At 52.6% G+C, this 69,717-nt stretch overlaps 10 gene segments (V, D, J or C); all 10 read left to right on the plus strand.

Annotated features, from left to right (window-relative positions):
- Positions 1-7,242: 7,242 nt before the first annotated feature.
- LOC310918808 (T cell receptor alpha variable 1-2-like) lies at positions 7,243-9,876 on the plus strand. The segment is given in 3 exons: positions 7,243-7,291; positions 8,150-8,445; positions 9,808-9,876.
- Positions 9,877-27,267: 17,391 nt separating this feature from the next.
- LOC310918809 (immunoglobulin heavy variable 3-48-like) lies at positions 27,268-28,554 on the plus strand. The segment is given in 3 exons: positions 27,268-27,325; positions 27,626-27,917; positions 28,443-28,554.
- An 813-nt stretch (positions 28,555-29,367) lies between these two features.
- Positions 29,368-30,782, plus strand: LOC310918810 (immunoglobulin heavy variable 3-48-like). The segment is given in 3 exons: positions 29,368-29,425; positions 29,853-30,144; positions 30,671-30,782.
- An 813-nt stretch (positions 30,783-31,595) lies between these two features.
- Positions 31,596-33,004, plus strand: LOC310918811 (immunoglobulin heavy variable 3-48-like). The segment is given in 3 exons: positions 31,596-31,653; positions 32,081-32,372; positions 32,893-33,004.
- Positions 33,005-33,817: 813 nt separating this feature from the next.
- Positions 33,818-35,233, plus strand: LOC310918812 (immunoglobulin heavy variable 3-48-like). The segment is given in 3 exons: positions 33,818-33,875; positions 34,305-34,596; positions 35,122-35,233.
- Positions 35,234-36,624: 1,391 nt separating this feature from the next.
- LOC310918813 (immunoglobulin heavy variable 3-48-like) lies at positions 36,625-38,040 on the plus strand. The segment is given in 3 exons: positions 36,625-36,682; positions 37,112-37,403; positions 37,929-38,040.
- An 818-nt stretch (positions 38,041-38,858) lies between these two features.
- LOC310918814 (immunoglobulin heavy variable 3-48-like) lies at positions 38,859-40,274 on the plus strand. The segment is given in 3 exons: positions 38,859-38,916; positions 39,344-39,635; positions 40,163-40,274.
- Positions 40,275-41,087: 813 nt separating this feature from the next.
- LOC310918815 (immunoglobulin heavy variable 3-48-like) lies at positions 41,088-42,503 on the plus strand. The segment is given in 3 exons: positions 41,088-41,145; positions 41,575-41,866; positions 42,392-42,503.
- Positions 42,504-43,316: 813 nt separating this feature from the next.
- Positions 43,317-44,733, plus strand: LOC310918816 (immunoglobulin heavy variable 3-48-like). The segment is given in 3 exons: positions 43,317-43,374; positions 43,804-44,095; positions 44,622-44,733.
- An 813-nt stretch (positions 44,734-45,546) lies between these two features.
- On the plus strand, positions 45,547-46,242 carry LOC310918817 (Ig heavy chain V region C3-like). The segment is given in 2 exons: positions 45,547-45,604; positions 45,905-46,242.
- Positions 46,243-69,717: the final 23,475 nt, after the last annotated feature.

The following is a 69,717-nucleotide window of genomic DNA, read 5'->3' on the forward strand; positions in this document are numbered from 1 at the left end:
AGCTGTGTCTGTCCGTGTGTGTCCCTCATCGGGAGGGAATTTCCTGACTATGGCAGGGACACTGAGCACTGCTCTGGCCCTGAGCAGCACAGAGCAGCAGCTTCTTCCCGGGCTCAGCAGGAGCCTGAGTGCAGCTGAGTGGGGACAGCACCTGCCCGCTCCAGGTGTGTGCAGGGTGGATCTGTCTCCCATGGGATGTCGGTGTTGTGTGTGGGATGGGACACGGCTGTCTCTTGTCCCTGGCCATGCCAGAATTGTTGTGTGGCTCGTTGTGCCGGTGCTGTGAGAGGCGGGGGCTGAGGGCGGGCGGGGCGGAGCTGGCGGCGGCGGAGAGGAGGCGGCCCGGGCGCAGCAGAGAGCCGGGGCTGAGGGGACAGCGATGCTCGGCCGGCGGAGCGGCGGGATGCGGCGGGCTCGGGGCGCGGGGCTGGCGGCGCTGGCCGCGGTGCTGCTCGGTGCGTTGCGCTGCCGGCGGCGGGTGCGCCTGGTCAGCGGGTTATGTGACACTTGCCCGGCTCAAGATTCATCTCCTTACCCTCCTGTTTCTTTTCTGTTTCTATTTAACCTCTCTCCTTTCCTCTGTCTCCATAGTTTCTGCCTCAGTGAAGTCACTGCTTCCCAGTTTGCCTTTTTACACCACGTCTTTATCTATCCATCCATCCATCCATCCATGTATCCATCCATCCCTCATCAGCCAGACTGTTTTTTTCATTTCCTTCTGATTTTCCCTCAAAACCTCCCTCAAATATTCTTGTCCCCGGCGAAACACTCTCGGGGAAATAATCGCTTCATCCCCTGTCCTTAAAACACATCCAAGTTCAGTCTGATCGGTCTTCCTCTTCCATCTCACCCTGCACGGCATTTTCTGTTAAAGAAAATTGATTTTTCTTTTCTCCATGGCAGTTGCTGTGGCCAGAGCCCAGGTACAGCAGGAGCCGTCACTGGAGACCACCGAGAGCACCGTCATCTGCATCAACTGCTCACATCCCAAAATCCAGACCAACGATTACATCTACTGGTACCGTCAGCTCCCGGGCCGAGGACCCGAATTCCTCGTGGGCACTCTGAGAGGATCCAAGGAGCTGCCGAAGGGTGCGGGTCGCCTGCAGGTGTCGGCAGATCGTCTTTCGAGCTTGCTGTGTCTGGAGCGGCCGTGGCGCGGGGACGCGGCCGTGTATTACTGCGCGCTGGGCCCACGGGCAGAGGAGCCGGGGCTGCGGCCGGGCACGAACCGCCGCGGGCGGGGCCGGGCGGGGCCGGGGGCACAGCGCCGGCCGCGGCCAGCAGGGGGCGCTGCCGCTCCGCCCGCCGGGGCCGCCGAGCCCCGCTCGTCCCGGGCTGGGGGGGCGCCTCCGACACCGGCACCGACACCAGAACCGAGAGCAACCATGGAACCAGTACCAGGACCCACACCAACACCTGAATCACCACTGACACCGACATCGGATCCGACACCAGAACCGACACCGACATCGACACCAGAAGTGACACCGACACCAACACCGACATGGACACTGACCCAGCACCGGCACCAGCACCAGCAGCTCCACCTTGGAGTCACCGACAGTGCTCAGCCCCTCTTCTCAGGCCGGGCTCCGTGCAGCCGAGCTCCTGACGGCAGCAAACAGCCCCGCCCGGTCACAGCTACATGAGCACACTGACAAGGTCTGAGTGAGGCAGCTCCTTCAGAAAGGGCTCGGTGCATCTCGGTCAATGTGGCATTCTCTAACATTTCCACAGAGACCTGCAAGTATTGTCTAAAAATCACATAATTGAGGGCACCTATTGCCACCAAGCCCACAGAAGGCCGGTTCTCCTCTTGGATCTGTCCTTTTCTTCCCAAAGCTGCTGAGTTCTTTTTGCCTTTTGTGAAGGCCAAGTGACAGCTCAATGTCCTTCATCTGGACACGCAGCAGTGGGAGTTCTTGGAGAAACAAATGACCTGGTCTTGCTATGATCAGTGTTGCTGTGGCCAACTCTTGAGCATAGAATGGGCCCCCATGATTTAGGGAAGACATAAAGAGAGCAAAATATGTGCAGAGGAGGGGAAGTGAGATGGGGAAAGAGCTTTAAAGAAAGACCCGTGAGGAGTGTGGGCTTTATATTAATCCAAATTGAAGAAAAGTATCCTGCAAGATGACTCCAATCAAAGTTACTATTAGAAAATGCTCTTTCCCCTTCCCTTTCCCTTCCCACAATCCCCACCAGGGATGGGACGGCTCCATCTGCCTTAACCTGCCCTCTGGGCACACAGAGAACAACACCACAGCTGACAGCCACACTTCTTGCTCACCTGCTGACGGCTGTTCCAACCTCTGCCAATTGAAATACACCCGGGCTGCAGCTCCCACTCAACCATCTTATTCCAGATAAAGTGCACAGATCACATCTCACTCAGCTCTCCTGTGGGCTACTGCCTTGTACACCAGGGACTTCCCTTTAGCAGGGACAACACTCAAGGTCACTCTGCAAGGCTGAGGAATCTTTATTGCATGTTATACTTGGTGTGTCATCTGGGAAGAAGAGCACTGAAACTTTGCAATCTTAGCCAAGGAATAGAAAGGATGGGTGGTGCCCATGGAATTGTTTAGACTTAAAGCATTGACCAAGTCTGGGACAAAGTCAGGGTCCAGCTGCACATAAACTGCCCATAGGAGAAGGAGTTTGGAATGCAAGGGGGTCTGTTCTGAACCTCTTGACCCAGTGGCAGTCTCCCTGACAGCTTTAGCTGACCCTGTAAATAATCCAGTGTCATTTGACCCTGTAAACAATCCAGTGTCACTTCCTCTCAATTCCAGGTAAACCACCATCTTATGAAGTGGCTCACTCACCACTTTACATCAATCAAATGGGTTGCTGCTTTTCTCTCACAAGTGTGGGATTTCATCCAAAACAACACTCAAGACAGAACCAACAGCTGGCTTAGGTAGCACACAAACACAGACATCCACACATCCACACCTGCAGTCCTCTCGAGTTCATTGAGAAACCTCAAGGCAGCCAAAGAGAGGCTGCTTGCACTGTCCAGAGCCACTGCACAGGTGTTGGACTTGGCAGAGTCAAGGTCTGCAACTGGTGTTTGCAAGGCTCCAGTGTGGCTGGGAAAAGACTGATGAGAGTTTGCTGGGATGGGGAGATGCCCATCCTGAGCCCACTCGCCCACACCAGAGCCCTTCCCTGCTCTGTGTCTGTCCCTGAGTGTTGTGGCCATGGGAGGAACAGGTTCAAAGTGGTGCAGTGGTGAGGAGGATTGTAATTCATCAAGTGACCTTGCAGCTGGAAAGAGCCCTTGATAAAGCAGTGGCAAGAGCTGATGGTGATCCTTTAGCACACACCGAGTTTCACTGTGCCTGAATCTCTGCTTGTGCCATTCTGCCCAGAGGTGGCTTCAGGGATTGGATGTGAGGGAAAGAAAACACATTTTTCATTCTGGCTGTGTGTTGATGATTGTTCTGTCTGTCTGCCTGTGCTGACTCACACACACCTCTCCAGGTCTGAAATTTCTTATCTGAGACTTAGAGACCCTTTCCTTTCCCAGTAGGGAGAGACTCTTTCTTAGCAACAGATCATTGCAAGTGTTCATGACAGTTCAATACTAATTAAATCCTTGCAGTTAATTCCTTCAGACATAAACTAGAGTCTCAGTCTGAGACCAAGTTTCCACTGAGCCACACCACAGCTTCATCAGGTGTTGAGAAAGCCATGAGCTCTACTCAGAATGCTGGGAATCAATTGGAGGTCTCCCTTACACTTTGGCTTCTTTGGTCTCACTATAAATTGATCTATTTTGATTCTACTTTGATATTTCCAAGGATTTTCTTTAATGTAGTAGGTCATAAAAATAGGCAAGAGAAACTGATAAGACCCCAAGGATCTGGGCTGCCTTTCTTACCTGTCCTTCATTTCCACAGGCCCTTTGTAGAGGGAACAATGTCCCCTCAAGCTCATCTGAGTGTAAACCAGCACAGCTAATGCTGGGGGTTGTGCTTTCATTTCCTGCACTGATGCCTTTTCATTTCCAGGTTTGGGCAGTGCCCATTGCAAAAAGAAGGGTTCTTCAGAGCACTGGGATGAAAGGTGCCAGGATATATTGGGCAGGCAAGCAGCAGTGAAGGCAGAAGGCTCAGCTGCAGCGCTGGATGGATCTACAACAGGAGAGTGATGTGGGGTCACATCACAGAGCCCCTGGGGTCAGCCAGGGTGCCTCTGACTTTATCATTCTCAGGAAGAAGCTCCAGCCGTCCTCAATAGGTCCCTCACGGTCTGTTGTGCTGGATGACGTCCCCTGGCCTTGTCTGTCCCTCTGCCCTCAGGTCATTCCAATGTTCAGTTCTGCTGGTCTGCCCATGGCTGTGCCTGTCCTGCTATTATTGCCCTCAGGAAGGGATGCTGGTCTCGTTTGACTCGTGCATTTTGTGAACAACAAGAACTTTGCTCTCTGCTTTATTGGGCCCTTGTCCTTTCACACGAGGCTCCTGCCTTGCTGCTTGTGGCACCGTGTGTCCTTAGCAAAGTCACCAGCTGATGTTGCTCCTTGGTGTGTTCCTGCCTTGTGCTCTTGGAGCAGCCCCGCTTGCACGGACTCATGAGAAGCACAAATTTCTGTATGACCCCACACTGGTGTGCACCAAGCTGTGTCTGTCCGTGTGTGTCCCTCATCGGGAGGGAATTTCCTGACTATGGCAGGGACACTGAGCACTGCTCTGGCCCTGAGCAGCACAGAGCAGCAGCTTCTTCCCGGGCTCAGCAGGAGCCTGAGTGCAGCTGAGTGGGGACAGCACCTGCCCGCTCCAGGTGTGTGCAGGGTGGATCTGTCTCCCATGGGATGTCAGTGTTGTGTGGGATGGGACACGGCTGTCTCTTGTCCCTGGCCATGCCAGAATTGTTGTGCGGGTCGTTGTGCCGGTGCTGTGAGAGGCGGGGGCTGAGGGCGGGCGGGGCGGAGCTGGCGGCGGCGGAGAGGAGGCGGCCCGGGCGCAGCAGAGAGCCGGGGCTGAGGGGACAGCGATGCTCGGCCGGCGGAGCGGCGGGATGCGGCGGGCTCGGGGCGCGGGGCTGGCGGCGCTGGCCGCGGTGCTGCTCGGTGCGCGGGGGTGGCGGCCAAGGGGCCGCGCCTGGGACTGGCCTCATCCCGCACGTCCCTGGAGGCTCCGTCCTGCCCGGCTTCTGCACTGACCTCTTGCCGAGAACTGTTCTCCCGTTCATCCCTCCCTCTTCTCCATCCCATATTCCCGTAGAATTCTGCCCGTTCTATTCTTTGTCCAACCCTTCACAAGCTTTCCTTCCTTATAACTTGCCAAGTCGGTCTTACCCCCTTCTTAGTTTTGTTTTTCTCATTTTATACTTTCTCTCACATCCCCTCATTCTGCAGTGACTCCACCATTCCTTCTGTCATTCACGCATTCGTTTCTACACAAACGATTAAAGGACATTTCCATTCGTGCACATCTTGACATCCTCTGGGAACTGCATTCCTCATCCTCTCTCTGTGCTGCTGACTGCTCCTGCGGGCTTCGTTCTGGGAACTGGCACACGGGACTGGGTAGGAAGTGGGTGCTGAGGTTGGTTCTCTTTGTCTCCCTGGCAGTGGCTTCAGGCAGAGCCCAGGTACAGCAGGAGCCGAGACTGGAAACCACCGAGGGCACCAGTGTCTGCATCAACTGCTCTCACCCCGGGAAACAGCTCGGATATTTGATCCATTTCTACCGTCAGCTCCCGGGCCGAGAACCCCAATTCCTGGCACTCATTACTAGAGGGTCCAAGGCGGTGCCGGCCATTGCAGGACAGCTGTCGGTGTCGGAGGACGGGCGGAGCAACTCGCTGTGTCTGTGGCGGCCGTGGCGCGGGGACGCGGCCGTGTATTACTGCGCGCTGGGCCCACGGGCAGAGGAGCCGGGGCTGCGGCCGGGCACGAACCGCCGCGGGCGGGGCCGGGCGGGGCCGGGGGCACAGCGCCGGCCGCGGCCAGCAGGGGGCGCTGCCGCTCCGCCCGCCGGGGCCGCCGAGCCCCGCTCGTCCCGGGCTGGGGGGGCGCCTCCCACACCGGCACCGACACCGGGACCGACACCGGCACCGACACCGGAACCGACACCGACACCGACACCGGCACCGACAGCGGCACCGACACCGGCACCGACACCGTAACTGACAACGGAACCGACAGCGGGACTTTGACTCTCTTTTGCGCCAACACCGGCACCAGCACCGGCAGCTCCACCTTGGAGTCACCGACAGTGCTCAGCCCCTCTTCTCAGGGCGGGCTCCGTGCAGCCGAGCTCCTGACGGCAGCAAACAGCCCCGCCCGGCCACAGCTACATGAGCACACTGACAAGGTCTGAGTGAGGCAGGGAGGGCAGCAGGGTTTTGCCCAACCCATCTCTTGATCCTTCCCAATGGGCTCGGTTCATTCCGGGCAATGTGACATCTTCTGACCTGTGTGAAAAGGTCTGCAACTCTTGTTTCAAACATACATCAGTGAGAGCACACATTCCCACCCAGCCCATTTCAGGCTGGTTCTCCTCTTGCCTCTGTCCTTCTCTTCCCAAAGCTGCTGAGCTCTTTTTGCCTTTTGTGAAGGCCAAGTGACAGCTCAGTGTTGTTCATCTGAGCACACGCAGCAGTGGGAAAACAAATGACCTTATCCTGCAATGTTCAGTGTAGCTGTGGCCACACTGAGTGTAGATCCGGCCCCCACTATTTAGGGAAAACAAGAAGGTATCAAAATACGTGCTGAGGTGGGGAAGTGAGATGAGGAAGTGCTTTAAAGAAAGCCGTGAAAGGAGTAAGTGAGGATTTGATATAACTCCAGGTTGCAGAGAATTATGTTGCAAGACAGCTCCAAAAAAAGTTATAATTAGAAAATGCCCCTTCCCTTCCCTGAACATTTCTTCCCTGAACTTCTCGCAATCCCCACCAGGGATGGGACGGCTCCATCTGCCTTAAGCTGCCCTCGGGGCACACACAGAACAACACCACAGCTGACAGCCACACATCTTGCTCACCTGCTGTTACAACCTGTGCCAATTGCAGTCCAGCTGGGCTGCAACTCCCTCTCAACAATCTCCTTCCAGATAAAGAGCATTTCAGGCCCTGCAGGGACAGGTCATTTCTCTGCCTGCTCCCGCTGCTGCTGCTGCTCCCGCTGCTGCCCCCGACAGTCGTTTCCGGCAGCTCTGTTCTCTCGGCGCTGGGCCGTGCTTGCTGCCTCTGCCTCACTCAGCAAACACGCAGCTTGGTCTCGGCATGCACCTCGCCCATCTCATCCTGCCCGTCTTCCTGGGACAGCTCCTGGGTAAGTCCTGCCTCTTTCTCAAGGCACTTCTCATTCTTCCCTTCCCCAGGAAAACCTCAAGAGCCTTATCAGGATCATGTGAGGAAACATCAGTGAATATTGGGAAAAGTCTGAGAAAAATCTGCTCTTCCATGTGGTTTTGCAAGTGTTTTCCGAAGAATCTCTTGGATTTGTAAAGGAAAAGGGAAGGGAGAGAAGAAAAACCTCAGTCCCCTTCTCAGATTTTTCTCTCACCTTCAGTCCATCTCCTTCTGCCTCTCTGTTCTCATCCTCCTGCTGTCACCTCAGGAGATCTCAGCTGTCTCTTCACTGAAACATTGCTCCTCTTTTAATGCAAATTCCCAGGTACTGTCAAATCTACCCAGGCACCTCAGAGTTCTCCTTTTACTGACATTAACAGGTTGTCCCGTTCTGCCTCCAGGCTGACACAGCCCTGCCATGGTTCCCAGTGTCCTCTGGGCTGGAAACACAACCAGGGCTCCCTCATTCCAAGCTGAGCATTGTGTGTGCTCAGGGATGGAGGAGCCCACGGTGGTGACAGGGATGGGGAAGCAGGATGAACCTTTCTGCTGTGCCTCGATTGGCTCCTCAGGCAGCTGGAGGGGTGCTGGTTTCAGCACACCCAAAGTTCAGACATGACAGGCTATTCCAGGGGGCTTAAAGCATTAGGAGCAGGAGCAGAGACAAAGCCCGGCTCACCTGTGGCTGATGTAGAGCAAAGCGCTCCAAACTCAGGCCCAAAATGTCTTAGGACTCTTCAACAAGACAGGGAGCTTTCTCCACCAAGGTTTTCCACCCACTTCCTTTTACTTCCCATGGTCCTACCCTGTGGAGCTGCTCACCTTCACTTTCTTCCAGGCACCACGGGGCAGATCCCGGTCACCCAGGAAGATGGACCAGTCATGGTGAAGCAGGGACACACCTTCCACACCACCTGCAAATACCAGATTAATTACATTGATGCCTTGCTGTGGTACCAGGTGAAGAAAGGCCAAGGCCCACAGCTGCTCTCCTATCAAGCAGGGACTGGCCCCAAGCACAGCGGCCGTATCACCACGCACCTGAACACCACGGGGAAATCCAGTGTCCTGAAGGTGCAGGAAGTGGAGCTCTCTGACAGTGCCTTGTACCTGTGTGCTGTGCAAGACACCCTGGTGCAGGGAGCTTCCTGGGCTGTGCAACAACCCAGGGCAGGGAGGGGATGTGTCTGTGCCAGGCTGAGCTTGGGGAAGGGACGCTGGGCTCAGCCCTGTGCTCACCAGAAGTTGCATCACATGTGTGTACAATGGTCTGATGGTTTTGATTACATCCATCCTGACACTTCCCTGGGGAAAGTATTATAAAATATTTTTACTCAATTTTTAATTGTGCAGTTTCTCAGTAGAGAAAAATTTTGCTGTGCTTGCCTGGGACCTTGTCCTTCCACACTCCGGCCCTGCTGCTTTTGGCCCCACATGTCCCCAGCAGAGCCCAGGGCTGGTTCTGTGTTCCTGCCTTGGCAGCTCTTGCAGCAGCCCCGTTTGCACGGACACAGGTGAAGCACAGATTTGTGCAGGGCTCCTCACTGGTGTGCACCAAGCTGTGTCTGTCCGTGTGTGTCCCTCATCGGGAGGGAATTTCCTGACTATGGCAGGGACACTGAGCACTGCTCTGGCCCTGAGCAGCACAGAGCAGCAGCTTCTTCCCGGGCTCAGCAGGAGCCTGAGTGCAGCTGAGTGGGGACAGCACCTGCCCGCTCCAGGTGTGTGCAGGGTGGATCTGTCTCCCATGGGATGTCGGTGTTGTGTGGGATGGGACACGGCTGTCTCTTGTCCCTGGCCATGCCAGAATTGTTGTGCGGGTCGTTGTGCCGGTGCTGTGAGAGGCGGGGGCTGAGGGCGGGCGGGGCGGAGCTGGCGGCGGCGGAGAGGAGGCGGCCCGGGCGCAGCAGAGAGCCGGGGCTGAGGGGACAGCGATGCTCGGCCGGCGGAGCGGCGGGATGCGGCGGGCTCGGGGCGCGGGGCTGGCGGCGCTGGCCGCGGTGCTGCTCGGTGCGCGGGGGTTTGACACGAAGGGGGCCGGGGCTGGAGCTGGAGTATTCCCCAGGGAGACTGGCGCCGATTTTTCCCTCTCCCCCGAAACTCTTCCTCTCTCCCTGCCTCTCTGCCATCTCTCATCCCCAGAAATCTTCATCATTTGTCTCCATAAAGGCTGCTTGCACGTATGCCTGCTTTTCCATGTACCTATGTTTTGCACTGTACATTCAGGATTTATTTTTGCCTTGAATACAGCATTCTGTTCTTCACTTTACCTCTCCTTTTCTCCATCCATCCGTGTATGTGTGCACGGATATATGAATGTTGGACCTGACTTCTCCCTAATGTCTGCATGCATGAATTTCCGATCCCTCACATTCCCTTCCAGTTTGCTCTGCCTTGTGGCCACTTTTCCTGACTCCGTCTGGCAAAAGATTCCTAAGAAGAGATTCGGACGAGAGGGTTTTGACGATGTTTGTCTTTTGTTCCCTTTTTTCCCAGGAGTGGCTGCGGACACAGACCGAGTACAACAGACGCCGTGGGCAGAGACCACCGAGGGTACCGGCCTGAACCTCACTTGCTCGCACCCCGAAATTGCTGCCGACTCGACCCACTGGTATCGTCAGTTCCCAGGCCGAGCACCCCAGCTGGTAGCAAGGGCTGTCCGAGGCACAAAACCAGTGCTGGAGCCAGAGGGAAGTCTGACGGTGTCGGCAGATCGGCGTTGGAGCTCGCTGACTCTCAGGCGGCCGTGGCGCGGGGACGCGGCCGTGTATTACTGCGCGCTGGGCCCACGGGCAGAGGAGCCGGGGCTGCGGCCGGGCACGAACCGCCGCGGGCGGGGCCGGGCGGGGCCGGGGGCACAGCGCCGGCCGCGGCCAGCAGGGGGCGCTGCCGCTCCGCCCGCCGGGGCCGCCGAGCCCCGCTCGTCCCGGGCTGGGGGGGCGCCTCCGACACCGGCACCGACACCGGCACCGACACCGGCACTGGCTCCAGCAGTTTCCTGACCATGCAGCCCTCCAGCCTCCATCATTCCCTTTCCCTCTCTCTGCTCCCTACCCAAAGCATCCCACATCTTTCACGGCAACTGTTCAATGCATTCCTTATGGCAGAAAATTTTCTGGGTTTATAAGATAATCACCTCACCTTTCTGGGACCTGTCATCCTCAGACAAGGGGTCATTCATCAAATTGCAGTGTCAAGTGAGGAGCTTATACTAAACAGGTTCCTGCTCGCAAAGACAAGTAGTGTGTCTGACTCTGGGTGTAGATATTTGTAAGAGTTGCTGTTCCCAGACATGTTTCCCTGGAAGGGCTTCATGTCTCGTATGAGGAGAAGGGAGAGGAAACCTCTGTGGGGAAAGACAGTCAGACACCTGGATCTTGATGCTTTTGTCTGTTACTGGTTCTGCTTCCTTTCAGACACTTGTGAGGACAAGGGGCACATCAGGAGCTGCAAAGGCCTGTCTCCAGCCCACAGAGAGGGGGTGCAGGCACTGGATGGTGGAGAAGTTCACCATAGAAACTCTTCTCATACTGGGGGCTGGTTGGGCTGCTGGACATCACCAGGATAAGGAAAAGGTAGGAAAGCCACCTGCAGCCTCCTATTCCCTGCTTGGTCTCCTCCTTGGTGCTCCTACATGAACTTCCAGGTGCCTCAGGCCCTTTTGGCATGAACCCGGGGCTGAGAGGCAGCTCTTCTCACCAGGATGAGAAAGCACTTGACTTGGGCTGCTGAGAAAAGCCCAGCTGAGACCTGATTGCCCAGGGATGAGTCTCCTGCTGTGGAACAACCTCCTCCTGGCCCTTGCAAATCCAGGCACACACGTGTGTGGGAATGCACACAGGAGAACATGCAGAGGAACACAAATGTGAGCACAATCATGCACACACAGCCCTGAGAACCAGGACTCCTGACACCAACTCACAGCCCCTCTAGAGACAACTCTACCAGGACCTTCAGAACCTACAGTCAAGGCAGACAATCAGTCACTGGCCAGGCCCACCAGCTTTACTGAGCTCTCCTGGTCTGGGCTAGGATAGAGCAAAAATTTCTTCATTTGCAGGCAGAAAGGAAGTTTTTGCCCAGATTTATTAGGGAGAGCCTCCCAATGAGTCAAGAGATTCATGAAAGACCCCCTTGCTTTTTTAAGTCTCTCTCAGAGATGAGTCTGGGTGTGGCTGGATCCAAGCCCAGTCCCAGACTTGGTCAGTCTATTTCCAAGTGATTGTGGAGATGTAGTTATTTGCTTATAGAAAGTTTTTCCCCTGAGGATTAAGGATGGCAACTCATAGATATTTATTTGAAAAAATGAAATTACTATTTTGATCAATGATGATAATGATTAGGAGAAAAGACCTTAATCAGAATTATTTACTATAATATATAGAGAGTTATAACTACATTATAAACGCCCTATTCATCAAATCAATAATTTCAAAATTAGCTTAGTAATTATTAAGTAGATATTGATGTAATTCATCTGTACAAATGACCATGAGAAAATCTCTTTTGCCCTGCCTTGAGAAGTGACCTGGAGGGGATCCTGCCCCTCAAGGGGAGAATCACCACACATTCTCCTAGAAAGGTAGGTTAGACCTCCCTGCCCTTTCAAAGTGAGACTTTTTTTTTATCCTGTAAAGAGAGGGACTGTCAGTCAGATGTTGCTCATCAAGCAACATCCCTTGTCAGGAACTTTTTCAGCCACATCCTCACCAGTGCTAATTTCTGTCGGGAGAACTGTCCTTCTTCAGAATATTTAACTTTGGGATTGATGAGCCTGAGTGATCTCAGCATTCTGCAACACCAAAACCAGCGTGACCCTCACCCCTTCTCCACCCAGCACTGATCACTTTTGCAAACAGGGCAAAGTCTGAGCTGCTTTAGCCCTCCCAAGGCAGAACATCCTCCTGCATCTTCTTAGAAGGTGGCATGGTGCTTTTGATGCTTTAGGACACAAAAGAAAGCCTCCAAGTATTTCAGAAGGCAAAGAGCAGAGAAAAAGAAGGCATTATTTTCTAATTCTTACTAGATTTTATAAGGTGTTCTGATAAAGATTAACCATGATTGGTTAATAGGAATCTCACCTCTTTAATTCCAATTCTTAACTAGAGAAACAGCAAAACATGGAAAAAGAATGTTTTGAGAAAGGATAATTGTTTGCCAAGATTGTTTTGAGAAGAAACTTTCTTGAAATAATTTCCTAGGGAAAAAGTTAGCAGCCACTAGCAGGCTAAAATCTCTCAGGCCCACAGTGCTGGGATTTAGTCTGAGAACGGTGTTGTAACACATGGATGGTTTAGTTCTGGCTCAGCAGAGCTTGGCCTCAGTCAAGGACTTTCCAGTGCCTCGTGTCCTGCCAGTGACAAGTGAGATGGGAGGGATCACAGCCAGGACAGCTGACCCACGTTGCCAAAGACATCTTCCCTACCATAGGATACCATGCTTGGTGTATAAACTGGCGGGGAGTGGACCAGGAGGTGCCAATCCCTGCTCAGGGACTGGCTGAGTCAGTGGGTGACATCATGTGCATCACTATTTGTGCAAGCACTTGTTTTGCTTGGTTTTTATTCCACTCTGTCTCCCTCTCTTTCAAAACTATTACTATTATTATAGTCATCATTGTTGGGAAAGATGGGACAGGAAGGACTTATGGATATGATTGTATGGTAAGAAATACTGCAGATGTAAAACCTGTGAGTGAAATAGAAATGAAAGCTAGTTTTGAGATGTAGGCATGGCAGGCAATAAAACAGGGATTAGCTGAAGATGGATTGCAGGACAGGAAAACAAAAGGACTGAGGAATGTTGCCTTTCCACCCTGCCAAAGGTATCTGGGAACAAACAGATAAGAAAAGTAGTCTTTAGAGCCTAGAATATAAAACGACATGGTAATGTAGTAGTTCTTATAGGCTGCATGCAATGTTTGTAGGTTTTGTATCTCGTGCCGGTTGGTCACTGTAAATTAAAATATTCAACACAAAAAGAGATATAATGTATTGTAACAAGGTGATCACTCTCTTACGCTGTTCCTCTCTTACCCTCCTGCTCTTGCTCTTACTCTCTTCTCTTCTCTTCTCTTCTCTTCTCTTCTCTTCTCTTCTCTTCTCTTCTCTTCTCTTCTCTTCTCTTCTCTTCTCTTCTCTTCTCTTCTCTTCTCTTCTCTTCTCCTCTCTCTCCCCATTCTCTCTTTAGGGCTTTGCTTCAGCCGAGGCTGGTGGATGAAGGCAAAGCCCTCTTTACACATGACCCTTGTAATAGAGCCACATTTCTAGAATATCTCAGGTCTGCAGAGTTCCTTGTCAGCCACCATCCATGGAAATTACTACACATCATCATCAACATATATATTGCTTTGTTGCAATTATTAAAATCTTCTTCTCTAAACCTATGAGTGTTTACTTTTATTCTGATTCTCCCCTACTCACAGGGGCAGCAGTTGGTGTGAGGGCTGAGTGGGCATCTGTATGTACTTAGTTGCTGCCTGGAGTTCAAACACAAGAAGACCCCAAAGGTTTGGCAGTTCTCCTGCTGTAGGACAGAGACAAAGCACAGCAGAGTCTCAGCTGACATCCAGGTCTCTTTGAGATATTGGGTCTCTCCTCATGTTAAGCACATGTTGGAAGGATATTATAAAAACTCGAGAATATCCACATTGCTATGGAGCTCCACAGAATTCCCATAATACAAGAAAAGAATTCCTGTACTGTTAGAAGCTTCTGCCAGACTCCACTCAGGATCCAAACATTGAGGTTGGGTCATGAGAAGTGAAGTAGCAGGGAAGCTGTCTCAGCATTCACTATAAGGCAAATAGAGTGAAAGATTGTCTTCAAAAGACAGAAATGTTCATAGCATAGCATTTACTATAGAGGAGCTGAAAGAGTGGTTTGGCAATGCTGTGAGTGTTCCTGCAGTCTTTTCATTTTTTCCTAATCTTGAATGGAAGGACAGGCCTTTTTCCTTCTTGTCTTTTGCATACAGGTGCAGGTGGGGGAACTGCCTGGAGCAAGAGGCAGCTGCAGCCTCCTCTGGCACTGTGAGCTGGCTGAGTTTATCTTGCAGCCAAGGTTCCCCATGGTCAAACACTTTCTGCACATAACAATACAGGAGTGTAGACAGAGCATTTGCTTTCCTTGGCCAGGTTTCAGTACTGAAGGGACTGCAGGAGTGGCTTCTGTGAGAAGGTGCAGAAGCTGCCCCCACATCACACAGAGCCCCTTCCAGTTGGCTGCAGGATGGACCCACCTGTGGCCAAAGCTGAGCCCATCAGCAGCATGTGGAAGCACCTCTGTGATAACATATCAGAGAAAGGGTTCAAAAGGTGTGCAGCAGCTGGGAGGGAGCAGTGAGGAAAAGAGAGGAGTGAGAGAAAGTGGGAGAAAGGGCTCTGCAGACACCAAGGTCAGTGAGGAAGAGGGAGGATGAGGTTCTTCAGGTGACAGAGCAGAAATTCCCCTGCAGCCTTGGAGAAGACCATGGTGTGCCCAGGTAGACAAGAAGGCAAATGGCACCTGGCCTGGACCAGAAATAGTGTGGCCAGCAGGACCAGGGAAGTGAGTGACCCTCTGTTCTGGGCCCTGCTGAAGCACCTCGAATCCCATGTTCAGCTTTGGACCCCTCATGACAAGAAAAACTTGGAGGGTCTGGAGTGTGTCCTGAGAAGGACAATGAAGATGGTGAAGGCTCAAGAGGGGAAGTGCTATGAGGGGCACTGGGGAGATACTGGGGTGATTAGCTGGTTTTGCCTGGTTTGTGCTGGATTAGTGGTGGACATGGCAGTGCTGGAGTACAGCTGAATGGTGATGGCCTCGGGCTGCAAGAGAGCAGTGCAGGGAAGAGACCTTGAAACAAAGTCCTGGTCTCCTGAGCCCTGGTTTTCCTGTTCTTCCAGGAAAGCCAAAGAACTGATGACTGCTTTGGACTTCAGGCCACAAGGAAGTTTGTTCCCCACATTGGAATCACAGTCTGAGTGCCCAGAAACTGCCCCTGGCAGAGATGAGACATTGGATTCAGAACCTCAAGCCCAAAGACTCCTGGCCTCCCACAGCAACATCCTGAACCACAATTCTGAACCAGGACCTGCACACTGGGACAGTTCTCTAAGCTCATCTCCATCCCTGAATGTCTGTCAGCCTGTGCCCAGATCCAGTGTGCAGCTGGTGCAGCTGAAGGATCCTTCCTGTCCTTTTTGTGACCTCAGACACCTCAGTGCCACGGAGTTGTGCTGGCAAGGTCAGCCAGGGCTGACTCTTCCTCATGGATCCACTTCTGAGCTGCAGCTTGAGAGTAGCTGAGGGTCAAGCTCATTGCTTTATCACAAGGTAACAGGCACTGTGGAGGAGGGAAGAGCAGGAGAGATGTGCACCTGGAATTTCCCAAGATGTTAACACAGCCTCTCTCATGTTTCCTTTATGACCAAATCAGTGAGAAATGGGTTCAGGGGTAAGGTGGCTGGAGAAGAGGCTGCTCTACCAGGCTCAGAGTTGTCATTTCCATGCAGAGACGAGGTATAAAAATCAGTAGGAAGATCATGTTAATGTTTTCATGAACTCCATGAGTACTGGAAGTGGGGAGCTCGCAGAAGTCCATGGATAAAACCCAGTGAGAGGAACAGGCCTTGACTGTCAGGCACAGCTCCTCTTCAGAAGACATGGACAGACCCCTCACAGAAAAGAGTGAGGGATTTCAGGAGACACCCAGCAGGACATGAGACAGCAGCGTGCACTTGCAGCAAGGGAGGCCAACTGCCTCCTCAGCTGAGGGAGTCCAAGTGTGGTCAGCAGGTCCAAGGAGCTGACCCTGTCCCTTTGGTCCATGTGAGGCCACACCTGGAGTACTGCATCCATGCTGGAGATCCTTGTTCCAAGAACGAAATCAGCATCCTAGAGCAAGTCCAGCCAAGGCCACCAAGTCCATTAGAGGCCTGACAAACAGGACATGCAAGAAGAGGACAATGGGTTGGCCTGCTTCTCTTGGAGAAGAGATGTCTTGGGCCAAGTTCCTTGCTTTCTTGTACTACTTTTTGAGAGGAAAGAGAGAAGGTGGACGTGGTGTTTGGAAGTGCTCATGAGATGGAATATGGGGAGATTTATTAGCACTAGTCCAGAAGAAATATTGAACCCTGCCCCTGGTACCCACACGATGACTTGCACCTCTGTCCCCACATTCCTTAGGCCACAACAAAACTTTTAGGGACTGTGCAGATGAGGGGACTGCAGAGGGGCAGCTGGAGGGAAGCTCTGCCATCTGTAGGATGTTTGCAGCCCCTGTGCTTGGAAACAGCTCCGGGAAGCTGCTCCATTCCTGAGTCAGGGTCCCGCTGCTGTCTCCGGCTGCAACTGGTTCTGTGCGGGCTGATTCTCGCTGGGATGTCCTTGCTGGAGAAGGGAAGAGTCCATTTGCCGGGACACGAAGCTGTGCCCGTGCAGAGCCCCTGAGCGCTCTGAGGCCGGGCCAGAGGCCGAGGGGCGCCGGCGCAGGGCTCAGCCCCGGGGCGGAGCTGGTGCGGTGCGGAAAGGAGGCGAGAGAGGGGAAGGGGAGGGGAGGGGAGCCGGGGCTGAGGGGACAGCGATGCTCGGCCGGCGGAGCGGCGGGATGCGGCGGGCTCGGGGCGCGGGGCTGGCGGCGCTGGCCGCGGTGCTGCTCGGTGCGCGGGGGTGGCGGCCAAGGGGCCGCGCCTGGGACTGGCCTCATCCCGCACGTCCCTGGAGGCTCCGTCCTGCCCGGCTTCTGCACTGACCTCTTGCCGAGAACTGTTCTCCCTTTCATCCCTCCCTCTTCTCCATCCCATATTCCCGTAGAATTCTGCACGTTCTATTCTTTGTCCAACCCTTCACAAGCTTTCCTTCCTTATAACTTGCCAAGTCGGTCTTACCCCCTTCTTAGTTTTGTTTTTCTCATTTTATACTTTCTCTCACATCCCCTCATTCTGCAGTGACTCCACCATTCCTTCTGTCATTCACGCATTCGTTTCTACACAAACGATTAAAGGACATTTCCATTCGTGCACATCTTGACATCCTCTGGGAACTGCATTCCTCATCCTCTCTCTGTGCTGCTGACTGCTCCTGCGGGCTTCGTTCTGGGAATTGGCACACAGAAGTGGGTAGGAAGTGGGTGCTGAGGTTGGTTCTCTTTGTCTCCCTGGCAGTGGCTTCAGGCAGAGCCCAGGTACAGCAGGAGCCGAGACTGGAAACCACCGAGGGCACCAGTGTCTGCATCAACTGCTCTCACCCCGGGAAACAGCTCGGATATTACATCCATTTCTACCGCCAGCTCCCGGGCCGAGAACCCCAATTCCTGGCACTCATTACTAGAGGGTCCAAGGCGGTGCCGGCCATTGCAGGACAGCTGTCGGTGTCGGAGGACGGGCGGAGCAGCTCGCTGTGTCTGGAGCGGCCGTGGCGCGGGGACGCGGCCGTGTATTACTGCGCGCTGGGCCCACGGGCAGAGGAGCCGGGGCTGCGGCCGGGCACGAACCGCCGCGGGCGGGGCCGGGCGGGGCCGGGGGCACAGCGCCGGCCGCGGCCAGCAGGGGGCGCTGCCGCTCCGCCCGCCGGGGCCGCCGAGCCCCGCTCGTCCCGGGCTGGGGGGGCGCCTCCGACACCGGCACCGACACCGGCACCGACACAGGAACCGGTACCTACACCGGGACCGGAACCGACACCGACAATGGAACCAGCACCCACACCAAAACCTGAATCGCCACTGACACCAACAGCGGATCCGACACCAGAACGAGCACCGGCATTGACACCAGAAGTGACACTGACACCAGCACCGACACAGACACGGACACCAGCACCGGTACTGGCAGCTCCAACTTGGAGTCACCGACAGTGCTCAGCCCCTCTTCTCAGGCCGGGCTCCGTGCAGCCGAGCTCCTGACGGCAGGAAACAGCCCCGCCCGGCCACAGCTACATGAGCACACTGACAAGGTCTGAGTGAGGCAGGGAGGGCAGCAGGGTCATTCCCAAGCCATCTCTTGTTCCTTCAGAGAGGCTTTAGTGCGTTCCAGAGAATGTGACATCTTCACACCTGTCTACAAGGGCATGCAAATATTGTCTCCAACATACATCAGTGAGGGCACACATTCCCACCCAGCCCATATCTTGCTCGTTCTCCTCGTCCCTCTGTCCCTCTCTTCCCAAAGCTGCTGAGCTCTTTTTGCCTTTTGTGAAGGCCAAGTGACAGCTCAGTGTTGTTCATTTGAGGAGCCAGCAACTTCATGCTCCACTGAAATTTCGGGTACATCATATATAGGAGTCATTCTGCAGATAATACTCTATCAACATAAACTTTTCACATATTCTAAGACTACATCTGGATGTAGTAACATCTAAACTCGGAAGGCACTGGGAAGGTGATCAGAGTGCAAGGCTGTTCATTCTGGTCCTTGGGACTTGACAGATCTCCCTGACAGTTTTATCTGTGATCTCTGCAGGAAATGAACAAGTGTACCTTGCCACCAAATCCTGTTCAACTACTCTTGCATTTACTATTGAATTTTGTGAACTCTGTTTTCTTTTAATGAATTAAACTGCTGCTACTCTCTTAAAAAAAAAAAAAAGCAAAGCCAAATTGTGTTTCTCCTTTCATGCAACTCCTTGAGCATGTAAATTTGGCCATTGGGAATTGGGCAATTAAAAACCAAGGCAAACAGAAGTTACCAGATATGGAATGAGTGTCCACAGGCAAGAATCAGCCCTTACCCAGCAAAGGTCCATTCCACCAAACTGGGAATGCTTGTCAGAGCTCAGCCAAGTTCTCTTTTCTTTCTTCTACCATGTGCTCCCCAGCCCTGCCTGGTCACAATTTTGTCTGGGGTCAAGTGGTTCCCTTGCCCTGGACCTGTGGTTGAGTTCATTCTTCTGACACCAACAGACACAAAGAACTTAGCCCAGACCACTTTTGCTTCCTGCTTCTGCCAGGGGAACTGATTCCTTCTAGACCCTAAAAAGCTGCTCCAGCTGGGGCACTCCATTCTGCCAAAGGAAACACAAAATCAGCCAAACAGGGTGAGGTCACTGCATGGCACATGGAGCTGTTGTTTTTATTTCTCCATGAGACTCCTAAGTGTGGTGGGAATTGCCTGATCCTTGTCACCTTGAGCACTGAGCTGCCCCTGAAGATCCTGACACATTATTCTTTTTTGGACTTTCCTTCTTGAAGATCTGCTGTGAAGCCAGGGATACCAATAATAAGAGAGGGTTGGACTGAGACAGACATAGATATGACCACTATGGTTTATTCTATAAAGTCCGTCTATTAAGTGCAGTGCAGCAACTTATATACTATTCTACATTGTTTATACATGTAACAACTTTTATTGGCACACAGCAGAGGAAAGAATGTAAACACGCATTGTTTGGTTTAATCTTAAGGTGGCTACCACCTGCATACTAACAATTCTATTCAATGACCTTCAACACCCTATTCGCTTTCCCAAACACCTTAGTAGCTAATTCTAGCTGTGCCACAGCTAACTAAGAATTTTCTCCTGCATGACAGGCCTAAGACCTCAGGTTAGTCCTCAGTCAAGGTCGTTCAATATCTATATATAAATCATGTTTTCTTTCCCTAAGAAATTTAGCAACACTGCTGTGTCACCCCCAGGTGCTGGAGTCGTTCCTTGTCACCAGCACTACCATTTGCATTTCCTGATTTCATTCTCCCACTTCTTCCTGCCTATGACCGGGTTCCTGATCCTCTCAGCCATGTCCTTCTGGCATTATGGCACTGTCTGCAAACTGCTTGCTGAAAAGCACTTCTTGTGACAAAGGGTGCCAACTGCCAGCCAGTGCTGTTGACATGGGCACTGGGTTCTGGGGACATCTCCTCCCAGGTGTCACTGCTGCCAAAATGTCCTTTCTGCACCAAAAACATTGTTGACCATTTCCTCTGCGATGCTGGTCCAGCCTGAGCTTGGCCTGTTGGGGCTGGGTTGGCCTTGGCAGAGGGTCAGATGGCCCCCAAGCTGCTCTATCACTTCCCCTCTATCCACAGGAGAGCGGAGAAATTGCAATGAAAGGAAGGTGGGTTTTGATAAAGACAGGGACGTCCCTCATCTCTTACTGTCATGGGAAAATTGAGTAGACTTATGGACATTAATTGTTTTACAAATTATAAGAAGATAAGGAGAAATAAGAACAAACCCTAAAGCACTTTCTCCACTCCCTTCCTCTCCTCCCATGCAGAATTTTGTTCCTGAATTTCTGGCTAGACACCTCAAAGGGAGACAGGAAATTGGGGATTCATTCAGTTTATAACACCTCGTGCTCTTCATGCTCTGCTCCAGCCTATTGTCCCTCCCATGGGAGGCAATCCTGTGAGAACCTCTCCAACACAGCTCCTTTCTATGGGCTGCACTTCTTCACCAGCAGCTTCAGAACGTGTCCTGCCCATGGAGCACAGATTTGAATAAGAGATGCCTCCAGGATGGGTCCCCCGTGTGTCCACACATCCTGCCAGAAAACCAGCTCCACAATAGGCTCCTCTCCATGGAGGCACAGTCCTGCCAGGACCCTGCTCCAGTGGGGGTTTCCACGGGCTCACACCTTCCTTAAGGACACATCCACTTGCTGTGGCTTTGGATCTTCCATGGGATGGATCTACCACGGGCCTTCATAGGCTGCAGGGGGACGGCCTCCCTCCCATGATCTTCATCACAGGCTGCAGAAATATCAGTGCTCTGGTGCCTGCAGCAGCTGCTCTCCCTCCTTCCTCACTGACCTTCCTGACTGCAGGGTTGTTTCACAGAATCTCCGTTTTCTCTTCCTGCTGATATTGCACAACTCTTGTTCTGCCTTTTCAATCTTTGCCGGCACAGATGCTCTCTTTGACAGGCGAGGAGCCCGGGGTCCTGCGGGCAGCAGGGCCCTCTGCCTCCTGTGCCCCTTGTCTGTTCTTACAGACACGTGCCCCGAAGGACGATGCTGAAATCCCCACGTGCCACTGGAGGGGGAACGGGAAGGAATGGACGGTGGGGGAGAAGAGAGAAAATAGTGTGTCAGTCCTGTGCTCCCCGGGACAAAGGGCTCCCGGGCAGCGCCCTCGGCCCCGCTGTCCCCACGGGCCTCAGCTCCCATCGCTGCCCCGCTCCCATCGCTCTCGCCTCTTCCCCGCATCCAGCCAGGAGCCGGCGAGAGCCCGAGCGGCAGCGGCGCAGGGCTCAGCCCCGGGGCGGAGCCGGTGGCGGCAGAGGGGAGAGCAGAGGAGAGGAGGCGGCCCGGGCGCAGCAGAGAGCCGGGGCTGAGGGGACAGCGATGCTCGGCCGGCGGAGCGGCGGGATGCGGCGGGCTCGGGGCGCGGGGCTGGCGGCGGTGCTGCTCGGTGCGTTGCGCTGCCGGCGGGGGCGTCTGGGTCAGCGAGATATGTGAGATCTGCCCCGGCTCAAGAGTCCTCTCTTACCCTCCTGTTCCTTTTCCGCTCATATTTAACCTCTGTCCTTTCCTGTGTTTTCATACTTTCTTCTCCCAGTGAAGTCACTGCTTCCCTATTTGCCTTTTATACCACATCTATGTCCATGCATCCGTGCATCCATCCATCCCTCTCAGCCAGTCTGGTTTTGTCATTTCCTTCTGATCTGCCTTCAAAACATCCTTCATTGTTTCTTCTCCTCAAGCGAAAACTCTCAGAGGAATAATCTCTCCGTACTCCATTCTAAAAACATATTTCAGTTTGCTCTGATCTGTCTTCCTCTCCCAACTCTCCCTGCATGGCATTTTCTCTGAACAGAAGTGAAGTTTTGCCCCGAACATTCTCCTTTTCTCTGTGGAAGGGGCTATGGTCAGAGCCCAGGTACAGCAGTGGCCGACACTGAAGACCACCGAGGGCACTAGCATCAGCATCCTCTGCTCGCATCCCAAAATCCAGGGCACCGATTTTATTCAATGGTACCGTCAGTTCTCGGGCCGAGAACCCGAACTCCTCGTCAGCACTCTCAAAGAATTGGAGGAGCTGCCGGACATTGGAGGACAGCTGTCGGTGTCGGGAGATCAGCGTCGGAGCTGGCTATGGCTGGGGCGGCCGTGGCGCGGGGACGCGGCCGTGTATTACTGCGCGCTGGGCCCACGGGCAGAGGAGCCGGGGCTGCGGCCGGGCACGAACCGCCGCGGGCGGGGCCGGGCGGGGCCGGGGGCACAGCGCCGGCCGCGGCCAGCAGGGGGCGCTGCCGCTCCGCCCGCCGGGGCCGCCGAGACCCGCTCGTCCCGGGCTGGGGGGGCGCCTCCGACACCGGCACCGACACCGGCACCGACACCGGGACCGACACCGACGCCATCTCCGATACTGGCACCAGCACCGACAAGAGTGCAAGCTCTCCAACCACAAAAGAAGGAAATGTAGGGGTCTTGGGCATCTTCAAAGACTCCTGACAATGGCCCAGTGTTGACACCACAAATTTGTTTTACAGAACTTAGTCTCCTTGGAGTTTATCCCAAGAGACGGGGTAAAACCTAGACCTGCTGACACCCAGCCTTAAAGGCTGCAAGATTCCTTTTTGATGAGTGGTTGAGCATTAGATTTCCACGTTGCCCTAAAGGGTTGGAGGTCTGAGGGGTGTGTGTGCCCCTGGCAGAGGCTGTGGGTTCCAGCAGGTCCCCAAGGAAGTCTGTGTGGCTCCAGTAGCTGTCAGAACTGTTCAAAGCCCATGGTCAAAGGCTTCCTAGGAAGAGAATAAAGGATCACTCCTGTTCCCTGTTCCTGTCTGGGCTTGGTAGCTCTGGCTTACTGCTCCTCCAGCATGAAAGTACAGAAGACAAGAGAGAGATGGGAGAGAGAGCAAGACAGAGAAGTCAAAACTGGTCATGGTTTCAGAGACTCCCAGCTACAGCACTAAATGCTCAGCACCTCTGAATTCCGTGGCCAGGAGCTCTGTCCACAGTCCAGCGTCAGCTTCTGGGTTCCTGGGGGTCCTTGTGAGGGCTGCACCAGTGGCTTTAGCAGGGACAACATCTGCTGCCACCATAGTGGCTGTTCATGCAGGAGAGGGTAAAACCCCCAGAGTTGATCAACACTCCACCACATCCCAGTAACTGGAAGTCTTGTCTCTGTCCCTCACTAGCACAAGACATGACTGTTGTCCCAAGTGCTAGAGAGTAGAAGAGGATAAAGATTTGCTATATGAGTTCCTTCTTTGAGGCAAGGGAGCATTACTGGCTCATTGTCAGTGTGGTATCCAGCAGAACTGCCCAGGCTGTTTTCTGCAAATCTGTTTAACAACTTGGCAGTTCCCAGCACATACTGGTGCATGGGGTTGTTCCTACCCGGGTGCAGGACATTGCCCTTGTGTCCAAAGGGGGAAACATGAGTATCTTACTGACCTCCCACAGGCATGGTACCAAACCAGCTCCTTCCCATTGTAGCTTTCAAAGTGCTCACTTTGGCTAGGCAGTCTGTCACAAACATCTGCACCTTGCACTGAAATCAGTAATCCTCTGGGTCATCAGGGACCAATGAGCCCAGTACCCTCTGGGCATCGCTGGGTCCTCAAAGAACAGTGGCTGCTTTGGCCAGTGGATGTTCACCACCTGGGCAGATTTCAGCGGAGGCTCTTGGATTTACAGGGCCACCCTCATCTGGCAGCCTTGGCTGATGAAAAGTACATTGCAGCAGAATCAGATGCCCAGCAGTATCTCTCTCTCTCTCTCTCTATTGTAGTCAGAGCATGCACCAAAATGAGAAAGAGCAAAAGCTCAGGATTTGCCAGGAGGCTGGAGAGGGAGAGAGATGCTGCTCAAGAGCTGCTCTTTCACACTTCTCTGCTCACCAAATCCATATACCAGGGTTTTGCCTCCTGTCTCTATCCCCATCTCGTTCCCTTTCCTTTTCACTGTGCCAACAGTGGCTGGAAAGATCTAAGTCCTGCCCTTATGCCTTGCACAGGCATAGAACTGCACTGTGGATGGGGCTGCAGATTCCTCCTTACCATGCCCTCCATGCCCTCAGTTTCCTCCCCCCCGAGCCAGCACCAAGCCAACCCATTGGAACCAGGACTCCATCACCATATTTCAGAAATTTATGGGTTTACCCATTAAAATACCTTTTCCCCATCAATCAACTTCCTCCCTCACCTGCTGAGTCGTCTTGTGTGGAGAAACACTGAACAGCTGCTTCCAAACTATCAGAGGCTAAACTAAGAGAAACCCAAAACTCTTTGAAAAGAGCATGACACCTGTGTTTCCCAGAGCCCTGGAAGCTCTGACAATGCCCTGTGGAGCTGTTGTGCTTTCAGAAGCCCGCCCACCATCAAGGAGCACACAAAAGCAGAGACACTGCAGCGAGGCAGAGACGTTACCTTGCACAGTAAATGTTATGAACAAAGAGAAGTACGATGAAAAGTACAAGAACCCACTGAGACAGTCCACTCTCAGTGGTGGAGATAAGCAAGGGCAAAAGGTGTAAGGGCCTCATTCCAGCCCTCCACACCGCAGAGGCACGACTGTGTCACACAAGCACTGCACTCTCTCTGCAGGGTGGTGCCTTTTCATTGTGCTACCAAGAGTGTTCTGCTGTGTGCTGAGAGTCTCGTGAAGGAAAAGGATTCTTGAGCTGGGAAGAATGATATTCACCATGGCTGTGCCAGCATGTGTCCTGCTAATCCAGTCAGGTGGGTGTATTCATGTCCTTCTTGTCTTTCATGGTTTTTAGTAAGTTATTTGGAGGGGTTTATCAACAAGAGGAGGAGGTCAGGGAGAAATGTAAAAGAGGGATGGATGTAGCTATCTGGACTTTCCATTTCTTTGGAAAGACAGCAAAGAATGGGGCAGTCTTAAACACAGAGCAAGTGAAAGAAGGAAGCAAACTTCTCTGCAGACACATTTATGCCTATGTTGCAGGTCTTGTTGGAGGTGAACACCTGAAGCAGTTCTTCTCTGACGTGCTAGTCAAAGTTGGACAGCAAGTGGTTCTTCCTTGCCAGTCCACCACAAAGGAGAGTGTCACTGATTTGAACTTTTTCTGGTACCGCAAGCTCCCAGGAGAAACTTTGAGTTTTCTCCTGCAAGCATATGAAACTGGAAAGAATGACAAATACTACAACGAGCAATTCTCTATGACAGTCTATAAAAATAAATCAGCCCCCTTAGAAATAGCAGAAGTCTCTCTTCAGGACACTGCGATTTATTACTGCGTTCTGAAGCACCACCTTAAGCTAAGCCAAATTTCCGTTCGTACAAAATCTGTCACCAACAGCACAGGAGGGGTGAGGCTCTACATCCTCTAGTCTCAGCTGTGCTTTCATGCCTGAAATGATCCTCTCCTTCTTATATTGGCCTTTCCCACTTCTCCCATCCCAACTCTTCCCCATTTTTCTCAAAGTCCCCATCTATGCACAGGTATTCAGAGCAGTGACTTAGACAGGCAGGACCATGGGACTCTTTGCAGATGAGCTGAAACGTGACTTTTCTTACTTCCTCATACAGAAACATACATGACTCAAGAAACAATCAACATATCTGGACATAACATCCAATTGCAGTGTCAGTCCTTACCTGTACTTCTAAGGAGCTGACACTGCAGAATCCAGTGCTGCTGGGACATCCTGTCCAAAACCTTGACCAGGCTGTGGGCAGAGCCAGGGGATCCATGTCTCTGCTTCATTCCTGGCCAGCCTTAGCCCTTGGCACAAGAACCCAATGCACCACAGACCCTCATCTTTCTCTTCTTTGCAGAGCAGCCAAAAAAGACAAAAGCAGCTTTTACCTTAATGCCTTCAGCACTGGGCAGGGTCATCTTCTCTATGCTGCACATGGTTAAATGATGAGATCCTCCCACACCCCAGCCAGCATGATGTCTGCTACTTTGGAAAATATTAACAAAGAGAAAAGCTAAGGAAAGCCTAGTAAAACTATGAAATACCTAAGCAGCCATAGCACTGCAGTCCATAAGGCAAGAGGTTCTGTATATTTAATACAGTACCTGGATATCATCAGATAATGAAAACTTATTGAAGACAAAGATGAAGATGATGATCATGATGAGAATTTCCCCTGGGTTGGGCTCTCGATTTGGTAGAGTTGTAAACGCAAAGGCAAATTGGTTCAGGCATCCCAAGTAGAGCCCAAACAGAACTCAGCTTGTCCCATTCTATGAGGAGAACTCCTGGAGCTGCATTGATCCTGTTGCTCACAGAGGTTTTCCCACTAGGAAACATTAACTGCAGTAAACTGGGCATCACTGTACTGCTGGGACCTGAAGGACACCTTCTTGTGTCCTGGCTAGAACAGGAAAAGACACCGAGGGTGCCTCAGAAATTTGACTGGTTTATCTTTATCAACCCTCAGCTTTTAGTTTCACAAGTCAGATGAATGCCGAAGGAGTAACAGGACTTTGACTGTACCATAGCATGGGGTAAAGGTGAGTCACTCAGGGACAACAAGGATACAGACAGGAAAATGTGGGGAAAGTTGGAGGTTGCAAATTCACAGCAGTTCTGATCATGCAGACTCGAATATTTCCATGGTTATTTCCCACTCTGGGAAGGATGAGAAGGAGGTTTTGTTCCTGAGAGCTCAGGCAGGTCTGTGCAGCCCCACCATCTCCCTACCACCCTGTCTCACTGCCCCAGTGTTGTTTCCCCTAAATGGAAGTCACAGCACACATAGCCCAATGTCACTACTCGTCGACAGGACAGTTGTACAGCCCAGCAGAAAACACCGGCAAGAACAGAGAAGAATGATCCAGGACTTGTGAGGGTGCAGTGGGGAGCTCTGAGGAGCTCTGAGGTGTGGAGGGAAGCAGTGTAGGACAATGGGAAGGGACCGGAGGGAGTCGCTTCCACACAATGCCCGCAGCCTCACCTTGTCCTGCCCGGCGGGGCGGCGGCGCCGGGGCCCGGGGCGGGTGTGTCGGGGCGGGCAGAGGTGCCGGTGCTGCCCCGGCGAGGCGGGGCCGGGCGGGAGCGGCCCGAGCGCGGCTCCGCTCGGCTCCTGTGCGGCTGCCGCGGAGCCGGGGCCGGGCACGATGGCGGCCGGGCTGCGGCCGGGGCTGCTGGCCTTCGCCTTGGCCTTGTGGCCCGCAGGTGAGAGCCGGGCGGGGAGGGCAGCGAGCCCGGCCCGGGGGAAGGAGCCACAGCGAGAGGGACAGGCAGGAGCAGGAGCACGAACAGGGAGCGGGACAAGGGAACAGAGACGGGGAAAGGACAGGAGCAGAGGCAGGATCGGGAACACAAAGGGGCTGCGGGCCAGGGCAGACACAGGGCCAGGGGCTGCGGGCCGGGGCTGGCGGCTGTGGCTGTGCCGGGCCGGGGGCACCGGGACACCGGGACAAGGCCTCGGTCCGTGCTCGTTCCGTGCCCGATGGCTGCGCTCTCCCTGCGCAGGGCTCTGGGCACAGCTGAGGCTGCAGGAGGCCGGCGGAGGGCTGCGAGCGCCCGGGGACTCCGTCATCCTCTCCTGCCATGGATCCGGATTCACCTTTGATCATTATGATATTTGGTGGTACCGTCAGGCACCTGGAGGCAGCCTGGAGTGGATATCCTTTATCAGCATGCCCTCGGGCACCACAATGAAGTACGGAGCAGCAGTGGATGGTCGGGCCAAGATTTCCCGGGACAATTCCCGGTCCGAGGCTTCTCTCTCACTGCAGCCCCTGGGCCCTCAGGACTCTGCCCGGTATTTCTGTGCCGTGACACGGAGACAGGAAATGCAGACGAGCTTTAACACAAACCTTCCTGGGTCTGGCAGAGGTTGAGTTAGATGTCGGTAGGGGAGAGTTGCAGGGCCCGGGAGCCAATGGCTCTCAAGGCTGTTTCCAAGAAGTCAGGGGCCATCACTGTGCACCAGAGGTATTCCTGGCCTTTACTGCACACTGCAGGGATTCTGATTGATTGCCAATTTGATCAAGAGTAGAATTCTGACCATTTACAAAATGCCCACTTTAGCCCTGTTTGCTCCCAGGCTCATTCTCAAAGCTGCAGAATTCCTGAATTCTCTGCCTCTTCTCTCCAGAAAGCAAAGGGAGGGACAACAGGAAATCAGGTGTGGGATCATTTCTTAAAATGAATCACTGCTCTCCATCTCTACTGCCTCTTGTTCCCTTCCTCCCTCACTCTCAGTCAAATGGCTCTGCCACGGTTCCTTCACAAGAAGAGCTGCTGTGCTTCAGACTCAGCCCTCTCCAGCCTCGGTTCTCCACAGGCTCCACTTCCCCAGTGTCATGACCAAACAGTGTGTGAATATCTCCAAGCGTGGAGACTCCAGAAGGTGCCTGAGCAGCCTGCACCAGTGGCTGGGCAGCCTCGCATTGTAAAACAGTGTTTCTCTCTGATGTTCCGTGAGAACCACTTGTGATTTTTCGTTTGTGCTCATTGAGCATTGTCCTGTCAGTGGGCATCACTGAGAAGAGCCTGGCCATGTCCTCGTGTTTCTGTGCACTAATGACAACCCCAACCAGCTTCTGCTTCTCCACGATAAACATGGTCTGCTCTGAGAGCCTTTTTAACTGGGAGAGAAGTTCCATTTCATCAGATGAAAAGCAAAGAAAGCTGAGTCTGCAGGACAAGATAAAGAATGGTTTTATGCCCTACTTGTCCATCGATAGGTATAATTTAGCCAATTTTAGGGAAAAAGCTTTTTCTCATACAGAAGTATTCCTTGGGAAGCAAAGGCATCACTCCAAATGTCCCCTTTCCTCCATTCCCTGAGCTTTATCTTGGAGAACCACATATTACAGTGTGCAATACACTGTTGCTGAGTTGGCAACAGCAGTGCTCCTGTGTCCCATCCCAGCTTATTGCCCAAGCCCAGAAACTCTCCGGGGAGTCAGTGGGAGAAACGAAAAATTCCTCTGAGCACTGATGGGCAAGAGGTTAAAGAGCGTCGTGTCTATAACGCTCTTTGCTGACAAAGAGAATATAAAGCCTCACACGCCGCTGTGTCTCGTCCCTTCCTGCGGGGTCCCTTGTCCTGCCCGGCGGGGCGGCGGCGCCGGGGCCCGGGGCGGGTGTGTCGGGGCGGGCAGAGGCGCCGGCGCTGCCCCGGCGAGGCGGGGCCGGGCGGGAGCGGCCCGAGCGCGGCTCCGCTCGGCTCCTGTGCGGCTGCCGCGGAGCCGGGGCCGGGCACGATGGCGGCCGGGCTGCGGCCGGGGCTGCTGGCCTTGGCCTTGGCCTTGTGGCCCGCAGGTGAGAGCCGGGCGGGGAGGGCAGCGAGCCCGGCCCGGGGGAAGGAGCCACAGCGAGAGGCAGAGTCAAGGGAAGGTACAGGGACAGGCACTTGGGGGTTTGCAGCAGCAGGAACAGGGACAGAGGACGGGACAGGGGCAGGCTCTGCCCGCGGTTCGCCCGCAGTATCTGAAGCCGGTGCGGCTCAGCCCCGGGAGGGCTCGCAGGGCATGAGCCCGGCACGGGTCCTTTTCCCGGAGAAGCGAGGGGTGGATGTGGCTGCTGTGGGCCAGGGGCACCGGGGCGGCAGAGGAACAGCTTCGGGCTCTGGGTGCACGGAGCACGGTGCCTGTGCTCTCCCTCCGCAGGGCCGGGGGCACCGGGACACCGGGACAAGGCCTCGGTCCGTGCTCGTTCCGTGCCCGATGGCTGCGCTCTCCCTGCGCAGGGCTCTGGGCACAGCTGAGGCTGCAGGAGGCCGGCGGAGGGCTGCGAGCGCCCGGGGACTCCGTCACCCTCTCCTGCCATGGATCCGGCTTCACCTTTAGCAATTATGAGATTATCTGGTACCGTCAGGCACCTGGAGGCAGCCTGGAGTGGATATCCTTTATCAGCTCCCCCTCGGGCACTACAGAGGAGTACGGGGCAGCAGTGAAGGGTCGGGCCAAGATTTCCCGGGACAATTCCCGGTCCGAGGCTTCTCTCTCACTGCGGCCCCTCCGAGCTCAGGACTCTGCCCGGTATTTCTGTGCCGTGACACGGAGACAGGAAATGCAGACGAGCTTTAACACAAACCTTCCTGGGTCTGGCAGAGGTTGAGTTAGATGTCGGGAAGGGGAGAGTTGCAGGGCCCGGGAGCCAATGGCTCTCAAGGCTGTTTCCAAGAAGTCAGGGGCCATCACTGTGCACCACAGGTATTCCTGGCCTTTACTGCACACTGCAGGGATTCTGATTGATTGCCAATTTGATCAAGAGTAGAATTCTGACCATTTACAAAATGCCCACTTTAGCCCTGTTTGCTCCCAGGCTCATTCTCAAAGCTGCAGAATTCCTGAATTCTCTGCCTCTTCTCTCCAGAAAGCAAAGGGAGGGACAACAGGAAATCAGGTGTGGGATCATTTCTTAAAATGAATCACTGCTCTCCATCTCTACTGCTTCTTGTTCCCTTCCTCCCTCACTCTCAGTCAAATGGCTCTGCCACGGTTCCTTCACAAGAAGAGCTGCTGTGCTTCAGACTCAGCCCTCTCCAGCCTCGGTTCTCCACAGGCTCCACTTCCCCCGTGTCATGACCAAACAGTGTGTGAATATCTCCAAGCGTGGAGACTCCAGAAGGTGCCTGAGCAGCCTGCACCAGTGGCTGGGCAGCCTCACATTGTGAAACAGTGTTTCTCTCTGATGTTCCGTGAGAACCACTTGTGATTTTTCGTTTGTGCTCATTGAGCATTGTCCTGTCAGTGGGCATCACTGAGAAGAGCCTGGCCATGTCCTCGTGTTTCTGTGCACTAATGACAACCCCAACCAGCTTCTGCTTCTCCACGATAAACATGGTCTGCTCTGAGAGCCTTTTTAACTGGGAGAGAAGTTCCACTTCATCAGATGAAAAGCAAAGAAAGCTGAGTCTGTGAGAAAAGAGAAATAAAGATATCCTAATTCTCCATCAATAGGAAGATTTTTTGAGGAACTGTAAGGAAAAATTGTCTTTCTCTCAGAGAATGATTCCTTGGGTAGACAAAAGCTGTCACTCCAAATGTCCTCTTTCCTCCATTCCTTGAGCTTTATTTCAGAGATCCACGTATTATAGTGTGGAATACGCCCTTGCTCAGTTGTCACTAGTGCTGCTCCTGTGCCCCATCCCAGCTTATCGCCCAAGCCCAGCCACTCTCCGGGGAGTCAGTGGGAGAAACAAAAAATGCCCCTAAGCACTGATGGGCAAGAGGTTAAAGAGCCTCGTGTCTATAACGCTCTTTGCTGACAAAGAGAATATAAAGCCTCACACGCCGCTGTGTCTCGTCCCTTCCTGCGGGGTCCCTTGTCCTGCCCGGCGGGGCGGCGGCGCCGGGGCCCGGGGCGGGTGTGTCGGGGCGGGCAGAGGCGCCGGCGCTGCCCCGGCGAGGCGGGGCCGGGCGGGAGCGGCCCGAGCGCGGCTCCGCTCGGCTCCTGTGCGGCTGCCGCGGAGCCGGGGCCGGGCACGATGGCGGCCGGGCTGCGGCCGGGGCTGCTGGCCTTGGCCTTGGCCTTGTGGCCCGCAGGTGAGAGCCGGGCGGGGAGGGCAGCGAGCCCGGCCCGGGGGAAGGAGCCACAGCAAGAGGCAGAGTCAAGGGAAGGTTCAGGGACAGGCACCTGGGGGTTTGCAGCAGCAGGAACAGGGACAGAGGACGGGACAGGGGCAGGCTCTGCCCGCGGTTCGCCCGCAGTATCTGAAGCCGGTGCGGCTCAGCCCCGGGAGGGCTCGCAGGGCATGAGCCCGGCACGGGTCCTTTCCCCGGAGAAGCGAGGGGTGGATGTGGCTGCTGTGGGCCAGGGGCACCGGGGCGGCAGAGGAACAGCCTCGGGCTCTGGGTGCACGGAGCACGGTGCCTGTGCTCTCCCTCCGCAGGGCCGGGGGCACCGGGACACCGGGACAAGGCCTCGGTCCGTGCTCGTTCCGTGCCCGATGGCTGCGCTCTCCCTGCGCAGGGCTCTGGGCACAGCTGAGGCTGCAGGAGGCCGGCGGAGGGCTGCGAGCGCCCGGGGACTCCATCACCCTCTCCTGCCATGGATCCGGATTCACCTTTGATCATTATGATATTTGGTGGTACCGTCAGGCACCTGGAGGCAGCCTGGAGTGGATATCCTATATCAGCTCCCCCTCGGGCACCACAATGAAGTACGGAGCAGCAGTGGATGGTCGGGCCAAGATTTCCCGGGACAATTCCCGGTCCGAGGCTTCTCTCTCACTGCAGCCCCTGCGAGCTCAGGACTCTGCCCGGTATTTCTGTGCCGTGACACGGAGACAGGAAATGCAGACGAGCTTTAACACAAACCTTCCTGGGTCTGGCAGAGGTTGAGTTAGATGTCGGGAAGGGGAGAGTTGCAGGGCCCGGCAGCCAATGGCTCTCAAGGCTGTTTCCAAGAAGTCAGGGGCCATCACTGTGCACCAGAGGTATTCCTGGCCTTTACTGCACACTGCAGGGATTCTGATTGATTGCCAATTTGATCAAGAGTAGAATTCTGACCATTTACAAAATGCCACTTTAGCCCTGTTTGCTCCCAGGCTCATTCTCAAAGCTGCAGAATTCCTGAATTCTCTGCCTCTTCTCTCCAGAAAGCAAAGGGTAACAGGAAATCAGGTGTGGGATCATTTCTTAAAATGAATCACTGCTCTCTATCTCTACTGCTTCTTGTTCTCTTCCTCCCTCACTCTGCAGTCAAATGGCTCTGCCACGGTTCCTTCACAAGAAGAACTGCTGTGCTTCAGACTCAGCCCCTCCAGCCTCGGTTCTCCACAGGCTCCACTTCCCCAGTGTCATGACCAAACAGTGTGTGAATATCTCCAAGCGTGGAGACTCCAGAAGGTGCCTGAGCAGCCTGCACCAGTGGCTGGGCAGCCTCACATTGTGAAACAGTGTTTCTCTCTGATGTTCCGTGAGAACCACTTGTGATTTTTCGTTTGTGCTCATTGATCACTGTCCTGTCAGTGGGCATCACTGAGAAGAGCCTGGCCATGTCCTCGCGTTTCTGTACACTAATGACAACCCCAACCAGCTTCTGCTTCTCCACGATAAACATGGTCTGCTCTGAGAGCCTTTTTAACTGGGAGAGAAGTTCCACTTCATCAGATGAAAAGCAAAGAAAGCTGAGTCTGCAGGACAAGATAAAGAATGGTTTTATGCCCTACTTCTCCATCAATAGGTATAGTTTAGCCAATTTAAGGGAAAAAGCTTTTTCTCATACAGAAAGTTTCCTTGGGAAGCAAAGGCATCACTCCAAATGTCCCCTTTCCTCCATTCCCTGAGCTTTATCTTGGAGAACCACATATTACAGTGTGCAATACTCTGTTGCTGAGTTAGCAACAGCAGTGCTCCTGTGTCCCATCCCAGCTTATTGCCCAAGCCCAGAAACTCTCCGGGGAGTCAGTGGGAGAAACAAAAAATTCCTCTGAGCACTGATGGGCAAGAGGTTAAAGAGCGTCGTGTCTATAACGCTCTTTGCTGACAAAGAGAAAATAAAGCCTCACACGCCGCTGTGTCTCGTCCCTTCCTGCGGGGTCCCTTGTCCCGCCCGGCGGGGCGGCGGCGCCGGGGCCCGGGGCGGGTGTGTCGGGGCGGGCAGAGGCGCCGGCGCTGCCCCGGCGAGGCGGGGCCGGGCGGGAGCGGCCCGAGCGCGGCTCCGCTCGGCTCCTGTGCGGCTGCCGCGGAGCCGGGGCCGGGCACGATGGCGGCCGGGCTGCGGCCGGGGCTGCTGGCCTTGGCCTTGGCCTTGTGGCCCGCAGGTGAGAGCCGGGCGGGGAGGGCAGCGAGCCCGGCCCGGGGGAAGGAGCCACAGCGAGAGGCAGAGTCAAGGGAAGGTGCAGGGACAGGCACTTGGGGGTTTGCAGCAGCAGGAACAGGGACAGAGGACGGGACAGGGGCAGGCTCTGCCCGCGGTTCGCCCGCAGTATCTGAAGCCGGTGCGGCTCAGCCCCGGGAGGGCTCGCAGGGCATGAGCCCGGCACGGGTCCTTTCCCCGGAGGAGCGAGGGGGTGGATGTGGCTGTGTGTGGGCCAGGGGCACCGGGGCGGCAGAGGAACAGCTTCGGGCTCTGGGTGCACGGAGCACGGTGCCTGAGCTCTCCCTCCGCAGGGCCGGGGGCACCGGGACACCGGGACAAGGCCTCGGTCCGTGCTCGTTCCGTGCCCGATGGCTGCGCTCTCCCTGCGCAGGGCTCTGGGCACAGCTGAGGCTGCAGGAGGCCGGCGGAGGGCTGCGAGCGCCCGGGGACTCCGTCACCCTCTCCTGCCATGGATCCGGATTCACCTTTAGCAATTATGAGATTGTCTGGTACCGTCAGGCACCTGGAGGCAGCCTGGAGTGGATATCCTTTATCAGCTCCCCCTCGGGCAATACAGAGGAGTACGGGGCAGCAGTGAAGGGTCGGGCCAAGATTTCCCGGGACAATTCCCGGTCCGAGGCTTCTCTCTCACTGCAGCCCCTGCGAGCTCAGGACTCTGCCCGGTATTTCTGTGCCGTGACACGGAGACAGGAAATGCAGACGAGCTTTAACACAAACCTTCCTGGGTCTGGCAGAGGTTGAGTTAGATGTCGGGAAGGGGAGAGTTGCAGGGCCCGGGAGCCAATGGCTCTCAAGGCTGTTTCCAAGAAGTCAGGGGCCATCACTGTGCACCACAGGTATTCCTGGCCTTCACTGCACACTGCAGGGATTCTGATTGATTGCCAATTTGATCAAGAGTAGAATTGTGACCAATTACAAAATGCCCACTTTATCTCTGTTTGCTCCCAGGCTCATTCTCAAAGCTGCAGAATTCCTGAATTCTCTGCTTCTTCTCTCCAGAAAGCAAAGGGAGGGACAACAGGAAATCAGGTGTGGGATCATTTCTTAAAATGAATCACTGCTCTCCATCTCTACTGCCTCTTGTTCCCTTTCTCCCTCACTCTCAGTCAAATGGCTCTGCCACGGTTCCTTCACAAGAAGAGCTGCTGTGCTTCAGACTCAGCCCCTCCAGCCTCGGTTCTCCACAGGCTCCACTTCCCCCGTGTCATGACCAAACAGTGTGTGAATATCTCCAAGCGTGGAGACTCCAGAAGGTGCCTGAGCAGCCTGCACCAGTGGCTGGGCAGCCTCACATTGTGAAACAGTGTTTCTCTCTGATGTTCCGTGAGAACCACTTGTGATTTTTCGTTTGTGCTCATTGATCACTGTCCTGTCAGTGGGCATCACTGAGAAGAGCCTGGCTGTTATATGTGTGTATTATAAAATTGGCTTTTCGCAAGATGTGTGCTATATGATTAATAACATAGTAAGGATATAAGGATATAAGTTTATTTCTGCTATTGGTAAAAGAAGATTAGATATAAAGGGAGTAGTTGGTGTAAGTTTGCTTAAACTGTCTGTTTGGTTGGGATAACATCCAGTGAACATGTAAAGAAGACTCTGCTACTGATACACCAACTATCAGCATCTCCCACCTGTAGAAAGCACGGACCAAGGCCCAAACTGGAAGCGATAAAAAGGACACAGCCACGAAACACGCATGCTCTAAAAAGGCGGATTCAAGGAGGGACCATGCAAAACAGTTCCTGGAATATGGAAACTAGTTTATGGAATTTTATGAATATTCATATATCGATATAACGGGAAGGGTATTTAACGAGTATCCCTGAGAAAGCAAGGGGTGGACTTGGCTGAATGCCAAGTCACCCGGCCGGCCGTTCTTGGTTCTTTCTTATCTCCTAATTGTCTTAATTATTTTATTAACCATAGTTTTTTTAAATTTACCAAAAAGTGAACCTCGTTTTTCACACTGGCCATGTCCTCGCGTTTCTGTACACTAATGACAACCCCAACCAGCTTCTGCTTCTCCACGATAAACATGGTCTGCTCTGAGAGCCTTTTTAACTGGGAGAGAAGTTCCACTTCATCAGGTGAAAAGCAAAGAAAGCTGAGTCTGCGAGACCAGAGAAATAAAGATTTTATGTCCTAGTTCTCCATCAACAGGCAGATTTTTTGAGGAACTGTAAGGAAAAATTGTCTTTCTCTCAGAGAATGATTCCTTGGGTAGATAAAAGCTGTCACTCCAAATGTCCTCTTTCCTCCATTCCTTGAGCTTTATTTCAGAGATGCACGTATTATAGTGTGGAATACGCCCTTGCTCAGTTGTCATTAGTGGTGCTCCTGTGTCCCATCCCAGCTTATCTCCCAAGCCCAGAAACTCTGCGGGGAGTCAGTGGGAGAAACAAAAAATTCCTCTGAGCACTGATGGGCAAGAGGTTAAAGAGCGTCGTGTCTATAACGCTCTTTGCTGACAAAGAGAAAATAAAGCCTCACACGCCGCTGTGTCTCGTCCCTTCCTGCGGGGTCCCTTGTCCCGCCCGGCGGGGCGGCGGCGCCGGGGCCCGGGGCGGGTGTGTCGGGGCGGGCAGAGGCGCCGGCGCTGCCCCGGCGAGGCGGGGCCGGGCGGGAGCGGCCCGAGCGCGGCTCCGCTCGGCTCCTGTGCGGCTGCCGCGGAGCCGGGGCCGGGCACGATGGCGGCCGGGCTGCGGCCGGGGCTGCTGGCCTTGGCCTTGGCCTTGTGGCCCGCAGGTGAGAGCCGGGCGGGGAGGGCAGCGAGCCCGGCCCGGGGGAAGGAGCCACAGCGAGAGGCAGAGTCAAGGGAAGGTGCAGGGACAGGCACTTGGGGGTTTGCAGCAGCAGGAACAGGGACAGAGGACGGGACAGGGGCAGGCTCTGCCCGCGGTTCGCCCGCAGTATCTGAAGCCGGTGCGGCTCAGCCCCGGGAGGGCTCGCAGGGCATGAGCCCGGCACGGGTCCTTTCCCCGGAGGAGCGAGGGGGTGGATGTGGCTGTGTGTGGGCCAGGGGCACCGGGGCGGCAGAGGAACAGCTTCGGGCTCTGGGTGCACGGAGCACGGTGCCTGTGCTCTCCCTCCGCAGGGCCGGGGGCACCGGGACACCGGGACAAGGCCTCGGTCCGTGCTCGTTCCGTGCCCGATGGCTGCGCTCTCCCTGCGCAGGGCTCTGGGCACAGCTGAGGCTGCAGGAGGCCGGCGGAGGGCTGCGAGCGCCCGGGGACTCCGTCACCCTCTCCTGCCGCGGCTCCGGCTTCACCTTTAGCAATTATGAGATTGTCTGGTACCGTCAGGCACCTGGAGGCAGCCTGGAGTGGATATCCTTTATCAGCTCCCCCACGGGCACTACAGAGGAGTACGGGGCTGCAGTGAAGGGTCGGGCTAAGATTTCCCGGGACAATTCCCGGTCCGAGGCTTCTCTCTCACTGCAGCCCCTGCGAGCTCAGGACTCTGCCCGGTATTTCTGTGCCGTGACACGGAGACAGGAAATGCAGACGAGCTTTAACACAAACCTTCCTGGGTCTGGCAGAGGTTGAGTTAAATGTCGGGAAGGGGAGAGTTGCAGGGCCCAGGAGCCAATGGCTCTCAAGGCTGTTTCCAAGAAGTCAGGGGCCATCACTGTGCACCACAGGTATTCCTGGCCTTTACTGCACACTGCAGGGATTCTGATTGATTGCCAATTTGATCAAGAGTAGAATTCTGACCATTTATAAAATGCCACTTTAGCCCTGTTTGCTCCCAGGCTCATCCTCAAAGCTGCAGAATTCCTGAATTCTCTGCCTCTTCTCTCCAGAAAGCAAAGGGAGGGACAACAGGAAATCAGGTGTGGGATCATTTCTTAACCATGAATCACTGCTCTCTATCTCTACTGCTTCTTGTTCCCTTCCTCCCTCACTCTCAGTCAAATGGCTCTGCCACGGTTCCTTCACAAGAAGAGCTGCTGTGCTTCAGACTCAGCCCCTCCAGCCTCGGTTCTCCACAGGCTCCACTTCCCCCGTGTCATGACCAAACAGTGTGTGAATATCTCCAAGCGTGGAGACTCCAGAAGGTGCCTGAGCAGCCTGCACCAGTGGCTGGGCAGCCTCACATTGTGAAACAGTGTTTCTCTCTGATGTTCCGTGAGAACCACTTGTGATTTTCAGTTTGTGCTCATTGAGCATTGTCCTGTCAGTGGGCATCACTGAGAAGAGCCTGGCCATGTCCTCGCGTTTCTGTACACTAATGACAACCCCAACCAGCTTCTGCTTCTCCACGATAAACATGGTCTGCTCTGAGAGCCTTTTTAACTGGGAGAGAAGTTCCACTTCATCAGATGAAAAGCAAAGAAAGCTGAGTCTGCGAGAAAAGAGAAATAAAGATTTTATGTCCTAATTCTCCATCAATAGGCAGACTTTTTGAGGAACTGTAAGGAAAAATTGTCTTTCTCTCAGAGAATGATTCCTTGGGTAGACAAAAGCTGTCACTCCAAATGTACCCTTTCCTCCATTCCTTGAGCTTTATTTCAGAGATGCACGTATTATAGTGTGGAATACGCCCTTGCTCAGTTGTCATTAGTGCTGCTCCTGTGTCCCATCCCAGCTTATCGCCCAAGCCCAGCCACTCTCCGGGGAGTCAGTGGGAGAAACAAAAAATGCCCCTAAGCACTGATGGGCAAGAGGTTAAAGAGCCTCGTGTCTATAACGCTCTTTGCTGACAAAGAGAATATAAAGCCTCACACGCCGCTGTGTCTCGTCCCTTCCTGCGGGGTCCCTTGTCCCGCCCGGCGGGGCGGCGGCGCCGGGGCCCGGGGCGGGTGTGTCGGGGCGGGCAGAGGCGCCGGCGCTGCCCCGGCGAGGCGGGGCCGGGCGGGAGCGGCCCGAGCGCGGCTCCGCTCGGCTCCTGTGCGGCTGCCGCGGAGCCGGGGCCGGGCACGATGGCGGCCGGGCTGCGGCCGGGGCTGCTGGCCTTGGCCTTGGCCTTGTGGCCCGCAGGTGAGAGCCGGGCGGGGAGGGCAGCGAGCCCGGCCCGGGGGAAGGAGCCACAGCGAGAGGCAGAGTCAAGGGAAGGCGCAGGGACAGGCACTTGGGGGTTTGCAGCAGCAGGAACAGGGACAGAGGACGGGACAGGGGCAGGCTCTGCCCGCGGTTCGCCCGCAGTATCTGAAGGTGGTGCGGCTCAGCCCCGGGAGGGCTCGCAGGGCATGAGCCCGGCACGGGTCCTTTTCCCGGAGAAGCGAGGGGTGGATGTGGCTGTTGTGGGCCAGGGGCACCGGGGCGGCAGAGGAACAGCCTCGGGCTCTGGGTGCACGGAGCACGGTGCCTGTGCTCTCCCTCCGCAGGGCCGGGGGCACCGGGACACCGGGACAAGGCCTCGGTCCGTGCTCGTTCCGTGCCCGATGGCTGCGCTCTCCCTGCGCAGGGCTCTGGGCACAGCTGAGGCTGCAGGAGGCCGGCGGAGGGCTGCGAGCGCCCGGGGACTCCATCACCCTCTCCTGCCATGGATCCGGATTCACCTTTGATCATTATGATATTTGGTGGTACCGTCAGGCACCTGGAGGCAGCCTGGAGTGGATATCCTATATCAGCTCCCCCTCGGGCACCACAGTGAAGTACGGAGCAGCAGTGGATGGTCGGGCCAAGATTTCCCGGGACAATTCCCGGTCCGAGGCTTCTCTCTCACTGCAGCCCCTGCGAGCTCAGGACTCTGCCCGGTATTTCTGTGCCGTGACACGGAGACAGGAAATGCAGACGAGCTTTAACACAAACCTTCCTGGGTCTGGCAGAGGTTGAGTTAGATGTCGGGAAGGGGAGAGTTGCAGGGCCCGGGAGCCAATGGCTCTCAAGGCTGTTTCCAAGAAGTCAGGGGCCATCACTGTGCACCACAGGTATTCCTGGCCTTCACTGCACACTGCAGGGATTCTGATTGATTGCCAATTTGATCAAGAGTAGAATTCTGACCATTTACAAAATGCCCACTTTAGCCCTGTTTGCTCCCAGGCTCATTCTCAAAGCTGCAGAATTCCTGAATTCTCTGCCTCTTCTCTCCAGAAAGTAAAGGGAGGGACAACAGGAAATCAGGTGTGGGATCATTTCTTAACCATGAATTACTGCTCTCCATCTCTACTGCTTCTTGTTCCCTTCCTCCCTCACTCTCAGTCAAATGGCTCTGCCACGGTTCCTTCACAAGAAGAGCTGCTGTGCTTCAGACTCAGCCCTCTCCAGCCTCGGTTCTCCACAGGCTCCACTTCCCCCGTGTCATGACCAAACAGTGTGTGAATATCTCCAAGCGTGGAGACTCCAGAAGGTGCCTGAGCAGCCTGCACCAGTGGCTGGGCAGCCTCACATTGTGAAACAGTGTTTCTCTCTGATGTTCCGTGAGAACCACTTGTGATTTTTCGTTTGTGCTCATTGAGCATTGTCCTGTCAGTGGGCATCACTGAGAAGAGCCTGGCCATGTCCTCGCGTTTCTGTACACTAATGACAACCCCAACCAGCTTCTGCTTCTCCACGATAAACATGGTCTGCTCTGAGAGCCTTTTTAACTGGGAGAGAAGTTCCATTTCATCAGATGAAAAGCAAAGAAAGCTGAGTCTGCAGGACAAGATAAAGAACGGTTTTATGCCCTACTTGTCCATCGATAGGTATAATTTAGCCAATTTTAGGGAAAAAGCTTTTTCTCATACAGAAGTATTCCTTGGGAAGCAAAGGCATCACTCCAAATGTCCCCTTTCCTCCATTCCCTGAGCTTTATCTTGGAGAACCACATATTACAGTGTGCAATACACTGTTGCTGAGTTGGCAACAGCAGTGCTCCTGTGTCCCATCCCAGCTTATTGCCCAAGCCCAGAAACTCTGCGGGGAGTCAGTGGGAGAAACGAAAAATTCCTCTGAGCACTGATGGGCAAGAGGTTAAAGAGCGTCGTGTCTATAACGCTCTTTGCTGACAAAGAGAATATAAAGCCTCACACGCCGCTGTGTCTCGTCCCTTCCTGCGGGGTCCCTTGTCCTGCCCGGCGGGGCGGCGGCGCCGGGGCCCGGGGCGGGTGTGTCGGGGCGGGCAGAGGCGCCGGCGCTGCCCCGGCGAGGCGGGGCCGGGCGGGAGCGGCCCGAGCGCGGCTCCGCTCGGCTCCTGTGCGGCTGCCGCGGAGCCGGGGCCGGGCACGATGGCGGCCGGGCTGCGGCCGGGGCTGCTGGCCTTGGCCTTGGCCTTGTGGCCCGCAGGTGAGAGCCGGGCGGGGAGGGCAGCGAGCCCGGCCCGGGGGAAGGAGCCACAGCGAGAGGCAGAGTCAAGGGAAGGTGCAGGGACAGGCACTTGGGGGTTTGCAGCAGCAGGAACAGGGACAGAGGACGGGACAGGGGCAGGCTCTGCCCGCGGTTCGCCCGCAGTATCTGAAGCCGGTGCGGCTCAGCCCCGGGAGGGCTCGCAGGGCATGAGCCCGGCACGGGTCCTTTCCCCGGAGAAGCGAGGGGGTGGATGTGGCTGTGTGTGGGCCAGGGGCACCGGGGCGGCAGAGGAACAGCCTCGGGCTCTGGGTGCACGGAGCACGGTGCCTGTGCTCTCCCTCCGCAGGGCCGGGGGCACCGGGACACCGGGACAAGGCCTCGGTCCGTGCTCGTTCCGTGCCCGATGGCTGCGCTCTCCCTGCGCAGGGCTCTGGGCACAGCTGAGGCTGCAGGAGGCCGGCGGAGGGCTGCGAGCGCCCGGGGACTCCGTCACCCTCTCCTGCCATGGATCCGGCTTCACCTTTAGCAATTATGAGATTATCTGGTACCGTCAGGCACCTGGAGGCAGCCTGGAGTGGATATCCTATATCAGCTCCCCCTCGGGCACCACAGTGAAGTACGGGGCAGCAGTGAAGGGTCGGGCCAAGATTTCCCGGGACAATTCCCGGTCCGAGGCTTCTCTCTCACTGCAGCCCCTGCGAGCTCAGGACTCTGCCCGGTATTTCTGTGCCGTGACACGGAGACAGGAAATGCAGACGAGCTTTAACACAAACCTTCCTGGGTCTGGCAGAGGTTGAGTTAGATGTCGGGAAGGGGAGAGTTGCAGGGCCCAGGAGCCAATGGCTCTCAAGGCTGTTTCCAAGAAGTCAGGGGCCATCACTGTGCACCACAGGTATTCCTGGCCTTCACTGCACACTGCAGGGATTCTGATTGATTGCCAATTTGATCAAGAGTAGAATTCTGACCATTTACAAAATGCCCACTTTAGCCCTGTTTGCTCCCAGGCTCATCCTCAAAGCTGCAGAATTCCTGAATTCTCTGCCTCTTCTCTCCAGAAAGCAAAGGGAGGGACAACAGGAAATCAGGTGTGGGATCATTTCTTAAAATGAATCACTGCTCTCCATCTCTACTGCCTCTTGTTCCCTTCCTCCCTCACTCTCAGTCAAATGGCTCTGCCACGGTTCCTTCACAAGAAGAGCTGCTGTGCTTCAGACTCAGCCCCTCCAGCCTCGGTTCTCCACAGGCTCCACTTCCCCCGTGTCATGACCAAACAGTGTGTGAATATCTCCAAGCGTGGAGACTCCAGAAGGTGCCCGAGCAGCCTGCACCAGTGGCTGGGCAGCCTCGCATTGTGAAACAGTGTTTCTCTCTGATGTTCCGTGAGAACCACTTGTGATTTTTCGTTTGTGCTCATTGAGCATTGTCCTGTCAGTGGGCATCACTGAGAAGAGCCTGGCCATGTCCTCGTGTTTCTGTACACTAATGACAACCCCAACCAGCTTCTGCTTCTCCACGATAAACATGGTCTGCTCTGAGAGCCTTTTTAACTGGGAGAGAAGTTCCACTTCATCAGATGAAAAGCAAAGAAAGCTGAGTCTGCGAGAAAAGAGAAATAAAGATATCCTAATTCTCCATCAATAGGAAGATTTTTTGAGGAACTGTAAGGAAAAATTGTCTTTCTCTCAGAGAATGATTCCTTGGGTAGACAAAAGCTGTCACTCCAAATGTACCCTTTCCTCCATTCCTTGAGCTTTATTTCAGAGATCCACGTATTATAGTGTGGAATACGCCCTTGCTCAGTTGTCATTAGTGCTGCTCCTGTGCCCCATCCCAGCTTATCGCCCAAGCCCAGCCACTCTCCGGGGAGTCAGTGGGAGAAACGAAAAATTCCTCTGAGCACTGATGGGCAAGAGGTTAAAGAGCGTCGTGTCTATAACGCTCTTTGCTGACAAAGAGAATATAAAGCCTCACACGCCGCTGTGTCTCGTCCCTTCCTGCGGGGTCCCTTGTCCTGCCCGGCGGGGCGGCGGCGCCGGGGCCCGGGGCGGGTGTGTCGGGGCGGGCAGAGGCGCCGGCGCTGCCCCGGCGAGGCGGGGCCGGGCGGGAGCGGCCCGAGCGCGGCTCCGCTCGGCTCCTGTGCGGCTGCCGCGGAGCCGGGGCCGGGCACGATGGCGGCCGGGCTGCGGCCGGGGCTGCTGGCCTTGGCCTTGGCCTTGTGGCCCGCAGGTGAGAGCCGGGCGGGGAGGGCAGCGAGCCCGGCCCGGGGGAAGGAGCCACAGCGAGAGGCAGAGTCAAGGGAAGGTGCAGGGACAGGCACTTGGGGGTTTGCAGCAGCAGGAACAGGGACAGAGGACGGGACAGGGGCAGGCTCTGCCCGCGGTTCGCCCGCAGTATCTGAAGCCGGTGCGGCTCAGCCCCGGGAGGGCTCGCAGGGCATGAGCCCGGCACGGGTCCTTTCCCCGGAGGAGCGAGGGGGTGGATGTGGCTGTGTGTGGGCCAGGGGCACCGGGGCGGCAGAGGAACAGCCTCGGGCTCTGGGTGCACGGAGCACGGTGCCTGTGCTCTCCCTCCGCAGGGCCGGGGGCACCGGGACACCGGGACAAGGCCTCGGTCCGTGCTCGTTCCGTGCCCGATGGCTGCGCTCTCCCTGCGCAGGGCTCTGGGCACAGCTGAGGCTGCAGGAGGCCGGCGGAGGGCTGCGAGCGCCCGGGGACTCCGTCACCCTCTCCTGCCATGGATCCGGATTCACCTTTGATCATTATGATATTTGGTGGTACCGTCAGGCACCTGGAGGCAGCCTGGAGTGGATATCCTATATCAGCATGCCCTCGGGCACCACAGTGAAGTACGGAGCAGCAGTGGATGGTCGGGCCAAGATTTCCCGGGACAATTCCCGGTCCGAGGCTTCTCTCTCACTGCAGCCCCTGCGAGCTCAGGACTCTGCCCGGTATTTCTGTGCCGTGACACGGAGACAGGAAATACAGACGAGCTTTAACACAAACCTTCCTGGGTCTGGCAGAGGTTGAGTTAAATGTCGGAAAGGGGAGAGTTGCAGGGCCCAGGAGCCAATGGCTCTCAAGGCTGTTTCCAAGAAGTCAGGGGCCATCACTGTGCACCACAGGTATTCCTGGCCTTTACTGCACACTGCAGGGATTCTGATTGATTGCCAATTTGATCAAGAGTAGAATTCTGACCATTTACAAAATGCCACTTTAGCCCTGTTTGCTCCCAGGCTCATTCTCAAAGCTGCAGAATTCCTGAATTCTCTGCCTCTTCTCTCCAGAAAGCAAAGGGAGGGACAACAGGAAATCAGGTGTGGGATCATTTCTTAAAATGAATCACTGCTCTCCATCTCTACTGCTTCTTGTTCCCTTCCTCCCTCACTCTGCAGTCAAATGGCTCTGCCACGGTTCCTTCACAAGAAGAGCTGCTGTGCTTCAGACTCAGCCCTCTCCAGCCTCGGTTCTCCACAGGCTCCACTTCCCCCGTGTCGTGACCAAACAGTGTGTGAATATCTCCAAGCGTGGAGACTCCAGAAGGTGCCTGAGCAGCCTGCACCAGTGGCTGGGCAGCCTCACATTGTGAAACAGTGTTTCTCTCTGATGTTCCGTGAGAACCACTTGTGATTTTTCGTTTGTGCTCATTGATCACTGTCCTGTCAGTGGGCATCACTGAGAAGAGCCTGGCCATGTCCTCGTGTTTCTGTACACTAATGACAACCCCAACCAGCTTCTGCTTCTCCACGATAAACATGGTCTGCTCTGAGAGCCTTTTTAACTGGGAGAGAAGTTCCACTTCATCAGATGAAAAGCAAAGAAAGCTGAGTGTGCAGGACAAGATAAAGAACGGTTTTATGTCCTATTTCTCCATCGATAGGTATAATTTAGCCAATTTTAGGGAAAATGGTTTTTCTCGTACAGAAAGTTTCCTTGGGAAGCAAAGGCATCACTCCAAACGTCCCCTTTCCTCCATTCCCTGAGCTTTATCTTGGAGAACCACATATTACAGTGTGCAATACACTGTTGCTGAGTTGGCAACAGCAGTGCTCCTGTGTCCCATCCCAGCTTATTGCCCAAGCCCAGAAACTCTCCGAGGAGTCAGTGGGAGAAACGAAAAATTCCTCTGAGCACTGATGGGCAAGAGGTTAAAGAGCCTCGTGTCTATAACGCTCTTTGCTGACAAAGAGAAAATAAAGCCTCACACGCCGCTGTGTCTCGTCCCTTCCTGCGGGGTCCCTTGTCCCGCCCGGCGGGGCGGCGGCGCCGGGGCCCGGGGCGGGTGTGTCGGGGCGGGCAGAGGCGCCGGCGCTGCCCCGGCGAGGCGGGGCCGGGCGGGAGCGGCCCGAGCGCGGCTCCGCTCGGCTCCTGTGCGGCTGCCGCGGAGCCGGGGGCGGGCACGATGGCGGCCGGGCTGTGGCCGGGGCTGCTGGCCTTGGCCTTGGCCTTGTGGCCCGCAGGTGAGAGCCGGGCGGGGAGGGCAGCGAGCCCGGCCCGGGGGAAGGAGCCACAGCGAGAGGGACAGGCAGGAGCTGGAGCATGAAGAGGGAGCGGGACAAGGGAACAGAGACGGGGAAAGGACGGGAGCAGAGGCGAGGTCGGGAACACAAAGGGGCTGCGGGCCGGGGCAGACACAGGGCCAGGGGCTGCGGGCCTGGGCTGGCGGCTGTGGCTGTGCCGGGCCGGGGGCACCGGGACACCGGGACAAGGCCTCGGTCCGTGCTCGTTCCGTGCCCGATGGCTGCGCTCTCCCTGCGCAGGGCTCTGGGCACAGCTGAGGCTGCAGGAGGCCGGCGGAGGGCTGCGAGCGCCCGGGGACTCCGTCACCCTCTCCTGCCATGGATCCGGATTCATCTTTAGCAGTGGAGGAATTTGGTGGTACCGTCAGGCTCCCGGAGACAGCCTGGAGTGGGTGTCCGTTATTGGTTCTGATCCAACAGTTTTTTATTTTGACCAGTCAGTGCAGGGGAGGGCCAGGATTTCCCGGGACAATTCCCAGTTCAAGGCTTATCTCTCCCTGCTGACCCTGCACCCCCGGGACTCTGCCCGGTACTTCTGTGCTGTTCACACGGGGACAGGAAACCCAGCTGAGCTTTAGCACAAACCAGCTCGGGTCTGGCTCAGCAGCCACGAAATATGGAGATGGTGAATTGCAAAGTGGTTCAGGGCTGTTCATAAGAAATCATGGGCCCTTCCCTGTGTACCATAAGTGATCCTGCTCTTTATAAAGAGCTCCTTTCCCAACATTTAGGCTTTCCTTCTCCTGAGTCCCAATTGCAATGTTCTGTTCTGTTGAGGAGGTTCAAGGTTTTTCTGTCATCCAGTCAGCCTGGTCTGGCCCCAGTCCATCTCTGCCTTCCTTGGTCCCCTTCTTAAGTGGAACACGCAAATCATCTCAGATTTGGAAATACCTTTGCCAGCTTCCTTTGACCCTTTTGGGGGCCATCTCCTTGCACCACTGAGAGCAAAGCAGTGGGCCTGATTTTCTTTCAGGTGCATTTGGAGGTGATGAGATCCAGGCAACAAGCTCTGCAGTGTGGTGGCCAGCAGGGAACACTGGCACCCTCTGTTGCACTTACAGCTCCAAAGCCTGCTATATTTATGTGGGCTGGTAGCAGCAGCATCCTGGTGAACCTCTGCAGTACCTGCTGCAGTGCCAGGCCTGTGGAGGCTCCTACAGCCACACAGCCCCTTTTGCCCACAGGAGGTTTTCCTGCCAGGCTGACGAGAGCTCTGGGACACTGACCATCAGTGGGCTGGAGCTGGGGGACAGTGCACTCTGTAACTGCACCTGGAGGGAGCACAGTGAGAGACACTTGGGCTGTGCCTGAAGTACATCAGCTTCCTCCCCTCCTGCATGTTCACGTGGGCTCCAGGCCATGCAAGGGGAGAGTCAGTGAGTGGGCTGTGCCTGGGGTCAGAGAATTAGGGTTCCATTGATCCTGGGGGCTTGCAGAGGAGAGGAGAAAAGTAGGGAGAGGGGAGAAAAAGGACTGTTTCAACCACGTAGTCCAACTGCCTGACTATTCCAGGCCTCAGACAAATATAAAGCTTGTTGTTGTACAGCATAGGTATTATTTAAATTCCTTTTATGTACTGTCAGGATGGGGGCATTGACCACCTCTCCAGGAAGCCTGTTTCAATGTTTGACTACCCTCAGTAAAGAAACACTTTAATATAATCCTATAATCCACCTTTCACCTCCTCTCATGCAGCTCTGAACCATTCCCATGTCCCATCACTGCGTACCAGGGAGAACATCCTATGCCATTTTACCTCCTCACTAAGGTGAGAGAAGGATGAAGCAGGCCCACAGTCTCTTTTCCTCCAAACCAGGCCAGTATTCCATGGGCTTGGGCCTTTAGGGAACCTGGCATATCACAGAACCAGAGAATATTGTGAGTTGGAAGGGACCCACAAGGATCGGTGAGTCCAACTCTTAAGTGCATGACCCATGTACAGGGACCAAACCACTGACCCAGGGACTATTAAGGCCTTGCTCTAAACAACTGAGCTAATCTCAGGGTAACCACTGACATCCTGGAGCAGCCCCATGTGTCCAGGACAACCTGCTTCCCCCTGGGTCTGCATCCCACTGCCTCTTTCCCCAGCCTCAAACCTCCACTCTTGGAGGGCTCCTCTACCCTCTCCAAATCCTCTTTTCCACCCCTGTCCTGGAGATCTCTTCCACAGAGGACTGTATCCAAATACCCAGAAAAAGAGAGAGGAGGGAATGAATTCAGTCTGTGGTGGTGGACTGTGTGGAGTGGGGCAATGTTCCCCAGAAGGGTGGTGGCAGTCAAGACAATGACACTGTCAGGGCTCAGAGCTGTCCCCTCCTGTGGTCACAGGGAGAGCCCTGGCTTCCTGCTGAGGAGGAGGACACAGGGCAGGGAGTGTCCTGGCTCTGCTGAGCAGCCTGGTCCCTGCAGACTCCTGGGTTGCCTTTGCTGATGGGCAGGGCTGTGGAAGGTCTGTGAGAGAAAGAGGCAGCTGGAGACGTGTCATCATTGGGAGCGAGTAGGGTGCTGGGCCAGAGTGCAGGGAGCAGGGTGAGGAGCACTTTGGCTTAGGGGTGCCCTGGCCAAGCCGCACTGAGATCCTGGGGCATCCCATGTGTGAGCAAGAGCTCAGCAGAGCTGGGGCCAGCAGGCCAGGGGAAGAACCAGCTGACAGCATCCCCAGTCAGCTCCTAAGTCCCAGCAGCAGCCTGCTAGATTTCCTGAGAGAAAGGCCAGGGATGGCCTCAGAGACACATCACCTTTTGCCCACCACAACATTTCCAGTCAAACAAACAGTCTGTTCTTGCTCACATAGAGTGAGAGACAGCCAGGAGAGCATTGAGAGCTTCAAGTTGTGCTCCTCCTGCCCTATCTCTTCCCCTCAGTGCTGTCACAGACAGAGGGAGGGACCAGGAGGGACTGGGCCTGAGTGCAGTGCCAGAGGCACAGGCAGGGCAGGTGTGGGCAAAGCTGTTGTGCAGGCAGAGAGAAGGTGGAGAGAGGCCAGAGAGAGCGGGCCTGGCCATGTGGAGTGCCCTGTGCATGGGCTTCTTGCCCATTGTAGGTAAGTGAAGGCAAGGGCTGCTGGCCCCAGGAGCTGAGCCTTGTGGCCCTGTGCTCTGCAGGGCTCTGGGCAGCTGTGCTGAGCGCTTGCAGCCGCTCCTGTTCCCTGCCTCCAGCTGCCCAGCCATGCCTGTGGAGCACGGGGAGAGCAGCCCTGCTCCTCTCCTGCCTCTGAGCTCGGCACCTCCATCCAAGCTGCCTCCTCTGCAGCCTGGGCACACGCAGCCCACCTCCCTGCTGCACTCCCATCTTGGGGCCCAGCGCTTTGCCCTGCCACTGGACACTGCTCCTGGGCCACGGCGGCCCCTGTGGCACACACCAGCTGGAGGATGGCAGCACAGGGACCAAGCCCCATTGCCCACGACAGCCTTTGTCTTGGCTGGCCTCATCTAGAGCAGTTTCAGGGACAGGAGAGTGGCTTCCTCACCATCCTGTCTTGGCAAGGACAAAGGGATTTGTCTTCCCATGGTGCCAATCCTTCCTGCTTCTTTGGGGAAAATCAGGCAAAGCTTCCTGTCTGACAGGGAAAAAGAGGGTGGGAATTGTGGAGTCTCCTTCCTTGTGAGCCTTGAGAGCTGCTGCCAGCTGTGCCCATCTGTGTCAGCTGGCTTCAGAGAGGAGGATTTTGTCCTCCCACTGGTCCAGTGCCATTCCAAAGCCCCACCAGCATTGCCCTGACCTTTGGTGAATCTTGGAGTGATCATGGCTTGTTCTTGGTCTCTGCAGCAGTCACCGGGCAGGTGACCTTGGAGTAGCACCCCAGGGAAGTGACTGTGCAAGAGGGAAATTCAGTCACCTTCAAGTGCAGCACAGAGAAAGATGCTATGCCGATGTACTTGAGGTACTGGTATCGTCAGGGCCCAAGTGGGTTTCTCAAATGTATTTACAAGGAGGGTGATATCGATGGAGAAGGTTTCCAAGATCACTTTGTGGGATCAGTGGGGATTTCCAGGACCACACTGCAGATCCTGGCAGCAAAGCAAGGGGATGCAGCAAACTTATTACTGTAGAGCAAGAATCACCCAGGAGGAGCTCTGCAGCTCAGTGGATCAAAAACCAACAGATGGGAAGACAGATCTGTCAGCATTTCTTCCTAGCAACTGTTCCCAGGGCCTCTTGTCAGGGAGTGGCAGGTGCAGGAAACATTCCTCTGGCTTGGTGACACTAAAAGGCAGTGGAGGGAGGGGTGGTAGAATATCTGGTCCCATTTATGTTGCGGGAGGATCTGTTCTGGGAAGGCAGAGGCTGTTTGAGGAAGTGCAGGTTTAGTGCACATTGTTTGGCCTCTTGTCCAGCACAGCCTCATTTCTCCTCTGTGCCTTTGCTGCAGAGCCATGGGATGATGGAGATGTGTTGCTGTAGCTTCCAGAGTGCTGTGGTGGATGGAGCCACAAAGGCTGTTTAGGAAAGCCAGATCAGCAGAGATGACATTGCTCTGGGTGGCTGCTACAGAGCACTTTGTCAGGAAGGAGGTGAGAAGGGGTGATGAGTTGACTTTGCTTGTCCTGCAGGTGTTCAGCAAGCTGCTGAGTTGTTCTCTGCAATTAATCATGGGGAAAATATGCAGTTAAGGTTTGTTGGTCCAGATAAGGACAGGGAGCTGTCTCAGTAGTGCCATCATGGGCAAACACACTGACTTGGGGAAAGTAATTGCCTATAAAAATCAGAGTGAGTTAATGAGAAATAAGATCAAAACATGAAACATCTCTGCCATCTGATCACTGCACAGTAATGGGGAACATGGTTTGCAATTAGTTGAAAACATATTTTTTCCTGCCTTTTCTTCCTTCTCATTCTCTTCCCCTTCTTCAGTATGGAGTCCAACCCTTTCCTCCAGGAACTTGTCCAAAGCAGGTTCTTCCCTTTGGCTGCAATTCCTCAAAATACGTCCACCACGGGTCCTTTCCATGTGGTGCAGCCATTCAGGAACATGTTCCTTCTTCCAGCCTTCTGTTGCTTCGCGTATCTGTCTCTCAGGTCAGCTCAGCGTCAGCTGGGCCACCCTGCTAGCTGTGATACGCCCAACAGTACCTTTGCGTGGGTCTTTGGCTCCGCAGCACCTTTGCTTTAGCTGTCTCGGCCGTGGTTCGAAAGAGGGGACACTCCGGAGGCTCAGGGAGAAAGATTTTATTCGGGTAACTCAGGGGCAGCCCCTGGTTCCAGGCCTGTGCCTCTGGGGAGTGACCCCGGGCCTCGGTTACAGGGGGTTTTTGTTCCCCCAAAATCTCAGGGGTGGACACAAGTTACAAGACCAATCACACAAAGCCAGGTGGGTAAGGTCAAAATGCAATACACAACATTAACAAATCAGGTGAATTTGGGATGTGGCCTTGTGAGACCCACCAATCCCTGTCAGACACCTCTCCTGAAGGTTTTGGGGTCTGGGGTATGCTGGACATGTGAGGGAGAAATACAATGGGATGGGGGAAAATACAATAGGATGATCGAAACCCAGGGCAGAGGATTAGAGTTGTCTTGGCAACTCTTATCAACCTCTGATAAGCACAATCCAAGACAGGAACTTTACCAGGCTAGGGTTAAAGTCCAAATCACATCAAACCTACAACTAAGAAACTTATGATAACATTTCAGCACCCCCACACAGCCTTCCTCCTGGACTCTGGGAAATGGAATTCCTGAAGGCTGGTCTGGCTGGTGAAGGCTGAGGTGAATAAAGCATTCAGGACCTCAACCCTGTCCCATGTCCTGTGTCACCTGGTTCCCATCCCATTCAGCAGTGGGACCACCTTTCCCCAGCCTCCTTTGTCCATGCAGCCTCCTGGCATGTTGACCTGACTCCTTGCTCACTGGGAAGGAATCCTCTTCAGCTCAGCACTGCTGACACTGGGGACTGCTGTGTCCCCCGCTGGGTTTCCAGGCGTGGGAAGGACCTGGACAGAGGGAAACAAATGCAGTGAAGGGCCCTGAAGACAAGGAAGAGAACAGCTGACATTTAAGGAGAGCCTGGGAGATCTGTGTTCTCCATTTATCATGGAGAAGAAAATGTTGAGGGGGATCTGACACTGTGTTGAAATACCTGAGACTCTGAAAGTTCCATTCTTGAGGACATTCAGAACTGAACAGGACAAGGTTCTGGGCACCTACTGCCCGTGGCCCCATCAGGCAGCTCAGCCCCACACAGCTGCTCACCCAGTCACCCTCACTGAGATGGGGGAGAGAAAGGGTGGAGAGCAAAGCTGGCTCCTCCTCTGCTTCACTTTCCTTATGCCCCTTCTGGCTCTCCAGAAAGAACAGCATCAGGTCTGATGGCCAGACAGAGCCTTTATGAGGGAGCTTGGGGACCTGGACCTGTGTCTGCAGCCTCACAGCACAACAACACACCCTAAGTTGTGACACAAGAACACACACCACCAAGACAGCAAACAACAGAAATACAGAAAACAAACCCATGCTGAATAGCTCTCCTCACTCCTCTCTGTGTATCCCGTTTACCCACTCCAAATCTGTTTTGTATCATTTGCAGTTTTCCCTGTGCCTTTCCAGCTTTGAAATTTGCAGCCTGAGCAGGACACAGGGTTGTCCTCAAAACCCTTATCGCACAACTTATTTCTGGAAGTCCTCAGAGAAAAAAGCTGAGAAAGGTAAGAGCTAAATCCAATATTCTCCTGCTTACAAGAAGGAGCAGTGCCTGAGATGTTGTGCTCTTTCCTCAGGGCTGCTTGGTCCTGATCACCCACCTCTAGACAGCTCTTCCCAGCTCAGAGTGCCCCATGACAAGAGAAAATCAGTAGATGATTTCTCCTTCAATAAAACCAGACACTGAACGAAGTCCAGGAGTGGAATCAGCCAGAATCCAAGACAAATTCCAGCCTCTGCGTGGGGCCTGAGTTTCAAAGAATGAACTTTCCTGCACCACTGTCCACTTGTTTGCACCACCAGCACGGGACCAGGGTGTAGGGATCCAGCACAGGACAAGTATTCAGGGATTATGTGAGCCAGAGGTGCTGATCAGGCACAGATCTGAGCTGCTTTTCTCTGTACCAGGATCTGCCATGGACTAGGTGAGAGCACACCGTAGGCAAAGTATAAACAATAAATTCCCTTTGTGATTCCCTTCTCAGCCTCCTTGTGTCCCTGCTCAGGTGACAAACAACTGACTGAGGTGGCAAAGTCAGTTTTCTCCCTGGGCCACATCAGCTGCACAGACATGAGTGTGCCTGAGAGCCTTTCACAGGGTCACAGGAGTGACTTTTGAAGGTGCCTCACTTCTACAAAGAGGACTTCAGATCAACATGGGGAAAGACTATTTTACACAGCCTGCAGTGACTGGACAAAGGGTAAGAGGTTGAAACAAAAAGGTAGATGCAAAAAAGAAATTGTTTCAATTTCGGGTGATGACAAAGATGGTCTTGAGAAACTGTATCTGCTCCAAACCTGAAAAGAGACTGGGCAGGGCTTGAGCAGCCTGATCAACTTGCAGACATCTGTGATCATAGCAGGAGGGCTGGACTAGATGGCCTTTAAATTTCACTTCCAGCCCTAACTATTCTGTGGTTTAAACCTCTCTGTATTTCTATCCCTTGATGAGGGAACATCTCCCCCGCCCCAACCTCAGGTTTCCTCTTCTCCACGGAAAACAGTCCCAGCCCTCTGAGCCTTTCCTCACGCAAGAGCTCCTGCAGTGCCATTATCACCTTCCCGGCCCTTCAGGGGCCTCTCTCCAGCAGATCCAACTCCCTCTCCTGGGGCAGTCCAGACGTGCCGCCAGTACTGAAGTGTGGCCTCAGCAGTGCCGAGGAGAGAGGGGCCATCACCTCCCTGGGCTGCTGGCAGCCTTTGGCCCGAGGCAGCCGCGGATGGCAGGGACCTTCTGAGCCACGAGGGCGAATTTCTGGGCGCGTCGGGCACGAAGCCCTCGGGTGCCGGTGGCAGAAGGCGCTGTCCGAGCGAGCGGCGCTGCTCCGTGTGCGCGGCCCGGGCGTGGCCGGCGCTGCTCCTGCCCGGCGGGGCGGCGGCGCCGGGGCCCGGGGCGGGTGTGTCGGGGCGGGCAGAGGCGCCGGCGCTGCCCCGGCGAGGCGGGGCCGGGCGGGAGCGGCCCGAGCGCGGCTCCGCTCGGCTCCTGTGCGGCTGCCGCGGAGCCGGGGCCGGGCACGATGGCGGCCGGGCTGCGGCCGGGGCTGCTGGCCTTGGCCTTGGCCTTGTGGCCCGCAGGTGAGAGCCGGGCGGGGAGGGCAGCGAGCCCGGCCCGGGGGAAGGAGCCACAGCGAGAGGCAGAGTCAAGGGAAGGCGCAGGGACAGGCATTTGGGGGTTTGCAGCAGCAGGAACAGGGACAGAGGACGAGACAGGGGCAGGCTCTGCCCGCGGTTCGCCCGCAGTATCTGAAGCCGGTGCGGCTCAGCCCCGGGAGGGCTCGCAGGGCATGAGCCCGGCACGGGTCCTTTCCCCGGAGGAGCGAGGGGGTGGATGTGGCTGCTGTGGGCCAGGGGCACCGGGGCGGCAGAGGAACAGCCTCGGGCTCTGGGTGCACGGAGCACGGTGCCTGTGCTCTCCCTCCGCAGGGCCGGGGGCACCGGGACACCGGGACAAGGCCTCGGTCCGTGCTCGTTCCGTGCCCGATGGCTGCGCTCTCCCTGCGCAGGGCTCTGGGCACAGCTGAGGCTGCAGGAGGCCGGCGGAGGGCTGCGAGCGCCCGGGGACTCTGTCACCCTCTCCTGCCATGGATCCGGCTTGACCTTTGAGAATCATTATGTTCGGTGGTACCGTCAGGCACCCAGAGGCAGATTGGAATGGGTGTCCTGGATAAGCCATTATTCGTCACAGATTCAGTTTGGGTCAGCAGTGGAAGGTCGAGCTACGGCCTCCAGGGACAATTCCCACTCTGTGGCGTCTCTCAGCCTGCACCTCCTCCATGCTGGGGACTGTGCCCGCTACTTCTGTGCTGTTCGCACTGAGCCACAAAATCCACCTGAGGTAGAACACAAACCACCTGTCAGCATCCCAGGTCTCTGTCTAGGAGCTGGCAGGGGCCTGTGTTGCCCGGATATTCAGGGTTGTGTAGACACAGCATAGAGTTTTAAATGAAAGTTTGATTCTAACCAGGATATCCTATCTTTTGCTGTCCTTAAATAAGCTCTAATCTTCATGGGTATCTTCTTCCCATGTGTCTTGCGAACTCACTGCTTCCGCTTTGAAGCAATTTTCCTGTTTGCCTTGCTTTCCAGTATTACAGTTATCCAGTCCAAATGGTCGGCTGTGTGAATAGTCCCACTATGGTTTTGGACACAGTCCAGCCCATGGGTTCTGCTGCCTGAGGTGTGAGCAGAGGAAATGGGGAATTCTAGAGGGTCATCTCGGAGCTCAGTGGGAGAATGGGGAAGGCTGTGTGTGTTTCTCCCAGATCTGAGATTCTAAAGGGATCAGGAGTTTTTGAGCAGATGGATTTGCAGCTGCTGGATCCTGGACATCACAAGCAGAACCACAGGGACAGGGTGAAGTAGATTGATTGCTTAAGCTGCTGCTGTTTGTTTATCCTTGTCTCCTGGGGCTGCAGGTGGCCTTTCTCAGGTGAAGACAGAGACCTCAGGCCCTACAGTAGGGAAGATCTCAGAGTCTCTCTGGCTCACCTGTCACATCTCTGGTGTAGCCATCACCGACAGCAGCTACGCGTGGGACTGGGTCCGGCAGACTCCTGGCAAAGAGCTGCAGCACATGGTGATGCAGTATCCTTTCACACGGCTCCAGCACATCGCTTCATCCTTCCAGAACCAAGTCAACAGCTCTGCAGACCCCTCCAAGAATCAGTTGTGGCTGCAACTGCTCTCGCCAGCAGCTGCAGACACAGCCACCTATTTCTGCAGCATGAGAGAACTTGAAAAAGGCACAGTGCTTGAAACACATTCAGGGCCAAGACAGAATTGGAAAGAGGGGCTTTAACCTAGCCAGGTCTTTTGTGGTTGTTGCAAGGCAAGGCTCTTCCCAGACTCCTCAAGACTAGTCTTGAGCTGTCTTTTGCAGAAACAGATGCAGAGGTGCTACAGTGATAACAAGAGCAGTCTCCCACAAGCAAACCCCAAACCATAAAGAGTTACCTCCTTCCTTCCTTCTCAGTATCTCCGACAGGCAGAAAGAACCAGGGAAAGGGGGTGGATTTGTTTGTTTTTTAAAAATATGATGCTTTTGTTTTAAGTAGAGGTAATTTTCTTCATAGTAGCTGGAATGACACTATGTTTTGAATCTGTGCTGGGAAAACTGTTGGTAATTCAGGAATGTTTTAGTTATTGCTGAGCAGTGCTTACATGGAGTCAAGGATTCTTCTGCTCCTTATTCCATCCACCAGTGAGTAGCTGAGAGTGCACAAAATTTGGGAGGGAATACAGCTGGTTCAGCTGACCCCAGCTGACTAAAGGGGTCAGGCCATAGGACATCATGCTCAGCATATTAAGATGGAGAAGGAAAAGGAAGGGTGTGGACACTGAGCATTTTTATTTCCATGTAGCCACTATGTGTGATGGAGCTCTCCTTTTTGGGATTAGGCTGGACACTTGCCCTACAATTGGAAGTAGTGAATGAATTCCTTGCTTTGCTTTGCTTTGCTTGCACATGAAGTGTTTGCTTTATTTCTTAAACTCCCGAGTTATTTATTAAATGTACGAGTTTTCTCACTTTTACCCTTCCAGTTTTCTGCCCCTTCCAAGAAGGGGAAAAGAGCAAGCAGCTGTGTGGTGCTTAGTTACCATTGGTGCTTAAATCATGACAAAGAAACATGATGGGCACTGAAAGAGCTGAAGTTTTAACATGGAAAGGTGGAAGTCAGCTCCATCTCGGTATTTCATGATGTTCAGGGAGTCTCAGAAAAATACTGCAGTAACACACAACCATAGTAAATTAATTGTATTGGAGGAAAAAGTGGGACTGCACCAGAAACTTCACTGCCAAGATAGACTTTCACAGGACTTGATGAAAAACTTCCCTGCACTCCCACCTCTGGCTCTGGCACGTGAATAAACACAGGTGTTCTTCTGAGCACTGAGCATTCATTTCTTTATTTAGGAGTGTAGGCTTTCATGGAAGACATGAGGAGACCTATGCAAATGCATCCATGGTCCTGTGTTCCTGAGCACAGTGCCCGAGGCATCCTATCCAGGAGCTCCAGGTGCTGGAGGGTCAGGCAGTTGTCCCCAGGCTTTGCCCCAGTTCCCCCCTTTGGCTCAATGGAAGAATTGCTGTAGTGGATTAATGTCAGAGCCATTCAACCCAGCACTGCCAAAAGTGACAAATGCAAAGAGAATACCACTTCATCTATCACCTCCCTCTTTTCTTGCAGGTGTCAGCAGCCAAGGGATTTCCCCAAGGAGATATTCCAACTCACTTCAAATCACTGCTTTTAGCTGTCCTGTCCATAGTGGATGGACAGTGACTTACTGTTTCACCTTCCATATCTAATTTTCTGTGATCACCTGTAGTTTCTCCAAGGAATCCATGACCAGGTGTTATTTTTTTTTGTGTAGAGCATCCTCTGGAGCAGTATTAGATATTCAGAAGTAGAACAATGTAGAGGAAGAGGAAAATAAAAGCCAGAGCTTCAAAGGCATGAAAGAGGAAATATCACCTGCCACTGAAAAAAACCACAAATGTTTTTGTAGAACCATCTAGCACAGTGTGAACTACGTACCACAGTGATTGAAATCAACTGAACCACCACACACAAACTGTCTCCCTCCCTTCTCTCGAAGGGGGCAACATGGTGGCCCTACCTTGTCTGTTCTTCCTCAGACAACTCTGTGCACATCCACCAGTTTGATTCCCAGAATTACTCAAATAGGAGAAACACTTTTTTTCCCAAGACCAATTTCTTCATCATTCAACCTGAGAACTTGGCTCTTGTAAACAGCTCATTTTAGACATTTGATCACCAGCTCCAGTTGAACAAGTGGACAAGATCCTTCTGTATTTAGATGTTTCCGTTTTTTGCAAAATGTGGAACATATAAACTTCTCTTAAGTATGATATTTAATCTTTGTGTACTTTTAAGCCTAATCAACAAAAAGGGAGACTTAGTCTGTGAAACAGAGAGCAGCCAGCAAGACCTAAGTTATGTCCAAGTGTTAGACAAATAATTTGTTCCTAGAATTGCCTTGTTAAGGTTTAGGGTTTGACATCTGCCCTGGTTCCTGCAAGAACAGGGTTTATTTTTGCAGTAGCAAAGAGGGGGCATGGCTAAGATACGGATGTTATTCTGTATTACCTCTCCTCATTTCTGGGGGTAGGGAACGAGACCTTCTCTTCACGGATATTCCTTCCAGTTCCAAAAACGTATCGGGGAAGCTGTCCTGTATTTGCTTGCTGTTGTGAGTTTTCTGTGTAAATAGTTTATTTTTCATTAAGCTTTTGTTATTAAAATTGTTGCTGTTACTGTTTGTTTTCTTATCTCAATGCTGTTTCCACTTAATTGTTCTCTTCTCAGCCCACCTTCTGTGCCTCCAGTTCTTAACTCCATCCCACTGCAGAGGGGAGAGGAAGAGAAAACAGAGCAGTGGGGGAGTGAGACAGCAGCAGTGGTTTTTGGAGGGTCTTGGTGGGGATACTGAGTTGGGGGGTGCCATTCCTGTGCCATGGCAACATGCTTCAGTGCTCTCAGTCCTAATGGGAGGTTAACAAAGCTTGGGGAGAAAGATGTACCACTCATAGTGGACACAAACAATTCAGAATTTTTGGGCCACAAGAACATCTGGCAGAACTCCCAAGATAAGGAAGAAACTAACAAAGCCAACTCAGCAGTTGTGTTAAAATCAGCTCTAAGTGGGTAAAAGATCATTCTGTCAGGGACAGGTCATGGTCACCAACACATGGACCACTAACCCAAGAAACCCCCTGACCCAAAGAAAAGAAAGACTGAACATGTGGACTAATCAACACGAGAAAAAAGAGAATGATCAACCAATAGAATAAAGACTATTAATAAATGAGAGAACTATATTCTTGTAGCCAATGAACACTAATTCTTTTGTTTGCTAAAATGCATAAATACTAAAATGTTTTCACAGTTTGTGTGCTTGATCTGTGGAATGCCACTGAGCACTCAGGCTTGAGCAACTCTGAAATAAATAATCAATGTCTCCTTTGAGTGTGTAATTATTGGCTTGTTACACACCAGGTAACAAATCCAGTTTTTGTGGACAACAAATTCAGGCTCATCATTATGTTCTTCTCTTTGTCTCAGAGCACAGAGGAGGATTTTGGTAAAAACAAGGATCCTTTTAACTTCAGATCCTACAATGACCAGTAGCAGAGGCATGAAGAAAAAGACCTCGACACCAGAAATGGACCACCTGGACACTTCCCTCTAGGAATGTCTCTGCTAGAGACATCAGAGCAAGGATGTGGAATCACTTATGGTTGCATTGTATTTACCCTTTATGAGTTTATTCAGGAGTCCATGTTTCATAATTTTCGACAACTGACACAATGCTTGACTTACTGCTTCATCAAGAGGAACCATTCTTGAGGGTCAAGGAGATAATCCCTGATAATGAGCAGCTCTCCTAGACCCCTCCTCTGTTCAGGACCATAACCCATGGGATTCCTCCCAGAAGACCCCTGAAGAGCCCAGATTCTGCTCTCCTGAAGCAAAGGGCTCCAGTCCTGTTTGTGCATTGCTCTCTTCTCCCTGGATCCTGAGCTCAAACAGTGCATGGTCACTGCAGCCAAGGCTGCCCCAACCACCTCACATCCATCACCAATTCTTCCTCACTGGCAAGTAGGAGCTCCAGCTCTCCAGCCACCCGTGTCAGCAGGTTTGCATCAGCAGACTGCAGAAAACTCCTGAGTGTGTGTGCTCAGCTGTGCTGTCCTGCGACCAGACACTTGAGACACTTCAAGCACCCCATGAGGACCAGAGACCAAGAATGTCCCATTTGTCTCAAGAAGGCCTTGCCTTATTCTTCCCCATCAGGTGATGTGTAGCAGCCAGCCACCAGAGTGTCCCCACTGCTGATGTGACCTCTAATCCTGACCCATCTGCTGTCAGCTGGTTCATTGCACATCCCACAGCACAAATTCCAGCAGTTCTCTCAGAGAAAAGACAATGCCCACTCCTTGCCTTCCCAGCCTGTCTTCCCTCAAGCCTGGCTTCAGTCACTGCAATGCTCCTGGAAACTCTCCCACCACATCTCCATGATCCCACAGCTCTGCTTCCAGCACAGTTGGAACTCAAAGGCTGAGAGAGCTGGAGGTGCCCAGCTGGAGAGGAGAAGGTTCTGGGGAGACCTCAGAGCCCCTTCCAGTGCCTAAAGGGCTCCAAGAGAGCTAGAGGAGGACTTTGGAAATGGGTCCTGAGTGACAGAACATGGTGGAATGGCTTCCCACTGCCAGAGGGCAGAGGTAGATGGGATATTGGGAAGGAATTCTTGGCTGTGGGACTGGCGATGCTCTGGCACAGGAGCAGGTGTGGCTTCCCCATCCCTGGAAGTGTCCAAGGCCAACCTGGACTGTCTTTGGAGCAACGTGGGATAGTGGAAGGTGTCCCAGCCCATGTCAGAGGGATTGGAAGTAGATGATCTTTATGGGCCCTTCCAACCCAACCCAACCCAACCCAACCCAACCCAACCCAACCCAACCCATCCCAAGATCCTGTCTTGGAGAGGAGCCCAGGCCATGTGCCCTGACCTGCATTACACCACACATTTCCCTTCCTAGGATTTTCTTTTCCTCCACAGATATTCCTTGTGTATGTGCACACTCTCACAGTGCACCCTTTTCAGCTCTTTGTTTTTTCATTATTTTGAAGCCTGTCCTGTTCATATAATTCCTCACCTGTACCCACATTTCCTGATGGGCACAGACTCATTGAGTCCTTCCTTTGTTACAAAGTCAGGGATGGGCTCCTGAAGCTGTAGAGGCTCAGAAGTTGAGTCTGCCTCTGGCTATCAAGGGTTTATGATACAGAAGTTAAATATCATGAAGGATTTGATCAATGTGCAATACCTCCTTCATTCTTTGATCTTGACTCTCAAGGTTTCAGTGTCTCTACACAACAAAGGACAATAATTTTGCCTACTTTCTCCTCTTGCCTAAAACAGCATGAAGACTTTCTAAGGTACTGAAGGACCCCCAGGCACCAATTCTAAGAGTGCAGAGGGCACATTCCTCCTGCTTCTGAGCACTGAAACAAAGGGGGAATAAATGGACAGCTTGCTGCAAGTCCGAAGAATTTTTAGAAATGCTTTGATATAACATGAAAAGTACTGATAATTTTCCTGCTCCTTATCCAGCTTAACTCCCTCAGACATTTCAGAGGTGTCCTGTAATCCCCACGTTCTCATTTACAGTTCAACTTTTCTGATATTATTTATGATCCTTCCTTGAAAGCCACAGAGTGTTTCTTCATGTGGTACGTTGGGTCTTAAACCACTGAATAAATCATGTGACTACCTGTATAAGCCAAAATTCTGTGTAGTGGAACAAAGACAGTTTTTACAAGGAAATAGATCACTGTGTACCGGGGCCGGAGTACCACGATGATATAAACAGCATAGGGACCTGTACAAAAACAAAAGGAAGGAAAAAAGGTGAGATATTTTGGGAAAGAAAGGAAATGGGTGACTGTAATGATTAAAGAGATAAACAGAACATTCTTTCTATATTGCCTTTTACCCTGGAAAGATAAAAGAGCTCATGGGGATTCAAAAGATGGATGAAAGGGAGAATTTGAAAATTCTAAATTCAATCAAGTTAACTGAAATCATGAAACTATTCCATTAATAATTTTTCCTTTCCAGTTTTGGAAGAAAATGAACATCTGGATCCCCTCACAAACTTGCACCCATGGATTATTAGGATTAATATCTGTTTTTCCATCAACTGTTTTTACAACACTTTTGAACACCATCAGGAAAGAGTGAGTTTCTGGAATAAGTCTTAGCAGCATGTGGACAAGTAAGCTTATATTTGGACCAGAACAACTCTCACAGTTATACCAGGTAAGTGACATTTATTTCTTTCTAAAATTTCCTTTAAAATTAAGCTGGGGGTGAACAAAGGAATTTAAAGGATTAAAGGGTCCACTGTAAGGATTTTCAGCTGCAATAATCCCTTGAGTGCACTTGCTCTCCAGCCAGGCTTTCAAGCCAAATCCTCGGCTTGGATCTCCTCAGGAAGGTTTTCCAGGAACAAGTGGGCTGACTCTGTAGAGCACCATTGTTCCATGATAACAACCATTAGTGTCACTGTGGGATACTCCAGGCATATTCTCTTGAGGCTCAGTGAAGGGCAGAGAAGGTTTTTCTTTTGGTTCAGGTTGGATTATTCCAGATAAAACATTCATTGAGAATGCCAAGGCCCATTACTTTTTAGAATATATGGGTCCTCCTGTGACTTTATAAGACAAAACTGAAGGAGGAGTGCAACTTTCTTTCCAAATGAATTGTCAGAACTGAAAACCCAAATCCCTTCCAGAAGCAAGCAATGGTAGGAATTCATGGCTGTATGGTCAGGTCATGCAAACTGGTGGGACTCGAGGGAGGCTTCTGGGGTCAGATAAAACAAATCCTCTGCTCTCTGAACTACAAGTGCACTGGGTACATTATTTCTTGCTGATGATCTTGCCCAGGCAGTTATTGCAGAGAAGCAGCTTGTTTGTATTCTGGCTGTTGGGAAAGCCTGGAGAGGAGACCACATGAAAAGCCTTTCAAGGTCTTCTCAGAGAACACAGAATGCACAGGACTGACAGGCTCTGGCCAACCATGGTACAACACCTGGGAAGGAAATGTGTATAAGAGGAATAGTGAAATGAGCCCTTTTTGATTTACACATTTGAACTGTGTGTTACTGCTGCTCTTGTCTTTGGGAATGGAACTCAACTGACCGTGGAGCCAAGTACGTATCCTTCATATATTATCATTTACTCAGTTGTTACTCTTTAATTTTTCACCCTTTTTAATAGTTTATTTCCCAAAAAAATAATGCATTCATTCATGTTTTTCAGTCACTAATTAGACTTTCTATGTGTAATCTTTTGCATGCAATTAGACAATTCATATGTAAGAATATTTTAATCCCACTTCTTAATGTTGCAAAAGAACTTGAACTTCACAATGGAAGTTCTGTCTGCTATCATTCTGAGTTTCTTTGGGACATATATCTATCCATTTATTCCGGCTTCTTAATAAGATTTTCATAGCCATTTTTGGGTTTTAAAGTTGTGCTTGGACAGTCTAAAGGGAAATAAAGTGTCTGCAGAAATTGGCATACAAGTTCCTAAGACTATCTATTGAGTCAGAGTCAAAGATACAACACCAGTAGCAGAGAAGGATAACGTACCAAAGCATAACATAAAATATTTTGCAACATTTCTGAACTGATTTAATCTTACAAAATTGTTCACAGTTTGGATTCAACTGAACTGGTCAAAACAAGTTAATTGATGCTCAAGTTCTGTTGGGTGTTTGGAAGGGAGAGTAAAAGAAAAAACAGTATTCACTTATGTCTCATGAATATGCAAGGTAATCGAGATAGAATCGTCATGCTCTAGAATTAAATTCCTGAGAAAGCAGAATAAGTGGACACTTGGAGTGGTATTCATAAATGTTCCCTTCTTGTTTCTGGGTGCCTTATAAAATCAAGGGTTCACTTACAAGCAGAGGCTTTGGCAAAAAGGAAGCGGTGATCCTCTGGGATTAAATCTAAAAAATATACCTCCATGCCTCTTTCTGTATTTAATTTGATCTTTTGAAAAAAGCTTAAAAATAAAAAAAAAAAAGAGCACAAAAAGACTGATCAGTAATGGTACAAATTAGTCACAGCTGGAGTATATGTGATTTTTGGTCACTCAGCACTTGGGCAAGCCTGCAGTAAAATCAGTCCTGTCCAAACCTTGCTTTTCTTTAAAGACATTCCAAACACTTCTGTGCCTCAAGTCATTGTGATGAAATCAAAGAAACTGGAAGAAGGTGGCAGCTCTGGGAAAGCAGCTTGTTTGGCAAGGAACTTCCTGACAAAGAACATCAGCTTGGAGATGCCCTCTGAGGAGGTTGTATATAAACAGAGCACATCCATTCTGACATCAGAGGGGTTGTACAATGCAATCAAAGTGGTCAAGGTGACAAAACGCACAGAGGTGACCTGCACGGCCAAATTCGACAACAGCACGATAACAACAGAGCCAGGTACAGTTTGGTGGCACAGCTGTCACTTCTTTCTGGAGACAGTGGCCTGTGGGGCTTTGTGTTCTCCTTCTGGACACCACTGCCCTGGGCAGCCAGCAGAAATGACAAAGACATTTGGTATTTCAGCAGGGAGAGCTGAAAGATGTTTCAAATTATCTGAAAGAAATGTGTTCAACTGTTTAATTACTTGGAGAGACCTTATTTTGCAAAGAAGAGGGAAGACACAATGTATTTGTTCCTAATGTGAATTTTCTTATGACTAAATATCTTACCCTGTAGCAGCAAAGCTGCTGCAGCACAAGCTGGAACAGCCTTTGTAAAACCTAAAAAAAGTTAAAGACTGGGTGTGTTGGGACAGGTTTTTTTTAACTAAATAAATTATTATAATTTGTAGGTCAGTTTTTGTATACCTGATGGTCATTCAAATAGTAAAAACGTAACAATGCAGGAATTCTTCAGTTTCCTGCAACTGCATGAAGAAAGAGTCTCCTTAAATTAATGGTGGAATTAGAATTAGTGACTGATCATCTGAGCCCCAGCCTGATCACCTGAAAACCAACTTTCTTCAAGTTCCCACAAGATATGTCACATGAGCACTTCTGTTAATACTACAAAACACATGAATATAGTTTAAAATGCCTTTTATTTATCATTCCATAGAAGAGGAGGCTGAAGAACCAGTAACAGGGGCCGGTGCCAGGATTTGCAACAGCACAGACCCCTCAGCACAAGGTGAGCTACCCAAACAAGTTGTGGAGTTACATTGCAATCTGGGGGATAAAGACATGGAAATGTATTTTCTCCAGGGAAGAGGAATGAGAACACAACACATTCAGCAGACACAAGCTTATGTTCCAAGGCAGCTCCTGCAGTTACACACAAGCCCCAGGAAGCAAAAAGCAATGCAGACAGACCCTGGGCTCTCTCCTGTTGTTACCGTGTTCTCTATCGTCTGTTCCTTTGCTGCTCTTCCTTTCCCTTCAACTCTCACCTGTGCATTTTCCCACTTTCTTCCAAGATCACAACATCAAAACCCAGACCATGATCTGTCCCCTCTTTTCTGGTCACTGAGCAGATCCCAAAGAGCAGAGAGTGAACATGCTGTCCATGGCTGTGTTGGGTTTGAGAGTCCTGCTGGCAAAGAGCATCGCCGTCAATACCCTCATGAGTATCAAGTTGTTTCTTTTCTGAGGTAAGGGAGCACACAGCTATCAAACAGTGGTTCCTAGGCCCAAAGTCACTAAATGTAGTTTAAATCTCCTTTTGTTCTTCTAGACATGTGGAATGAAGCCAAGAGGAACCCAAAGAAAGGCAGGAAAGAAGGTGAACCAGCAGCACAAGGGCCTTGAACAAGCAGGGCCAGAGCTGCTGACAGAGACCACCCAGGACACAAGGCAGCACCTTCCCCTGAAGACATTGAATACTGCTCACTCCTGCCTGGCCAGCTGATTTACACTGAACAGTTTGAAGTGCTTTTGCTGTTTCCTCTCCTCTGAGAACTGAGGACAGAGAAATTTTCCTCATTTCTCCTTCCAAGCAGATCTCCCCACTCTTCTGGCATTTGCACACAAGTGCCCAACCTGCTTCAATAGCTTTGAAAACTCCAGTGCTCCTTTTAGATACATGGCCTTTGAAAAGCACCTTTCCCAGGCATGTTGTGTTACTGCCTGTGGAACTGGAGTATTACTGCTGAGGGAATTCAAGCCCAGTAGTTGCCATTTCAAGCTTTTTGTAAGATTTAATAACAATAGGTGTGTATTGCAGATGAGAAGAGCTGTGTAGGATCTGAAGTGATTCAATTCAACCAGACAATGTTCATTTCTTTATTAAGCCTCTATTATTTCTTCTAACTATAGCTCATGTGCATTTTGGGTTCCTGTAGAAGGGATGAAAATAAAATTGTACTTGGCCAAAATGTTGTGGGTTTGCTGTGCTTTTTCTTCTCAAGCTGGGATGGAGGTTGCTGAAATCCAACTCACCTAAAGCCAACATGGATTAGCAACACAGTTTTGATAACATAGATTTCCTGCTGGCTGAATTTGTTTTTCCAGACTCTGTGCAGGGAAGTGTCTCTCTGGCACATTCAAAAGCCTCAGTGAGGAGAGTCCTTGCTAAAGGCATGAGGCAGGAAAATGCTCATACCAGCAGAGAAGAAACCCTGCTGTTGGTTTGCACTCAGTGATAGGAGGAAGGGGCCACCAGAAAAATAATATCAAGTGGTTTGATGGAGTGATAGTTCCCATGGCAACTTGGTTCTTACCTAAGAGAGCCCAGCACACACCTTCCCCAGCTCATGGCCCTCTCACAAGCTACAGGCAGGATGCTGTGGTCACCATTTCTGACTCACTTACACCAGGCAGGATTAACCCTGCCCTGCTTTTTAGAAAACAAGTTAACCACATCCTGAGAGGAAAGAAGGCTTTTCTCTCCTGGCTGAGTTCCTGCTGGCTTCAAGAGAGACTCTGCAGAGGACACAGCAAGGTGTGCTGCATTCAGCTGGGTCAGGTCAGACCCTCAGGCCCTGCAGGCCCCCAGAGAAGACCCTGAGCCCTTGCAGAAGCTATGTGGAATTTACATGGCAAATGCAAGTCCAGTAAAATGCTCATTTAGTGCATTCTACCACCATAACATAAATCAAGGGGAGCTGTTTATCTGTATTTTTATCGTGAGTTTCCAATGATACCCAGAACAATTTTCTCAAGCACTTCACACCTTTTCCCAGTCTCTCAGGCAGATTCATATTTTGAGAATACTCCCTTAGACAAAACGACTGGAATCAGATGGACAGGAGGGAAAGGTCAATGATGAAGTGCTGTTATAATCCCTTAGTCATAAAGTCTTGAGAAGTCTGGGACGAGGATTGGATCCATCCCCACCTCCTCTGAGAAGGAGTTTACAAAGCAGGGGGCTCCTTTCTGTACCTCATGACTCAAAGGGAGGGACTTCCCTTTACATCTCTACCCCTTTCCTGCCCCCGGTCTCTGCATCAATCTTTCCAAATTCATTCTAATTTGATGTTCCTGTCCCTGATTCATCCATAGAGTAAAGCTGCAGAGTGAGCATTGCTCTTGGACTGTGCCACACTTGGGCAAATTTGTATTAAAGCTGCTTTTGCTGACACCTCTGACAGTGAGTGTTTCACTGACCTAAAGCCCTCATTTCATGGTGGGGTCCCAGATTGCCCCCACTGAGCTGTGGCTTTTCACTTTGCATTGGCAATGTGGACCATGCAGCTTAGAAAAACAGGAGAATTGAATTCTTTCCAGAAGAAACCCCACAACTGGGAGCTTTTGTGCAGTTCAATAGTAAGATTGTGTTAGTGTGGTTAATTCCACAGGAGAGATCAGAATCTGCAGCTCTCCCAGCTGAAATCAGCTGAGAAGAATTTTGTAGATGCGAGAAACCACACTCACTTTTAAAATTTCAACGGTTTATTAAACTTTAAAAAAACACAACCACAGCCGGAATAAGGAAAAATGACAGCCCAGGCAGCTTGGAACTAAACCGCCAAGTGCTCGGCCACAAAATGGCTGCTCCGCCTTTTATACCCCTGGAGGGGGGGGAGGGGGCTTCAGCTGGGAACCTTGGCCCCGCCCATCCTCTGCCAATCAACTCTCCTTCACTGCCCATTGGCGGAGACTGCTTTCTTTCATCTTGATTGGAGGTCAGGTGTTGCCATAGTAACAACCCTGCCCCGCCCCCCAATTGCCCCAACTCCTAAGGCCATCCCGTGACAACAATAAAAGGGGAGGGAAAGAGGATGATGGGAGAACATGTCACAATAATATAACTGTAAATCTATTTTCAGAGTGCATCCCTCCCTGGATTCCCCAGGGAGAGAGAAAGATGTAGAGATTGAATTAAAGCCTTTAGAGAAATTTAAATGCATTAAGCCACATACATATGAAGTAGAAGTATATACTTCAGTTTTATGTGAACAGACTTAAGTGCCTTACAAATTTGCCAGCTAGCACAGAGCCCAGAGCCCTATGGCGTGGTAACTTCCCTTTAGACAAAACAAAACATTACTCACATTACTAGACAGTCCAGGCACAATTTGGGCATGAATGCGATAGAACCTTTTATGTTAATTGATACACTATATGATAGAGCTTTTTATGGTAATAGATATGCTATATGTGTAGCTTTTGTGTAAGTTTTGATACTATTCTTTGTAGTTTCTTGTTTACACACTATGAAAATTCGGTTTAGATTGGTGTAGCAAGAATGTTTAGGATTGTGTTCTTAGTCAATTGGATAACCTATAGATAAGGATATGAATATGCATTTATGGTTTATGGATAAAAATCCCCATATCAGGGGCCGTGGCATTGATTCACTGATTCCTCGATGATCCATCCATCCTCCTGCCATCTAGAAGAGAGGATGGGGCTGTGACAGGGAGCCGTGCCCAGGACTTTGTCAGGTATCGCCACTTGAGGGGTGCAGCTGCTGCTGCTGCTGGCACTGTTACAGCAGAAGCCTTTGCTACAGAGAGCTCTGCTCGAAACGGGACTCTGGGTCAGGAATCTGCCTTTTCCTTGTGACTGGAACCCCTATCAATCTGCGTTCCCACCATTGCTTGAATTCCCTGTTAATATGTTATTGCCCCCAAGGTTGGAACTCTCTGTTAACCTGCTTCTATGCCCCACTGGAACTTGAAGCTTTGGAACTGTTAGTAAGACTGCATGCTTAGAACTCTTGCCTTTGAGACTGATGCATTTATTTAATAAACACCTTTGTAATAACCAGAAAATGCTCTTGGCCTTTTAAGACCCTATACCCATGAACAACTCGATGATCAATAAAACTTCTCTTCACATACACATAATATTCATCCCTTAGTTATGAGAGCCAACAATTGCATTACTCATCTGTAACAGTAGAGAAACTGTGCTCCACATTAAAATACCCTCTCTTAAAAGAAGCACATTTGCATTTGGAATTATCCTGACATCTGAAAATACAATATTGTCCTGTGAGGGATCCCATGATACCAAAATAATGGAGGATAAATACAACAGAACTCATTAATACAATACATTTTAAAAATACGACCTCAATTCTTCTACAGATTAATTTGTGTCCATATTCGATTGGGCTCAGACAGTCTTTGAAATTTTCCAGGGCTTGAGCCTTTCCAGTCCCTGCAGATATTTAAAAGCCACCTGGAGATGGTCTTTGGCAAACAGCTCCAGACAATACTCTATCACACATTGAGTGTATCTGACATCTGTCCTGCTGAGCAAGTCAAAATGCTGAGAGCTCTCTCCAGTGGCAAGCAATATTAAAAGCATCATTTATTAAAAGCATCATATATTAAAAGCATCATTTATTAAAAGAATAAATCTCTTTCCAAGATGTTACATGGGAAAGTCTAGTGAAGAACTCCATTAGAATGGGCAAAATTAAATAGTTTTTTGTACTGCTGAATCGTTCTATTTTCTTATACAGCATTAAAAATACAATGTAAACATCATATTCCTGCCTCTGCTGGGTATAATCTGACCTGTCTGTTTTGTGACCTGAAATACTAAAATGTTCCTGGTAAAATTAGATCTACCGATGAAAACTGAACTTCTTTCTCTGATCTCTCCTGCTACCTTCTGGCCAAAGTGTTTATCGTTCTCACAACACTTCCAATTTCGTGAAATCCAGTAAATAGCTCAAACACGAAAAACCCATTCAAAAACCAACCAACCAAGGAAAGAACCCAAACCACACAAGAAGTGCTGTGTTTGCACATGGCACAAATTAAACTTCTTTGCTCTTCATTGGAATTCTGCCCTTGCCAGCAAGTGCAGCTGGAAACTCTTGCTAAGGAAAGCCCAGAATCAGGAAGATGAAAGAACTGAAGGTGGATTCAGAGAAGCTCCATTTGAAAC

Source organism: Zosterops lateralis, assembly GCF_965231275.1.
Source record: "Zosterops lateralis genome assembly, chromosome: 24".
Taxonomy (NCBI): domain Eukaryota; kingdom Metazoa; phylum Chordata; class Aves; order Passeriformes; family Zosteropidae; genus Zosterops; species Zosterops lateralis.